The sequence below is a fragment of the Xyrauchen texanus genome, chromosome 3, assembly GCF_025860055.1.
Source record: "Xyrauchen texanus isolate HMW12.3.18 chromosome 3, RBS_HiC_50CHRs, whole genome shotgun sequence".
NCBI classification, from domain to species: Eukaryota; Metazoa; Chordata; class Actinopteri; order Cypriniformes; family Catostomidae; genus Xyrauchen; species Xyrauchen texanus.
In genome coordinates, this window is record NC_068278.1 from 56,661,070 (window position 1) to 56,733,158 (window position 72,089).

The 72,089-nt window shown below is 38.3% G+C and overlaps 2 protein-coding genes and 1 pseudogene across 3 annotated transcripts; 1 reads left to right on the forward strand and 2 right to left on the reverse strand.

Annotated features, from left to right (window-relative positions):
- Nucleotides 1-792: 792 nt before the first annotated feature.
- LOC127623064 (proheparin-binding EGF-like growth factor) lies at nucleotides 793-16,446 on the reverse strand. 2 transcript variants are annotated; one of them, XM_052097265.1, is made up of 6 exons: nucleotides 16,387-16,446; nucleotides 9,645-9,818; nucleotides 7,197-7,416; nucleotides 5,695-5,859; nucleotides 2,720-2,817; nucleotides 793-910 (listed from the first exon to the last, which is right to left on the reverse strand). In XM_052097265.1, the coding sequence occupies exons 1-5, from the start codon at nucleotides 16,424-16,426 to the stop codon at nucleotides 2,730-2,732; spliced, it is 687 nt and encodes a 228-aa protein (XP_051953225.1). In that variant the 5' UTR covers nucleotides 16,427-16,446; the 3' UTR covers nucleotides 793-910; nucleotides 2,720-2,729. The 2 variants fall into 2 exon arrangements, with proteins under 2 accessions (XP_051953225.1, XP_051953231.1); XM_052097271.1 differs by lacking the exon at nucleotides 793-910 and adding an exon at nucleotides 1,314-1,367.
- Nucleotides 16,447-22,433: 5,987 nt separating this feature from the next.
- Nucleotides 22,434-31,121, forward strand: LOC127623081 (osteoclast-stimulating factor 1). The gene is made up of 10 exons (XM_052097280.1): nucleotides 22,434-22,633; nucleotides 26,109-26,155; nucleotides 26,250-26,300; nucleotides 26,435-26,498; nucleotides 27,635-27,688; nucleotides 27,780-27,887; nucleotides 28,176-28,225; nucleotides 29,540-29,618; nucleotides 30,305-30,403; nucleotides 30,509-31,121. Exons 1-10 carry the CDS (start codon nucleotides 22,600-22,602, stop codon nucleotides 30,565-30,567), a joined length of 645 nt encoding a protein of 214 aa, XP_051953240.1. The 5' UTR covers nucleotides 22,434-22,599; the 3' UTR covers nucleotides 30,568-31,121.
- A 4,590-nt stretch (nucleotides 31,122-35,711) lies between these two features.
- On the reverse strand, nucleotides 35,712-59,380 carry LOC127622955 (paxillin-like; annotated as a pseudogene).
- Nucleotides 59,381-72,089: the final 12,709 nt, after the last annotated feature.

Below are 72,089 nucleotides of genomic sequence, written 5' to 3' on the forward strand. Positions count from 1 at the left end.
TGCAGAATTAATTGAGGATTTAGCTCTTTTTAATATTGTTGACGTCACATTGCTGTAATAGAGTTTAACATATTTTCTCATAGCAAATGAGTCACAAAAGAGCAAATTTAGCTGAATTTTAAGTGTAGGAAACAATGAAGCAAGTTTAGCGTAAATCACTAAGCAAGTTTAGTGACTGACTAACTGAACCGATTCTTTCATTCGTAATAAGTAAAACATTGAGGCTTTATTTTAATAAATTGCTGCCAGCATCATGAATCCTTTAATTTTCCTTAAAATTTTACATATTATACTGTGTTTGTTGTGAGAGTATGGGACATATGCAGCTCTACATTTATCATTTAGAGAGATTACTATCTATTTTCGTCCTATTTCCAATATTTTTCTGACCTTAGATTCTTTGAAAATTGTCATATATTTTCTAAAAAGATTGTTTTTATTATTCTTTAAGTAGTAATCTGGCTATATGCAGTGGTGAGTTTGTGTGCATTGGTAATATTGTTGATTGATTACAGTAAACTCAGTATGGTACAAATCTTTATAGACTGTTTTAAGCTTTTCAATTAAGAAACATGTTGCACAATGAACTTATCTGGCACAGACAGGTTAAGCGAAACTTTACTAGTCAATGTAAAAGTGAGAGAAAATAATATTGCAGAGAAGAGGAAACAGATAGTGTGAACGAGAGTAACACAAATCTTATGAGTGTCCTTTATTCCATATGAGTAAAGAAATAACACAAATCAAATAAACATTTTTTTTTATTATCAAAATAGACACAAACACAAAGTGTAGGAAATAATAAGCTTTGTAAATAAATAGTTACAAACAATAAATATATATATTGTTACAGCGTTCTATGTGCAATTTATCTGTAGTGCATTCAACATTGGTGAGACTGCCATTAGACCTGAAAAACAAAAACAAAATAACATTTAAACTTAGCATGACCGCATCATTTATTATCTGATAAAATGGTGTGTGAGTGTGTGTGTGTGTGTATATACTGTAAATACACATTGTTACAACAACATACATACAATTATGGAGCCTTAATACAAAATAAGATGCGTTTCAATAAACACATTTTTCCCTTCATATTTAACAACCAAAACTGCACATCTTTTCCCACAAAATATGCATTTCAGATTTGTATTTTTTATTTCATTTTTTTTACAGTTTTTCCTCTTTTTTTTTGTGCAAATTTTGTAATAAATTTGTTGTTAAAATATATATTTAAAAACGATTAAATAGAAATATAAATGTTAAATTGAAATGTGTATCTTACAATCGTTATTTTAGATTCCACACTCCAAACTGAAAGATAAAGATCCCATGAAATCACTTGACAAGCACAGTTTTCTTTCCTGTGTTGACATGAAAAAAAAAAAATTCTTACCATAATGCTAAATTTCAAATTATGACGCACAATTCAGTCTGATATGTTGTTGACCAATAATATTGTTATTATAAACTCAATATCTTCTCAAAGCACTGCAACAAAGAAAAACATAATACTTAATTTTAGTAAGGGTGATGATGCATAGTTTAAAACCCCTTTATTTGGGTGCATGACACAGAGCTGTGTTCCTCGTCAGTGTCGGTTAGAATGTTAGACTGGAAAGCCATTTGAGATGTTTGACTTCCTCAGGGCTGGACTGGTAATCTGGCATACCGGGCATTTTCCCGGTTGGCCGACGCACTTTGGGGCCAATCTTGGGCGGACTGGCCATCGGAAGAACCGAGCAGGCCGGTCGGTTGGCCGCGAAACGGACCGAGATAAGCTAAAATGAGACACCGCGTTATGCAGAACAGACCACAAAACGGCGCCAAAAAGAGCGAACACAACACCCTCCCCCCTGCTCAACTTTTGGGCCAGATGCTATGTAAAATCCCAGGCCAATTTCTCTTCCCAGTCCAGCCCTGACTTCCTCGTTTTAAGCTAAAAACAAAAACTCAGGATAATGAGTCACGTAACCTTTGTGATCTGTGCTGCGTTATCGAGAGAAGCCGGATTGAATAGCACGAGTGATCCCACTCTGTGCTCTCCTGTCTCTGGAGCACAAATATCAAGAAGCTTGCTGGACTCGCTCTTGCGTATTCCAGAGATAGCGTGCGTGGCACTCACGTGAAACACAGATGCGCGTGAGAAGGTAAGAAGCATATATAGCGCCGAATGCTAGATAAATGTCATTGAATTTGCAGACATTTTCAATGCCGGAAAAACGTATGGATTTTTACTTATCGTGAAAAACATGATATTGAAAAATATCTATTGATTGACAATGTCCATCGTTGGCACGATATATATCGGCATATTGGCCAGCTCTACTAGAGAGCATTTGATAAGACAAAAATCTGTGTTGTGCAGGATGAGTCATGAACATTTTCAATTCATTTTCATGGAAGTGAAAGACAATTTGAAATGTATGTATCTGCTAAAAGTTTCCGGGTTTGCATACAAATTGAGTTCATGGTTGAACAGCTCTACAGTATATGATAGCTCAAATGGCACAGAATGGAACTGAAAGAGATCTCATTACTCATGCCAGCATGCAAAAGTAAAACTTTTTATGAATATACCAGCATATAGATGGCTTCAAAGCTAATAGACTTGGACTACAAGCCACAAAACACTAATTTGATGTAATGATTCTTTGTATGATGATGGTGTGTGTGTGTGTGTGTGTGTGTGCATATGTGTGTGTTTGGTTCTCACTTCTATCTCCTTACACCTCGATGTTCTTCTTCTCAAGTTGCTCTGTCTCATTAGCTGAACTCAGAAAAGTCGTCTGTAATCGGTGATGTGTTCTGTAGCTGATAAAATGAGCAATGACACAACAGTGAATATAAAGTATATATACACACACTACAACTTTGTGAATTTATCTTAAAAACCTACTGATCTTAAGGTTTTTCCTTAGGCAAGGCAAGTTTACTAATATATAGCACATTTCATGCAGAATGGCAATGCAAAGTACTTTACATATAAATGATAAGAATATACAAGATAAAATACATTTTAAAACCAATTAAGAACAAGAAATTAGATAAACAAAATATTAAAATGAATAAAAAAAGAAATACAGATATAAAATGATGCAGTGCAATCAGTAAGTGCAGCACAGTGCTCAGTGAATAAATGCACGGCTAAACAGATGTGTTTACAGTCTGGATTTAAATGTGGCTACTGTTGGAGCACACCTGACCTCTTCTGGAAGCTGGTTCCAGCTGCGGGTGGCATAATAGCTAAAAGCTGTCTCGCCTTGTTTTTGAGTGAACCCTTGAAATTCGAATTGACTTGATCCTAATGATCTGAGAGATCTGTTAGGTTTATATATTCAACAAGCATATCTGCAATGTATTTAAGTCCTAGGCCGATGAGTGATGTTTTTGGTTCTGGTGAGAATCCTGCCAGCAGCATTCTGAATGAGCTCCAGGTGTCTAATGGTCTTTTTGGAAAGGCCGGTGAGGAGTCCATTGCAGTAGTCCACCCTACTGGTGATGAATGCATAAACAAGTTTCTCTAAGTCTTGACTGGAAGCAAAACATCTCATTCTGGCTATATTGTTTAGATGATAGTAGGCCGATTGAGTTATTGCTTTGATGTGACTACTGAAACTAAGGTCTGACTCTAAAATGACACCAAGATTTCTTACTTGATTTTTTGTCTTTAGACCCTTGGAGTCAAGGTATGTGTTCCCCTTGGGAATTTCTCCTTTGTTGCCAAATACAATGACTTCTGTCTTGTAGTTATTTAACTGAAGGACGTTTTGGTTCATCCAATTGTAAAGTTCATCAATGCACTGGCACAGAGAGTCTATGGGGCTGTAGTCATTTTGCATTAGGGCTTTATAGATCTGGGTATCGTCTGCATAGCTATGGTGCACAATTTGGTTCTATTACATAATTTGGCCTAGTGGAAGCATATACAGGTTGAACAGGAGCGGTGCAAGAGTTGAGCCTTATGGGACTCCACACGTCACGGATGTCCACTCAGATTCATAGTTGCCTATGTTCACATAGTAACCCCTCCCTTCAAGATATGACCTGAAGCAGCTGATGACCCTCCCAGAGAGCCCTACCCAGTTTTCCAATCTGTCTAGGAGAATGTTGTGGTCAACTATGTCAAAAGCAATACTGAGATCTAATAATACCAGCACTGATATTTTGCCTGAATCAGTATTTAGCCGAATATCAATAAGGACCATTATGAGTGTCGTCTCTGTGCTATGATGTGGTCGGAAACCAGACTGGAAATAGCCCAAGTAGCCATTCGAGATTAAGAATTTGTTCAGCTGTTTGGAAACAACATTTTCAATGATTTTGCCTATGAAAGGAAATATAAATGGTGACATATATGTAAATTAAAAATATAAATGGTAAAACTTTACAATAAGGTTCTATTCCTTAACATTAGTTAATGCATTAGGAATCATGAACTTACAATGAACAATATATTGTTTACATAATTAATCTGTGCAAATGCTATTTAACAAAAAATACCATTGTTCATTGGTTAACCTATACTGTATAACTTTTGATTTTAAAAATGTATTCCTATATGTTGAAAATAACAATAAAGATTCATAAATGCTGTAAAAATATAGTATTGTATGTTCATATTAACTAATGTTATCAAATGGAACATTATGGTTAAGTTTTACCATATAAATTGTGTGTGGGGTCGGCTGTGGCTCAGGTGGTAGAGCGGGTCGGCCACTAATCACAGGGTTGGTGATTTGATTCCCGGCCCACACGACTCCACATGCCGAAGTGTACTTGGGCAAGACACTGAACACCAAGTTGCTCCCAATGGCAGGCTAGCACCTTGCATGGCAGCTCAGCCATCATTGATGTGTGAATGTGTGTATGAATGGGTGAATGTGATGCTTTGAATACTGCTAAGGTTAAAAAAGCACTATATAAGTGCAGACCAATTACCATCGAGCACCGATATGTGGCGAGTGAGGTCTGGGGAAAGCTGAGTGGTTTTTTATTTGAAGGAAGTACGCCATCTTCCACTTCCTCATTCCCTGGAACCAAGGGATTTGTTACAACACCTTTTGGAAATGGATGTGTTGGACCATATAGTGCTGGAAAAGCAGCCAACAAGTGTCCAGCATACATGTGAACTCCTTCGATACTGTTTAAGATTAAGATTCAACTTTACTGTCATTGTGCAAAGTACAAGTACAGAGCCAATGAAATGCAGTTGTTTTCGCATATCTAACATACCCAACTAAGCTGGGGTCAGAGTGCAGGGTCAACCATGAAACAGCACCCCTGGAGCAGATAGGGTCAAGGGCCTTGCTCAAGGGCCCAACAGTGGCATCTTGACTGTGCTGGGGCTTGATCCCCTGACCTTTTGGTCAGTAATCCAGAGCCTCAACCGCTGAGCCACCACTGGCCCGATGAAGGGATTGTAGAAGCTAGATTGAACCTATCATTGTCCTAGCTTTAAAAAGCATCTCAGGATGCACCTCATGAAGTTGTCCATTTGCTGAACATATTTTGATCACTACACAACTTCCAGATGTCCATTTGTGTAATTTCATAGATTTGATGGCTTTGCTGCTATATTCTAAAATGTTAAAAATAGTAAACAATAAAGAATGAGCAGGTGTGTCCAAAATGGGTGTATATTTATCATGCATACACTGAATGTAATGCGTGCTGTACAGCTGGACTTACTGCACACAGATCATGAGAAGGATGGCTAGACAGCTGATGACAGACAGGATGACGGCCATGATGATGAGTGCAGTGTGTGTCGTCTCTGTGCTGCTGTCGTCCCGTTCACCTGACGTCTGAAGAAGCTGGATTCCACAGCGTTCCCCATCATATCCTCTGTTACATCTGAAACAATTAGACAGTCCATTTAAAGAACCACTCATATCATTAATGGGGTCAAATAAATAAATCAATAAAGGATATAAAGAGCCAATCAGATCAATAGTGCAATCAGAAAGTGGATTTAACCTCATGAGGCCTAAGCGTGACTGCTGTGTGCATTTTCCATTTCCCTTTTTGATTTGAAACTAGTAGCACCTTATAAACATGCATACAAAATTAAATAAAATTCTAGAACAAAGAGTTTTCCTAAAAATGTATGGCAACATATGTGGACAGCGGGACTTAACTTGGCTTGACTTGACTTGAAGTTCCTCTAGCTCACGTCCGTGTAGCTAGTACGCTGCTGTAGATGCGGCTTTCAGACATTGTTTAAAATTTCCCATCTTGAGGGCCACTTCACAGCGGGACAGCGGGACTAAGTTGTGAAATTTTAAATAATACCAAGCTAAAGAAAGTCATCTTTTTTTCAATCAAATTGTTTATTATGTTTCCAGGAGTGTTGGTTATTCATGTTTGAGACGTTACTGACATTACATCAGATATTAGCAAAAATAATTCTGATTCAAAAGTAATGGCCAGCATCATCCAATCACTGCCAACCATGTTGCGTGCTCCAAACATCATCTGCAGCCTAAAACAGAACTTTTGGTCATATTTTAGGAGTGAATGCACTTTGCAGCATAGGAAAGCTCCCTCGCTCCCTATTTAGTGAATGACTTAACCTCCAGTGTGCTGTCTGTCTTCACTGGTCTCAGAACAGTTCGAAATGAGCCTAACTCTGTATAAAGCCTCTGAAAGCAAAAACAATTCTCAGTTTAAAAATGCACAGTAAATGTAGGATTTCGAATTAAATCCTTGTGATATTGTACACATTAGTGTACATTGTGTTTACCAGCGTGGGATTTCGCGATAAATCGGTCAAATTTGAAAAATGGCGTATCGGATGAAACTAGAGTCTCTAATCTTATGACTCAAACACGTTTCAATGTTTTTACCAGTTGTAGTTTTATTGGCTTTTCTCCCAAAGACAAGCTCTGCTGTGATATTCGCCTCTTTGTTTTGTCATATGACTATGTACGTCTGAAGTTTGTGCCTTTCCTGAGAGCCCAGAGTCTCCTGAACTGAGGTCAGTCAGTTTAAATGAAATTATAATATAGCAAAGCCAAAATACAACGTCCACGCATGTGTACACCGGGTCGCACGAGGTTAAAGAGCCAGTCAGATCATTAGTGCAGTCAAATGATGAATTAACACACACCCCATCTGCCAATGGTCGGTCAAACACTGTGATATACTGTATATGTTTCTATGTAGTGTGCATGCAAATAAGAGTCACTCACACACAAACAGGCTCTCTCAGGTCGTGAAGGAACGTGCAGTGGCCGTGGATGCAATAGTCGAGATGAGAGGTCAAGCAGGGGTCATCTGTCATGCTCTGGCTTTTATGATTGAAGGTGTGATGGGGCTGAACAGGTGTGATTTTTTTATTCTTTTTTCTTCCTTTGTTCTTTTTGCGACCAGAGGGTCTGTGATTCTGCTCTTCTGCATTCACTTGGTGTACTGAAAAACAATTAGACAAATGAGACACTTTGAGGCGCTTGTGTGTGTATAGACTGTATAAAATGTTTTGTCAGGTAACTTAAAAATGTGCTTCATGTAGTAAAATCTAAATGAACTGTTTTTTCCCAATGCAAATATGTTTTACCTAATAACCAATAATTAATAATAATACCATTGAAAATATTTTTTATGGGTTTGATCAAGTAGAAATTGATAACTGAAGTAACAATTACTGGTGACTTTTTACTGTATACTCGTGCGAGTAAATATACAATATAATGTGTATTTAAACAGGCGGCCAAAAGTTTGGAATAATGTACAGATTTTGCTGTTTCGAAAATGAAATTGGTACTTTAATTCACCAAAGTGGCATTCAACTGATCACAAAGTATAGTCAGGACATTACTGATGTAAAAAACAGCACCATCAGTTATTTTAAAAAAAAGTCATTTTTGATCACATCTAGACAGCAGCATCACTCCAACACCTTATCATTGAGTAATCATGCTACATTGCTAATTTGGAACTAGAAAATCACTTGCCATTATATCAAACACAGTTGAAAGGTATTTCGTTCGTTAAATGAAGCTTAACATTGTCTTTGTGTTTGTTTTTGTGTTACCACAGGTCATTTTGTGTTATCTTAAGGACAATATAGGTTAAAAATGGCATAAAAAAGAAACAGCTTTCTCTAGATACTCATCAGTCAATCATTGTTTTGAGGAATGAAGGCTATACAATGCTTGAAATTGCCAGAAAACTGAAAGTGTACACTAAAGTCTTCAAAGACAAAGGACAACTGGCTCTAACAAGGACAGAAAGAGATGTGGAAGACCAGATGTGCAACTAAACAAGAGGAGAAGTACATCAGAGTCTCTAGTTTGAGAAATAGACGCCTCACATTTCCTCCGCTGAGAGCTTCATTGAATTCTACCCACTCAACACCAGTTTCATGTACAACAGTAAAGAGAAGACTCAGGAGGCCTTATGGGAAGAATTGCAAAGACAAAGACACTTTTGAAACAGAAAAACAAAAATAAAAGGTTTGAGTGGACAAAGAAACACAGATATTGGTCAACAGATAATTGGAAAAGAGTGTTATGGATCTTAACCCCATTGAGCTTTTGTGGGATCAGCTAGACTGTAAGGTGCGTGAGAAGTGCCCGACAAGACAGTCGCATCTATAGGAAGTGCTACAGGAAGTGTGGGGTGAAATATCACCTGAGTATAAAAGTAATTTTTTTACAATTGTAATAGTAATTTATCATGTTATTAATGTCCTGAACATACATTGTGATCAGCTGAATGCCACTTTGGTGAATAAAAGTACCAATTTCTTTCCATAAGAGCAAAATCTGAACATTATTCCAAACTTTTGGCCGCCAGTGTATATAGTTAACCAAATTAAAAGTAAATGACATTTTTTATTATTTATTTCCCATGGTAGCCATAGTTTCTGGCAAAATAGTATTACTACAGTTGAATCCCATATTGAAGAATATATGTATCACCCAAAAATAAAATGATATTTTGCATAAAGAAAATTAAGCCTATTTTAGTACTATTGCCATTATCATGGCAATTAAGCACAATAATGTGGACTGTATTGCAACAAAAGAGTGATTTTTCATTACGGTATTAATGACAATTTAATTAGACTCATCCATGAGAATTACAAAAAATGTAGGGTTACAGTGATTCGAATTGAGTGGAAAATGTGCTAATTGTCTTGCAAATATTGCAATGCAAATATCACAATACAAAGTGTTCTTAATGATTCATTTACTTTATGCAAAAAACAAACAAAACATGGGGTAACCTCCTCGTGGTCACGATTAGTGGTTCTCGCATGTGGTAAGTTGTGTGTGAGTCACGGAGAGTAGCATGAGCCTACACATGCTATGAGTCTCTGCGGTGTCATGCACAACGAGTCATGTGATAAGATGCGTGGATTGACTGTCTCAGAAGTGGAGACAACTGAGACTTGTCTTCCGCCACCCAGATTGAGGTGAGGAACCGTGCCACCATGAGGACCTACTAAGTAGTGAGAATTGGGCACTCCAAATTAGGGAGAAAAGGGGATACAATAGTTTTTTTTTTAAGCGCCAAAAAGTGTCTGTAAATGTTACAGTGTAGTAATTATAATTAGCTTAATTTAAGAATAATGTGTGCCTGTTGAAAGTTGTCACAAGTATATATGGACAGGTTTGTGTGTGTGAGAGATATACCTTTAAACAAATTTGGGTCATTGAACATTCCTGATGGATCCTGATCATCATCCGATTCCAAATCTTCTCCCGCCGCGCTCTGAAGCCCCTCCCCTGACACTGACATCAAGGTCACATGATCCAACGCGGACGTGTGTGCGGCGACTGAACTTGTGAAGAAAACTATGCTGCAAACTGCATGCAAACACACACACACACACACACACACAGAGTGACATCACAGGCCATTGTTACATCACAGCAGAAATGTTTGATAATTTCTAATACTGTGTGAAATGCTGTTTGGGATTGAGTTTCGACCCAGTTAGAAAATAATAACAGGATCAAACGCTTCATTATTATATCATAATGACACATTAACCTGAATTAGTGCAGATAAAGAGCTGTTAATCTTATTGTAGATATTCTTGAGTCATACTGTAAACACCCCATGTACTGTATAAACTGAGCAGACTAGCGAAAGATTGAAAGAAAGACGGGAGCGGGTGGAAAAAAGGAGAGGTTGTATGTATTAATACTGCACCTGTTGTAAATACTGTACAAAATTAGAGTCCATTATTTCTACTTCTCTGGCTGCACACCTGCTACCTGATTTCCTTCAGTAGACAAAATCAGGTTGCACATTTTTTCTCTCTTTAACTCATATCACAGAATTGAAATTGGTTTCGATGTTTCATGTTGACTTTAACAACAGGTTAATCACTAATCAAAATTTTGCTTGATGTTTTATATTATATGTACATGTATTTTCTGAGCTGTTTTTGCAATTCATTTTTACATTCAGTCACAGATCACTTTTCCATAGAATAGAAGCCTTTATTTTGGTCACACATTATAAATAATTTCTTTGCATATATACAGTGAAATGTATATGTTATATCCCAAGTTGGGGTCAGACATGATACAGTGCCTCTGGAGTAGATAGGGTTAAAAGCCTTGCTCAAGGGCCCAACAGTGGCATCTTGGCAGTGCTGGGGCTTGAACCCAAACCTTCTGGTCAGTCACCCAGAGCCTCAACCACTGCCCCTAACACACACACACACACACACACACACACACACACACACACACACACACACACACACACACACACACACACACACACACACACACACACACACACACACACACACACACACACACACACACACACACACACACACACACACACACACGTTTTATGGGGACTTTCCATTGACATAATGGTTTTTATACTGTACAAACTTTATATTCTATCCCCTAAACCTAACCCTACCCCTAAACCTAACCCTCACAGAAAACTTTCTGCATTTTTACATTTTCAAAAAACATAATTTAGTATGATTTATAAGCTGTTTTCCTCATGGGGACCAACAAAATGTCCCCACAACGTCAAAAAATTCGGGTTTTACTATCCTTATGGGGACATTTGGTCCCCACAAAGTGATAAATACACGCTCACACACACACACACACACACACACACACACACACACACACACACACACACACACACACACACACACACACACACACACACTCTCTCTCTCTCTCTCTCTCTCTCACACACACACTAACACACACTCGCTCTCTCACACACACTTTCTCTCTCTCACACACACACACTCTCTCTCTCTCTCACACACACTCTCTCATGTTGGTGCAGCTATCCTCATGTGGAATCTCCATAGACATAATTTTTATACTGTACAATCTATAGATTCTATCCCTTAACCCTACCCCTAAACCTAACCCTCACAGAAAAATCTCTGCATTTTTACATTTTCAAAAAACTTAGTTTAGTATGTTTTTTAAGCAAATGTTTAAAAATGTTTATCGTAAACCACCCAAACCTGCCCACACTCACACGCACACATATGATATTTTTTTAAATAAGAGGGGAAGTCCTATAGGACTTATAGGGCAACAAATCCTGGCTGGGAGATACAACTCATAAAATCCAAAATATATGAAATATATAAATATATTTCTTTTGACTATGTTTTACTTGCCTGTTTTAGGGTAACGTAAATACATCTTTAGAGCGTGCACAAACATGTCTCACGACACTTTTCACCCTTTCTGTTGAGATAAGCTCACTGCACAACACAAACAGCACGAGCCATGATGTCTGATTCATAAACAAATGACTCTTTTGAACCGGGTCTTTTTACAGTAATTAATTACCCGAAAAGAATGAGCTTTATTGCAAAGTATGCTTACACACACAAGGAATTTGTCATGGTGTCAGAAGCTTCCAGTGCAAGAGAATGCAACCATATACATACATACAAACAGATACATTTAAACATATATACAGATAGTGACTTAAAAAATAATAACAAAAATACAATTTAAAAGATAATAAATAGAGAAATATACAATAGTGCAATAATGTTAGTAGGAAATGTTAAAGAATATAAATTAAATATGGATATAAGTAGGAATGTATGGATTGAATATTGCACATGGTTGTATTGACCAAAGGAAAGTATTTGGGGGCAGTTGGGGGCAGCCTGAGGGAAGAAACTGTTCCTGTGTCTGACGGTTCTGGTGCTCAGAGCTCTGTAGCGCCAGCCAGAGGGCAACAGTTCGAAGAGGAAGTGTGCTGTGTGTTTCGTCAGGGTGGGTAGGAGAGCGCCAATAATCCTCTCAGCAGTCTGAACTATCATTTGAAGTCTTCTGATGTCTGACTTGGTAGCTCAACCAAAACAGACAGTTATAGAAGTGCAGAGGACAGACTCAATGACTGCTGTGTAGAGCTGTATCAGCAGCGCCTGTGGCAGGTTGAACTTCCTCAACTGGTGAAGGAAGTACAACCTCTGCTGAGTCAATGTGGGTCTCCTACTTCATGTCCCATGAGATGGTAGTGCCGAGGAACCTGAATGACTCCACTGCTGCCACAGTGCTGTTCAGAATGGTGAGGGGGGGGTCAGCGTTGAGGTGTTCCTCCTAAAGTCCACAATCATCTCCACTGTTTTGAGCGTGTTCAGCTCCAGGTTGTTTTGTTTGCACCAGATGGCCAGCTGTTCAACCTCCCTTCTGTATGCAGACTCATCGTCATTTTGGATGAGGCAGATGATTGTAGTGTCATCTGCAAACTTCAGGAGCTTAACAGAGGGGTCCTTGGCAGTGCCGTCATTTGTGTTGTGGGAGAAGAGTAGTGGGGAGAGCACACATCCCTGCGGGGCACCAGTGCTGATTGTACAGGTGCTGGAGGTGAATTTCCCCATTCTCACCAGCTGCCTGTCTATCAAAAAGCTGGTGATCCACTGACAGATAGACGTGGGAACAGAGAGTTGGTGTAATTTAGTCCATCGGAGAGCAGGGTTGATGGTGTTAAAAGCCGAACTGAAATCAACTAATAGTATCCTTGCATAAGTCCCTGGTCTGTCTAGATGTTGAAGTATGTAATGCAGTCCCATATTGACTGTGTGTATATATATATATATATATATATATATATATATATATATATATATATATATATATATATGTGATTATGTGATTTTTTTCGTTTTTTTTTTTTAATAAATTTGCAAAGATTTCAAACAAACTTCTTTCACGTTGTCATTATGGGGTATTAAAATGATGAATTTAATACATTTTGGAATAAGGCTGTAACATAACAAAATGTGAAAAAAGTGAAACGCTGTGAATACTTTCCAGATGCACTGTATATATATATTAGGGCTGTCAATCGATTCAAATGTTTAATCGAATTAATTACATGGTGTCCCGATTAATTAATCGTGATTAATCACATTTAATCGCATATACAAATATTTGCTGAGAAAGCCCCTCATATAACAATAATTCAATATATAAAGATTATACATATTTATATCAATATATAATTATACATAGTTATCTTTAAATATTTAAAAATGATATATATATATCACGGCTCTGGTGAGTTGGTCGGTTTGTTCTGTGTGTTTCGTTGTTTGCTCTCCCTCATGTCTTGCAGGCATGTGTAACCAGCCCTGGTTGACTCGCTCCGAACGGGACTCGAACCGGGTGTGCTAACAAGGAGGCTAAAGGCTACAGCCTCTATATACACTCACCTAAAGGATTATTAGGAACACCATACTAATACTGTGTTTGACCCCCTTTCGCCTTCAGAACTGCCTTAATTCTACGTGGCATTGATTCAACAAGGTGCTGAAAGCATTCTTTAGAAATGTTGGCCCATATTGATAGGATAGCATCTTGCAGTTGATGGAGATTTGTGGGATGCACATCCAGGGCACGAAGCTCCCGTTCCACCACATCCCAAAGATGCTCTATTGGGATGAGATCTGGTGACTGTGGGGGCCATTTTAGTACAGTGAACTCAATGTCATGTTCAAGAAACCAATTTGAAATGATTCGAGCTTTGTGACATGGTGCATTATCCTGCTGGAAGTAGCCATCAGAGGATGGGTACATGGTGGCCATAAAGGGATGGACATGGTCAGAAACAATATTCAGGTAGGCCGTGGCATTTAAACGATGCCCAATTGGCACTAAGGGGCCTAAAGTGTGCCAAGAAAACATCCCACACCATTACACCACCACCACCAGCCTGCACAGTGGTAACAAGGCACGATGGATCCATGTTCTCATTCTGTTTACGCCAAATTCTGACTCTACCATCTGAATGTCTCAACAGAAATCGAGACTCATCAGACCAGGCAACATTTTTCCAGTCTTCAACTGTCCAATTTTGGTGAGCTCTTGCAAATTGTAGCCTCTTTTTCCTATTTGTAGGGGAGATGAGTGGTACCCGGTGGGGTCTTCTGCTGTTGTAGCCCATCCGCCTCAAGGTTGTGCGTGTTGTGGCTTCACAAATTCTTTGCTGCATACCTCGGTTGTAACGAGTGGTTATTTCAGGCAAAGTTGCTCTTCTATCAGCTTGAATCAGTCGGCCCATTCTCCTCTGACCTCTAGCATCAACAAGGCATTTTCGCCCACAGGACTGCCACATACTGGATGTTTTTCCTTTTCACACCATTCTTTGTAAACCCTAGAAATGGTTGTGCGTGAAAATCCCAGTAACTGAGCAGATTGTGAAATACTCAGACTGGCCCGTCTGGCACCAACAACCATGCCACGCTCAAAATTGCTTAAATGACCTTTCTTTCCCATTCTGACATTCAGTTTGGAGTTCAGGAGATTGTCTTGACCAGGACCACACCCCTAAATGCATTGAAGCAACTGCCATGTGATTGGTTGATTAGATAATTGCATTAATGAGAAATTGAACAGGTGTTCCTAATAATCCTTTAGGTGAGTATATATAGTCTGGATCTCTCACTTAATTGTTATTTATGCTAACTTAACTCACCTACGATTAAAGTGTCTTAGTTTTTAATTATTTAAATATAGTTTAAATGTCTTTTACAGTATAAGGGCAATTTTTACTGGATTCTCAGTCAGACATATGTCACATTAGATTCTCCCCAGTAGATCCAACTGCACATAAATCTGCATTTTTGCAGAAAACTGAGAAATGAAGACTGGCTTAAATTTAACAGGCTCCAAATTCACCAGAGGTAACACTAATCACCCTAATGGTAACGTCACACAAATCACAACAAGTTCCATTAGCATTTGACAACAAGAAAGTCCAAATCATTTTTTAACTGTATATATGTGTGTGATTTTCATATTTAAGACCCAAAATGTACTTTTTTGTGAAATGTTTTGCTCAAAAAGAGTGCTTGTGCTATCTCGCTTTAAAATAAATGCCACTTGATTTGATATTTTGTCATCAATGTCAATGACATTCATACATTTATAAGAGCTTACTCTAAGTGTCTTTTAAGACAGGTATAAATAGTTGACTTTTGCTGTCCAACGAGTCTGCACTGAGAATTTTCGAGTACATGCATTGAGTGTGAACACTCCTACAGGTATACCTGGAACGTGGAATCCTGTTTTTATTTGTCAAAGAAATTCCTCTCCTAGAAACATGCACACACCTATTATTGTGTGCCGGGATGACCTTTGTTATGTTAGAACACATATTTCAGAAAGCTAAATATACATTTAACCCTGCTCTGTGACGCCCTAATCCTGTCTCTTTGCATCGAACAATAAGCACTTTGTGACGTTGATTATGACAACAGAGAGCCGAGCTTTAAACTGTGTGATGTTCTCACATACACCTACGGTTTTGAAAGAGAAAAGTCTGATCTGACATTATTATTCAGCTATTCAGAAACATGATATTACAAGCCCTGCCTGTCTGTGACACAAATTCTCACAGTGCACTCAAAAGAGTTCAATAAAGAGAATTAACCTGGTTTTGGAGGAAGTTCACCGTCTTAAGTGGATTTGGGGCTGAATAAAATTAAGAAATATATAGACTTTGTCCTCAGCATGGGAGGGAAGATGTTACAGCATTCCCACACTTTTTGACCAATGAACATCTATGACTTTTCCTTTCATTTATGATAACTGGATAAGGATTTTCAAAAATCGATCTATGGAGATTGCACTCAAAAATGAGCAATTTCAGGACTATGTTTTCGTTTTTTTGTTGATTGTATTCAATATGTAGGTACCTGTAGCTCAACTGGTTGATCATGATGCTATTATTGCCAATATAATGGGTTAAATTCCCAGGAAATCTTAAATGCACTGTAAGATGCTTTGGATATAAGTGTATAGCAAATACATAACATTTCAAAAAATCCCTCAAATTTCCAGTTAGGGAAGCCCTGAGGATGACAGATCAGAAAGGATGTAACACAGGAATGGTGAAACCCAAACTCACCAGTGCAGAGAAGCAGTGAGGAGAGGAGGTGTGCGTTCATGGCAGGTGGCAGGAGTTCCGTGCTGAGTTTCTGTTTGTCAAGTAGTTATTGTCCAGGAGGAGCTTTTATAGGCAAGGTTTCCCTTTAGAGAGAGAGAGAGAGAGAGAGAGAGAGAGAGTATGTGTGTGTATTTCTGTGTATACATGTGTGTGCGTATTTGCTGGCACCATTTGTAAGGTAAATGATTAACGAGACTTCATCCTAGAATTCATCCAATAGACGTTACATACACATGACATTATTTCATTTCCATTTTACGTCAATGGACCATGAATGCAGATTAACTTCCAGTGTATCATCAAACTGCTGAGATTCGAATGGTTTATAAACTACTCCTAAATAAATAAACTTAAATAATGTTCATGTTTATTTAAATTTTTTTCTATTTGAATGGGCAATTGTGATGTCTTTACATGCAGGGCAACATTGTTTTAGTTTAAGAGTCATTAGAATTGAATTTGGCCTTTAAAGTCTTCGGAATATTTGGAATGGAATATGAGATACATCACGTCTGGTATTGAAAGCATGAAAAGAATGAAAGCTTGTGAAAAATTCGATGGACAGATAAAGATGGAAGCCAAAATACGCACAGACACACACACTTACGGTATTAATTGGAAGTTACATGAATTTGTGTGTCTTTTTGACCATGTGTATTTTGTGGATAAAAAAACTGAGGCAAGGTACATGGTCGGATCTAAGGGGGGGCTGGGGAAGCATTGCGAAAGGACCAAGGAGGACCCCTCTGGTCACACGAAAAGCTGAACGTGTTGCCCACCCTAAAGGTCAAAATGCACCCTCACAAATTGCATCCAAATACTGGCTTTGGTAAGGTAGCAGCGGAAACAATATATCTATTAGACTGCCATATCTAATGGCAGTCTAATGGCAGTCTAATAGATATATTGTTTCCGCTACTACCTTATCAAGGCCAGTATTTGGATGCAATTTGTGTTTGTGCATTTTAAGTTCTGTTTGAGCTGTTTGCTGTGCAATGTGTCCCTCACATCTGCATGTTAATGGGTTCCTGAAGAGCCTAAAAGGAAAAGAATGACAGCTAATGACCCAGAACCGTAACTCAAACTAAACTAAACCCCCCATTAGATGCTAACAAGAATTTTAATAAGAGTAAAAAGACAACGTCTGAAGAAAACGTTGCATTCGTAAAGCATGTTTCCCCTCTTCTGTGTGGTGATTTTATCAAATGTCAGGCTCTAAACTAAAACAAATGCAATTATTGAAATTTTTTATTTGTATTTTAGGAAGTGACTAAATAATGTTTGTAAATGGATGAAATTAACCTACATTATAAAAAAAAAGCTGTGGTCACGTTCAGGCTTTTATTTTGACACCTGTATATTTTACGGTTCGCTACCTTTTAAATTATTATTATTATTTATTTATTGGTAGATTTTTTTTATTTTCTCCCATTTTCTCCCCAATTTGGAATGCCCAATGCGCTCCAAGTCCTTGTGGTGGCGTAGTGACTCGCCTCAATCCGAGTGGTGGAGGACGAATCTCAGTTGCCTCCGTGTTTGAGACCATCTTTCCACACATCTTAACACGTGGCTTGTTGAATGCTTTACCGCGGAGACGTAGAGTGTGTGGAGGCTTCACGCTGTTCTCCGCAGCATCCACACATAACTCACCAATTGCCCCACTGAGAGCGAGAACCACATTATGGTGACCACGAGGATGTTCACCCAACGTGACTCTACCCACCCTAGAAACCGGCCAATCTGTTACTTCGGAAGCCTGACTGGTGTCACTCAGCATGCCCTGGATTCGAACTTGCAACTCCAGGTGTGGTAGTCAGCATCTTTACTCTCTGAACTACACAGGTCCCTTACTGTTTATATTATTAAATTGATCCCACTTGTCTTAGATCCTGTGCTGACCAGCTGGTCCCCATTTTCAAGAAACCAAAAATCACAGGACTTAATGACTACTGATCTGTCGCCCTGACATGTGATCATGAAATCATTTGAGAGACTGGTGTTGGCCCACCTGAAGGACATCACTGGACCCTTTCTAGATCCCCTTCAATTTGCTTAGAGCCAACAGGTCTGTGGAGGATGCAGTCAATATGGGACTGCATTACATACTTCAACATCTAGACAGACCAAGGCATATGCAAGGATCCTTTTTGTGGACTTCAGTTCGGCATTCAACATCATCACAGCTATCCTCCAGACTAAATTACACCAACATCTATCTGTCAGTGGATTACCAGCTTTCTGACAGACAGGCAGCAGCTAATCAGAAGGGGCAGTGGTGGCTTGGTGGTCAAGGCTATGGGTTACTGACCTGAAGGTCAGGGGTTCAAGCCTCAACACTGCCATGATGCCACTGTTGGGCCCTTGAGCAAGGCCCTTAATCCTATATCCTGTATCATGTACCCTGCACTCTGACCCCAGCTATATGTGAAAACTAATAAATGTCACTGTATATATGCAAAACCTGTGTGTATAATGTGTGACCTAAATAAAGGATTCTATTCTATAAAGGACAGTTTGGGCTGCTTAGAGGATTATTGTTTTCCCCCTGCCCTCCCTTCAAAATCTATACACTTCCAGACAATATTCCTGGCAATAAAGCTCATTCTGATTCTGATTCTGAAGATGACTTAATCAAGAGAGACCCTTCAAGGAGCAAGTAGATGCAGCGTGGACAGTGTAACTCACAAAACACAAAACACCATCAGGGTAACACATGTGAAATTAAAATAATGCAATTATAATTGACTACAAACAATATAACACAGGACACCCCAATGTACATAATTGATATTAAAAATAAAAAGAAACATAACTATTCCCATGAAATATAATGAAATGTGATGGGTCATGCATGGAATTCTGGGACCACCGATTATTGTTGTTTTACCGTAATTTGAACAATAATTTACCGTAAAAAATATGCATACTCACTTATAATACATAATAATACATTTTTATAGTTAAATTATACAGTAAAATTATACTTCTTACATGTATATTTTTTTTTTTACAACATTTTTGCTGTAAAATTACATGCACTGTCTTTATAGGGTATAATTTTGTACCGTATATTTTAAGGTAACTACCTGTAATCCAATTAACCTTTTTTACTGAAGCATTTTTACAGTCTTTTATGATTAAAATTGCTGACATTTATTACAGTGATACAGTTTTACCATTAATTATACAGTAAAATCATAACTTTTACATCTAAAAATGATATTATTCCTCTTTTTTATATTGCTTTGGATAAAGCAGCCATATCACCCAGTAGCTCTAAACTGGTTACTCACTGAAGTTGAGCGGGGTCAATACCTGGATGGGAGAACTCCTGGGAAAACTAAGCTTGCTGCTGGAAGAGGTACTAGGGAGGCCAGCAGGGGGTGCTCACCCTGTGGTCTGTGTGGCTCCTAATGCCCCAGTATAGTGATGGGGACTCTATAATGTAAAAAGGAACCATCCTTTGGATGAGATGTTAAACTGAGGTCCTGACTCTCTGTGGTCATTAAAAATCCAAGGGCACTTCTTGCAAAGAGTAGGGGTGTAACACTGGTGTCCTGGCCAAATTTCCCCCATGGGCCCTTATCAATCATGGCCTTTATCCCCATCCTTTAATTGGCTCTATCGCTCTACATTCTCCTCTCCTCCAATAGCTGGTTATGGTTGAGGAGATTCCCCCTGTACTATGTAAAGTGCTTTGAGTGTCTAGAAAAGTGCTATACAAATGTAACATTCATTCAAATGAATAAATGTAAATGTTTTTTTTTTTTTTTTTTTTTACAATATATTACCGTAAAATTACATCTGAGTTCTTGTAAATCTATATTATCATTTTTTACTGTATATGTAAAGCTGTTAACCAATTAACATTATTTTTTTCTGTAGCATTTTTGCATTCTTTTACCGTTAAAAGTACAGACATTTTTTACAGTGCATGTTGTTCAATATAATATGTTTGTAATCTGATAATGTTGAAGATGGCTTTCCAAATCTTGAATGATAATTTAATGATACGATGGTAAATCAAATGTCCTTGTCTCAAAAAATATGTCAAAATTTTCTATGTGGAAAAATGTAAATATATTCATAGATGTAATTAGAATCAGAATGCTACAAACATTCTTAAAACTAAAACATTGGTCTAACAGTGATTATTAACAGTTGCCAAATTATTCTAAGGCTGTTCATTAAAACTTGTCTGAAATGCAAACCAACTCGTTGGTACAGTACAGCCCACTGTTAGCTATTATATTGTTTAACACATCCTGTTTATAGTTTGAAGTGCTTGTTTAAATATTTTGGTAACACTTTATATTACTATAATGCACGGCATTACAGACCAGTAGTTCAGGTGAATTTTCTTTTTTAATATACATTAGCAAGTGCTCTGTTAAGCATTAGATATGTTATTTGTTTTATTATGTAGGCTATGCTATTGATGCAAGTTATTCTTTCATCACATTTTAAATAGCACGTTCCCCAAATGAACGAAATACTTTTATTATCATAACCCTATTCCAACCCAGCAATGATTTCAATAGGAATTAATACACGACTAAATCCCAAAATAGTCATTTTACTAGCTAACAGATTCTTTCCTCTATATTGCGACAACAGAAACTGAATTGCTTTATGATGCTTGCTCAATCTTAAATCTCTAAATAAGCTAAAAACCAGCCTAAGCTGTTTTCACCCAGGCTGGTTTTAGAAGGCTTTTTAACACTTTTAAGATATAGTCAGGCTGGGCGATCAGTTAAACCTGAAAACGTAAATGTCCTCTCATATGTGTGTATGTTATGTCTGATGCCTCTTATCTTATCTTGACTTTATAGGCTATCACTATTTATATACAATAGTATCAACAATTTTCTTCAATGCGGCATAAAAGAAAATCCTTATCACAACCTTACTAAAGGGAAGACCGGGATTGGCTGGCACACTATTCATACTTTGTTAAATATCTCTGGTGGTGTTTGGATGTTTGTCTTTGATCATTAATATGAAGATTAATGGTTATGTAATGAATGATATACAAACTTTTTTTTTAACATATATACATTTGTATAAATATATAAATAATACATCACATGTAAAAGAGCTTGTTTTATATAAATATAAGAACATTTTAAGCACATAAATAAAATAAACTAATTATATCATTGGCTTGGCACGTATAAAAGGCCTAATAAAAATACCCCCCAACCCCCTCCTGGAATCTACACCCCTAACTAAATAAATATTTTTTTACGGTATTGTTTGTTATATAATTTTAGCAGAATTTTTGTTGTTGACATGGATATAATGAAAAGTTGTGTGCACAATAAAAGATTTTAACATTCAGATGCCCTGGCAGAATCAATCTGAATCCATTTAGATGTTGCACTTTTGTGAAAATAGTTTCCTCGTGCCAATTGCCAAACAATCCCTAAAACCAACCAACCCCAGTCTACCCTACATTTAGCATGGTTTCTGCCAAAATTCCATAGTTACACTTGGTAGGGGCATAGCAACCGTTTCAAAAGTGAGGGGGGCAGAACGATTAGCGCAAGATGAAAATAAATACTATAAATAAATAATATTTTGAAGGCTATTGATCAATACATTTAAAAAATAATAATTATAAATTTTTAATAACTACATGATTGACCAGTGAATTGTAACTTTTCCAATAACACATTTACTGTATGAAAGACACAGCGTAAACACGTTTGCCCTGTGAAGTGAGGGGATGAACTTTGGTTTTATTGGTAGTGAGGGGGGCATGTCCCCTGCTTCCCCCGCGTATTCTACGCCCCTGCTTGGCACTATAGGAAATAACTGAAATGAAAATAACATTTTAAACAAAATTACAGAACGATTCTGAAAGTTTCTTACACTTTTTCAAAGCATATCCTATAACAGTTGTAGCAGTACTTTAAAACTGGTGTAATTGCGTAAACTGTGGTTACAGTGGTCATTTTTTCGTAAGAACGGACTATGAGCGGCGCATGCGCAGTGATACTTTTCCGCATTGGGCGTCTTCACGCTTCCTCATTGACAGCGCCTTCAGGACGAAACCAGAAAACTCGCAATTTTTTTTTGTTGCACTATATCAGTATTTATATCGCTTTTACGCGCTATTAACAACCTTAAAAACTCGAAAGCTTTATTTAAAAGTCGTTGAGAAGTTCAGAAATGTCAAAGCCTCCCCCCAAGCCAGCAAAACCAGGTAAGATGTGTGCTTGGAGGAAAGACCTCGCCAAACGCAAAATATATATACATATATGCACCGTTTGTTTGTCTAATAGCATTAAAACGCACCGATTTCCGATACCATTCATTGGCATAGGCTTTTGTATATTTGCGAACTTTCTGCTTGCGGGTGGAGTTTGGCGTTTCTTCGGCGCAGCGCAACACTTTCTTTTTCGCTTATACAAGTTTAACGTGCGTAAAAACACAACGTTGCATTCTCGAACTTAGAAATGCATTGAAACAAGAGTAAAAACTCTGGTTAAAACATAGCTCGATTGGATTTGATATGGAAAATCACTCAAGTCAGCCATTGGATGTGCCTCCAAACCTATGAGCCAACCTAAACAGCATTATTTTGTCAACCTAAACGCAAGTTTTGCATTTGTGTGCTCCATAGGCACCTTCCGAGTCATCAGATTTGATGCCCAAACATTATGTCTAGGAACGCAGATTATTATGGTTTTGAGACAGCATTTGTCACTCAATTTCCTGATACTTCCCCATATTAAAGAGCAGCTTCACTTTGCTTAGTGCGAAAAATAACACATGACATTTGCCCATTTAGACTGATGATTTATACTGATGTTATGGATTATGAGAGATAATGTTATGATGGACATCATAATGTTATAGTTTAATGTTATAGTTATAGGATAGGGGTCTGCATGCTTTCCACGTGTCACCAAATGGATTGGGATGGGATGTTTGGAATATTAATGGTATTAAATAGAATATTAATGAGCAAACATGGTAAAAAGCCAAGTAACTTTAATACTTTAAGGCAAATTAGACTAAAAGCAACAACAATAAGCTTAGTAAAATGTGGTAACATGGGTGTAGTTTCCAGGGGGCATGTTCCCAACTTGAGGAAAACATCACAATGTCAATATAATGAGAGGAAAAAAAGATTTCCTGCTTTATGAGTGGGGAATTATACATGAAGTTAAATGAATAGGGAATTCATTAGAGGTGCATTTTGGGTAGGGGGCCCCTTAGGTCAGTGTGTTGCCATGTCAGATCCTGATTTCTAGGAAATTTGGGAGGGGCAGGTTGAGTCCTGCTCAGCAAGAATGTTCACTGAGCACAACACTATGCTGATAACTCCCAAAAAATAAGCGTATTTAAAAAATCTGAACAAGCAAGAATACCACATTTATGCAATTTGAAATAATCGAGTTATTCTCTGCTTTTGAAGCAGTTGTTTACATGCAACGCTGACAATGTGAATTCCTTATGTCATTTAAGGGATTAAGAGAAAGTGGTTTAACACCCACACTAAAACAAAAAACAATATATTGTCTCAACAACTGTAATGTATGAATATAAATAGCTTCTACTCTTAAACATACACATTTATGACATTTTTTGCATTACTTAATTTGCATGATTGTTTACAACACATAATATCATTTATAAGGTGAATTTAGATGCATAAAATAAATGAATAATTGTGAGTTCCTTGAACTTCTTTGTCTAAAAAATTAATAGAATTAAGATTTTAAGTACTACTTGCTCAAACGTTCATATATGGAATTTGTGCTTGAATAATTTAAGCATTGGTAAAAAATAAACTTAATGGGGCATTTCATTAGCTGTTATTAAGAATTCATAAAGATTTCAGCTCTTAAGTATTGTTGATGTTATTTTTCTGTAATTAGTTGTTTCAAGTAAAATAACCATTAGGGTGATTAATGTTCCCTTTGGTGAAGTTGGATCCTGTTTAATCCATGGAATTATTCCTTGAGGTTTTAAATGTGCATAGCTGAAGTGCAGCTTTATTTGTACTGCTTTGGGGAATCAATGTTAATGACTGACATCAGTCATTAATTTCTTTTAAGACAATTCAATTGAGTAGAAACACTTTAAATGTTAATTTGAAACAACATGCTATTAGTTGTTAAATCTTATTCATTTGACATAGATTTTTAGTAAATAAAGTTGAACGAACTGATACATTTGTGTATATCTAACATATGTTTACTAGTTAAGTGGACATAAAATGACCAAATGTTGAATTTACTTAAAAAGCATGATGCAAAAATGCTACATATCGTATATATTTTAATACATTGCAACACATAATTTGTTTCAGTGCAGGTTTCTCATGGAAAACGCAATTTATGTGGCCATGTAAATGCGTTAGTGCCGTTCTTACAGCTTTTTTTTAAGAGTGTGCATGTGCGTGCATAGAACAGACCGGATAACTAACTTCATAGGATGGATCCATACATCATATCAACAAGTCGACAGCAGAAATAATTCAACATTTCTGGCATTAAAGCGGGAAAAGGGAAATGCACATACATTATAAAATATACCCATTTATATACACCTATTTAAAATATGGACTACTATCCCTCACGTTCGCATATAGGTGCTCATGTTCACTGGGGGAATCCCAGAGTTTTACGTAAGAGGAAACCCCACTATTGCAGCGCAGTTCCGCTGCAGGTCCAATTGAAAGTTAAGGAAACAAACACAGCAACAGCTCTCTGGAATATCTGAAAATAAAGTAACAGAGAATAAAATAGCGAAGTTATCCTCAGATCCCATGTTTGGTATTTACATGAGTGTCACAGGGAAGTTACCTTGCTGTGTGGGAAGCTGCTTACTGACCAAGCCGCATGTTTACGCCAGTAAATAGCAAGCCAGTAACACGGTGCATGCAAACGCATACTCCTATTTAATTTAATTTAATTTGACCAATTGTCACACATTATACATACATTTCTGTATATACATGGTGAAATTATTTATTTTTCACATATCCCAGCTAAGCTGGGGTCAGAGTGCAGGGTCAGCCATGATACGGCGCCCCTGGAGCAGATAGGTTCAAGGGCCTTGCTCAAGGGCCCAACAGTGGTTTCTTGGTGGTGTTGGGGCTTGAACCCACGACCTTCTGATCAGTAACCCAGAGCCTTAACCACTGAGCCACCACTGCATTTAAGTCTAAAGCAGCTTTCTGCCAATAAATGTGTTTCTGGTGTTCATGTAAACAAGCTCACTGTGTTTGCTAGAGGCCATATGGAAATACATCTGCAGGCAGAAAATTCCCATTGTAGTGTGTATAATGGTTGGCTGTTTATTTATATATTTTGGGTTCAGAGGTTGGGTTCCTCAGCTTATACAAATTTCTGTGTCATAATGTTCTGTCATGCTAGCTAGCTTTAGTTTGGTGATACAACCTGTTGCAGATAGTGATGGTGTTTTGCATATGGACAGCAGATAGGTGAAGATAAAGGTTCTAGTTTTGTTTCTTTACAGGTAGACTATTTATTGAGAGTATCAGCCAAAAATGACCCGATATAGTAAAATTCCCACCGTTGGGAATGTCCAAACTGAAATTCACACCGAACTGAAATGTGCATAAAAATAGATCAGTTAGTGTGCAACTGTTGCATTTGTTGTATGTTATCAAGCTGTTTCAATGAATTATATGTTTGTTTTAACAGGTCAGGTCAAGGTGTACAGGGCATTATTCACCTTCGACCCAAGGACGGTGAGTTTCCTTCTTAAGTTACACCTCAGTTTAACCCCCACCCATTATTTATTATCTTTTCTCTTGCTCATTATGCATATTTTCCTCTTTTCAGCCGGATGAACTGTACTTTGAGGAAGGAGATATTCTATACATCTCAGACACAGTATGTTTATTGTCTCTCTTGGTACTCTTTGGAAGTTCTCATTTTTCCTCCTGTGATTATGAGATTAAGATCATTATATTAATAACTTCCAGTGGTGTTTGTGAATATGAAGATATATTCTGGTTTATTTCCAGAGTGACAGTAACTGGTGGAAGGGGACATGCCGGGGAAGGACTGGTCTTATTCCCAGTAATTATGGTAAGTGAAAGCCCCGTAGAGGGAAACCTGAACCTGGAAGCTGCTATCATCATTTATTTATTTAGTCCACCTTTAGCAAATTAAAAAGCATTGGGTCTTGAAGTGTTTTAAATTGAGTACATAACATCATAAATGTGAATTTTACAGTGTTTTATGAAGTTGGCCAAACTGTATTAATGTTCCAGGTTCAATACAATTTAAGCTCAATTAACAGCATAATGTTGATTACCACAATTCTTTCAACTTGACCCTCGTTTATTGAAAGAAGCGGTTACAGTAATGCACTTACAGTAGAATTGAAAGGGGCCAGTCCAAAAATATTCCAATAATGGCATTATAGGGTTTAGTTGTCATGTCCACAAAGTTGTAATATTGAATATAACCTTACATGGACAAGGTTATTAAGTGATTTCTTTACACTAAAATCATGTTAAAATGGAGGTGTTTACGTCTTATGGCTATACTTTTTAAACTGTATTTTAGTGTTTATGGAGTGGCCCTATTCACTTTCACTGTAAGTGCATTACTATAACTGCTATTTTTTTAATAAACGAGGAGTCAAAATAATTGTTTGAAGAAATCAACATTATGCCGCAAATGCTGTTAATTGAGCTTAACTTTAAGTAAACCTGGAAAATTCTTTCAAGACCCACACTCTATAGATAAACATCACTAATTATGTCTATTTCTATTGCTCACACATACAAACTTGGGGTTAGGGAACAAACTCCTAATCCTAGGTATTGAACCTCGGCACTTAACACGCCCTTCACCGTTTGTGCTATGCACATGAATGATACTTGAAATTATACTTCAAATTGTTGACGAATGTTGTGCTATTACATTTCTAAGCATTCAGGCTTAAAATGTTTGCATAATGTAATAATATGATAAAATGGGTGAAGAAAAAAAAAGTCCTTCGGACTTGCATTGTAGGGATGTGAGCCATAACTAAGGATCAGAATAAAACCACGTAGCAACCATCCAAAACACACTAGCAACCACGCACAAAACCCTAGCTCTGTTTATTTATTTTTTTATATAAAAATGTGATCTATTGCTCAAGGTATTAATATTGGCCGTTTTTTCAGATTGCCTTTTTTTCCTGTTGATTTGAAGTGTTTGTGTTTCATCAGTGGCTGAACAGGCGGAATCCATTGACAACCCCATGCATGAGGCAGCCAAGCGAGGTACCCAAAACTCCACCCATCCAGCATTACATTTGTTTATCTGTTTGTGGATCGGTTGCCATAACCCAACGTTTTGTTTGTGCGTATGCAGGTAATCTGAGCTGGCTCCGAGAGTGTTTGGATAACAAGGTGGGCATTAATGGACTGGACAAAGCAGGGAACACTTCTCTCTACTGGGCGTGCCACGGAGGGCACAAAGGTAACACTGATAGAATTTAAAATTTGAGAGTCGTATTAATAGTTTAAGTTGTGGTGCATCAGGAACACACAAGGTGCTCCTGTTGGAACACCGTTTCGAGTCTGACCTGTATGATGTCATGATTCATTTCTCTCTCTCTTTCCCAATATTTTCTGTCTATCTCCACTGTCCTGTCCTGACACACAAAAAGAGAATTCATGAAGTATCTCAAAGTAAAATTAACATAAATAAAAAAAACAAATGAAGACAAGAAAATATTTAACCTGTTGCATTTTTGTTTTTTCATAGATGTAGTGGAGATTTTGTTGAGTCAGCCAAATTGTGAGCTTAATCAGCAGGTGGGTCTCGTACTGTTTAAAGTGATGTCCATTGGACGAATCACAGTGCTTGATTTGAAATGAGATGGAAAATATTTCATTTTAATTTGTTCAAGGAATAGTTCACCCCAAAATGAAAACTCTTGGTATATGCTTACCCTAATATGATTCCAAAACCAAGTTTGCAGCACCCAAATATGGCGACTATGGTGCATAAGTGACACTCAAGACCAATGTGGTTTGATGTTGTTAGCTATGTTTACATGCACTAAATTTCATCAATAGGATTGCAGATTCCGAATATACTGTTTATGTGTAATCAAAATGTTGTAATCCTATACAAATATAAATTTAGATGTGCATCACATGTATTCTGAACAAAACATTTGCGCATGTGAAGGGCACAGGTCATTGCGTTCTGAAGAAGCGGAGAAAGGTTGAGAAATTAAGAATGGCCGTAATTGCCGTTTTTGCTTTGTTGAGATATCTAAAAAAATACGGCAGAAAAGCTTTCTTCTTATGTTACTCACTTTACTTTCCAAACAAAGAATTAGAAGCTGCATCTAATACCCTGTCTGACATAACCATATTTGCCTTATGCCCATTGCTTTGTATAAATTAGGCTCCTGCGAGGAGTATCATGTATAAACATACATACGCACTACTGCTCTGCACATGATCGTAAGGTATTTTGGAATCCAATTGAGAAAGTAGTCAGATGCAAGCGTTTACATGGCTAATATTTTTCTTTTAAACTGAGTATTTTAGATCTAAACCACCCCTTTCAAACGGATGGAAGTTTAATTCTTATTCAGCTTTATTGGGTGATTTATTTTTTTCCCAGATTGAGGTGTTTACATGAAGGCGTTTCAGTCCGATTGAGCTATCAGTTGGTTATAAACTGATTATTTGGTTGGATGTTAGCGTAGCTGATTTTCAACTCCTGCCATAGTTGCCATATTTCATTTGAGCACTACAAAGGGGAGTTGATCAATCATTCCATATTCAAAAACAACTAATCTTTTGGGCTGTTCATCACAGAAGGAAGCCTTATGGATTTGGAGCAACAGTAGGTAAGTGAATACTGAAAGGAGTTTTCATTTTTGGGGAGATGAGATCAGCTTATAGAAACCATATATTTATATTGGACCTTAATATATATATATATATATGAAGATGCATAAAGTGAGACAACTGAGATATTGCAATTTGTCATTTTACAGTTAAAAAAAGATTATTTGCAAAATGGCAAATAGATAAATGGAAACAATACTAACATTTCTTTATATGCAACTGCAATTACTGATTTTTCTCTTGCATTAATTTCCTCGACAGAATAAATTGGGAGATACGGCTCTACATGCAGCTGCCTGGAAGGGATATTCAGACATAGTTGAGCTGTTGCTCAATAAAAGTGAGTGCATAATTCTTCTTTCCTCATACACAAACTAATTTTCTTCATCCTTCTACCCTTTAACTATGTGGTAGAAGGGCTGCATAAAAATCAGGGATGCAAGCTCGTGAGAGGTGAAAAGAGTGAGAAAGTCATAACAGGTGTTCCAGATGTATATTTTCCATGGATTTGTTTGTTGCATTTAAAGATTTTTTTTTTAATTATTTAAGCCTAAAATAACTCTTTCAGGTGATTTTAATGAGGAAAATGTTACCAAATAATTTGGGCAAATTAGCTTCAGAAAAGGTGACTGAAAAATATAGGTTTTTTGATTTATTGTAATGTTCAACTGAACAGTCCATTATTCATTCTTAACATGACTTTTAATCTACGCATTTGAACATTACTAAACCTGTCTCACAGATGCTTAATAAATGTCATCAAATATAATCGTTTGGGATTTATTTTTAATGTTAAACATTAGTATTTAATTAATGCGCAAAGTTAGAGGTTTCCCTGCGTAGTAAACAGCATTAGTTCACAATTTCTTGCATTTCCAAGCAACATTGAATTTGTAATATGTAATTTGTTGGTGTGAATCCATAATCGAACCATAATCAGAAATAAATCGAATAAAAGCCCTATATGATTTGGGTATTTGGATGCATATTCAAACAGTGTTTGATATTGTGTATGTGTGTGTATAGATCCTAGAATGGACATTGTAAACAATGAAAAGAAGACTGCTCTGGATATGGCCACCAACGCTCAATGTGCCTCACTGCTGAAGAGGAAACTGGGAGGAGGTAAATCGCAGGGTGTCACTTATCTGTTAACTCATGAGTCATTTCAAATGTCAGTTCCTGTGAAATACCTTCATACTTTTAACTGTCTGTCGGTGTGATTTTCAGTGATTCTGCGCACCCACAGTAACGCTGAGGAATATCTGGATGACGAAGACTCCGACTGAAAGAAGAGCAGCACTAATGAAGTCATCAGTTCCTTTGTTTGCAACACCACCATCATAACTTGTATATAGACCAGATTCATACATTACGTGGGGCGGGGAGGGGGATGATATGAAAGCTGAATGCCGTTGTCTGATTGTCTAAAGCCTTAAAATGTTTTCTTATTCATTCCAGTTCATTGTAAAAGTATTCCAGTACTGTCTGTTCTGTACGTTCTAAGGATGGACACACAGTGAACGATTGTTTTTCTATTTGCTGCTCCTCTCTGAACTGTATTTATTCTGGATGACTGTCTTTTTGATTTTAAAGTGCCTTTTAATTGGGAGAATGCCCAGAACCATGTCAGAGTATTGGGCTTTTTAATTACAATAGTTTCATGCATTTGTGTGTGTGTGTGTGTGTGTGTGTGTGTGTGTGTGTGCACTTTTTACCTGTTTGATTTTGTTTGTGTGCTTGAGATGGTTGAGATAACCTTATGCTTGAGTTGCATGTAAATCCAACATGTTATAAATGTTAAAACTATGCAAATAAATCAGTGGCCTTTCGTTGCAACTAAGATAGATTTGCAAGTGCTCAACCTTGGAGATTTACTATTTGAAATTCTCCTTTATTTCGGCTTAAATGTGCATTTGTGTTATTAGTGGTGTTTGCTGAGGCAAGCATCACGATTACTGTTGCTCATACATACACTCACCTAAAGGATTATTAGGAACACCATACTAATACTGTGTTTGACCCTCTTTCACCTTCAGAACTGCCTTAATTCTACGTGGCATTGATTCAACAAGGTGCTGAAAGCATTCTTTAGAAATGTTGGCCCATATTGATAGGATAGCATCTTGCAGTTGATGGAGATTTGTGGGATGCACATCCAGGGCACGAAGCTCCCGTTCCACCACATCCCAAAGATGCTCTATTGGGTTGAGATCTGGTGACTGTGGGGGCCATTTTAGTACAGTGAACTCATTGTCATGTTCAAGAAACCAATTTGAAATGATTCGAGCTTTGTGACATGGTGCATTATCCTGCTGGAAGTAGCCATCAGAGGATGGGTACATGGTGGCCATAAAGGGATGGACATGGTCAGAAACAATGCTCAGGTAGGCCGTGGCATTTAAACGATGCCCAATTGGCACTAAGGGGCCTAAAGTGTGCCAAGAAAACATCCCCCACACCATTACACTACCACCACCAGCCTGCACAGTGGTAACAAGGCATGATGGATCCATGTTCTCATTCTGTTTACGCCAAATTCTGACTGTACCATCTGAATGTCTCAACAGAAATCGAGACTCATCAGACCAGGCAACATTTTTCCAGTCTTCAACTGTCCAATTTTGGTGAGCTCTTGCAAATTGTAGCCTCTTTTTCCTATTTGTAGTGGAGATGAGTGGTACCCGGTGGGGTCTTCTGCTGTTGTAGCCATCCGCCTCAAGGTTGTGCGTGTTGTGGCTTCACAAATGCTTTGCTGCATACCTCGGTTGTAACGAGTGGTTATTTCAATCAAAGTTGCTCTTCTATCAGCTTGAATCAGACGGCCCATTCTCCTCTGACCTCTAGCATCAACAAGGCATTTTCGCCCACAGGACTGCCGCATACTGGATGTTTTTCCCTTTCCACACCATTCCTTGTAAACCCTAGAAATGGTTGTGCGTGAAAATCCCAGTAACTGAGCAGATTGTGAAATACTCAGACCGGCCCGTCTGGCACCAACAACCATGCCACACTCAAAATTGCTTAAATGACCTTTCTTTCCCATTCTGACATTCAGTTTGGAGTTCAGGAGATTGTCTTGACCAGGACCACACCCCTAAATGCATTGAAGCAACTGCCATGTGATTGGTTGATTAGATAATTGCATTAATGAGAAATTGAACAGGTGTTCCTAATAATCCTTTAGGTGAGTGTACATACGTACTTGTGGTTATGGGTTTGTTCAAATCCCTAACCCAAGTATTATCTAATCCTGTATGGTTTGTGTTATGTACTGAAAGATACCTAAAATTGCATTAAACTCCAAAAGTGTGTTTGCCTGCCAGACGAACAAACATCCGAAAAAATAGCATAGGCCTGCATTGGAAGAACAGAAGCTTCACAGGAACCAGAATAGAGACTTAGTGGTGAGTTTTTGATTTGGGGCAGTAGGAAACCACCTAAAAACCACATTACCCTGATGGCACATGAACATCACAAAAGTCTATTGAACTCAAATAATTGTGCGTATCTGCATTAGACCTAGTTCATTTTATTCAGGTAAGAAAATGTATATTTACCTAAACTTCTCACATTGTCACACATTTAATCTGCAAATTAACTTAATTAGCAATTAATAACCGAATTCATCCTTTTTCACACGTGGGATTCATTAAAACCAACCACGGGTAAGCCACTTCTCTTCGGGGAAATGTATAGGCCTATCTTGTTCACAATATTAACTACATTTAGAAAATATATTATTAGGCTACGACAACCTAGCATTACTGGCGGCAGTTTGTTGGTGTGGGATCACCATTGTCAAATTCTGAAGAAAATATGAACTGTTATTCCTCTACTCAAATTGTTAAACGCAAAGTTGTTCTTTTTATTCAGGTAAGAAAATGTATGTTTACCTAAAATCACTTTGTAACACATTAATCGACAAATTAACTTAATTCGCAATTAATAACAGAATTTATCATATTTCACATGTGGGATTCATTATACGGATAACTTTTACACCGACTTGTGTAACCTCCCTCCTAATGTTATAGTTCTACATTTCATAGTCAACTTTTTGTTTGTCGTCGAGTAAATTCGCCTTCGAAATTCGCGCCATTTTTGTCAGTCGTTGTGCGCACGCTCGCTAATTGATTTGACAGGAATGGCGCGAATATCTAAGGTAAGACAGTTTACTTCACAACAAATTATAAACAATATAAAAAGCTACGTCAAAACTCTTTGTAGGTCTTATGCTGTCAAAATAACCTTTTTGTGAAATTTAAAAACTAAAATCTGTATGACTCACATGTAAAACTTGGATTAGAGCTGCCAATTTCGAAAAGCAGTTGAACAGTGTTGGATAAGTTACTCTAAAAAAGTAATTAAGTACCAACTATTAATTACATCATCAATAGTGTAATTAGATTACTGTACTATTTATACTTTTTGAAAAGTAATCACATTACTTGTTACTTTCTAAAACCCTGATCAACCTCGACCAGGTGAATAAAGAAGGATAGACATGAAACTGTTGGTTTGTTTCAAATAATTAATCTAAAATCAAATAAATTATTCATGAACTGGCCAAAGAATTTAAGGGGGCTGCGTTAAATTAGAAAACATACAATTCAAAATTAGACATTAAATTTCAATTTTAAATTCACTATTGTTTCATATAGAATTGTTCCAGAGTCTATACAGTATTTAATGCAATTAAATCAGAAGCAACTGTAATTAAATGACTGGAAATGACTTTTCAATGAAAAAGTAATGTACAGTACCTAATTAATTAATGCATTACACCCAACATTGCAGTTGAATAGCTAAACTTGTTTTTCCCCTTCTGAAATAGTCTAATAACTACCCAAAGTTGATGTTTATTCCTTAACTAGTCACTATAATGATGACATTGACCCTAATATAGCAAGAACTGAAACAAAATTAAAAGTGAAGGTTTGGTGACCCCTTGTGACTTTTTGATAAATTTGACTAATACAAAATGTTGCTGTTCTGTTTACCTTTCTATTAGAATGTTCTTTTATGTGTACCAGTTTTTGGTATAAATTATGTTTTGATTATTGTAATTTGTCTGTCATCATCTTCATATTAGGGCTCCAAATTTTTGCTTTCTCCAATATAAGACTTATATACACTCACCTAAAGGATTATTAGGAACACCATACTAATACTGTGTTTGACCCCCTTTCGCCATCAGAACTGCCTTAATTCTACGTGGCATTGATTCAACAAGGTGCTGAAAGCATTCTTTAGAAATGTTGGCCCATATTGATAGGATAGCATCTTGCAGTTGATGGAGATTTGTGGGATGCACATCCAGGGCACGAAGCTCCCGTTCCACCACATCCCAAAGATGCTCTATTGGGTTGAGATCTGGTGACTGTGGGGGCCATTTTAGTACAGTGAACTCATTGTCATGTTCAAGAAACCAATTTGAAATGATTCGAGCTTTGTGACATGGTGCATTATCCTGCTGGAAGTAGCCATCAGAGGATGGGTACATGGTGGCCATAAAGGGATGGACATGGTCAGAAACAATGCTCAGGTAGACCGTGGCATTTAAAGCGATGCCCAATTGGCACTAAGGGGCCTAAAGTGTGCCAAGAAAACATCCCCACACCATTATACCACCTCCACCAGCCTGCACAGTGGTAACAAGGCATGATGGATCCATGTTCTCGTTCTGTTTACGCCAAATTCTGACTCTACCATCTGAATGTCTCAACAGAAATCGAGACTCATCAGACCAGGCAACATTTTTCCAGTCTTCAACTGTCCAATTTTGGTGAGCTCTTGCAAATTGTAGCCTCTTTTTCCTATTTGTAGTGGAGATGAGTGGTACCCGGTGGGGTCTTCTGCTGTTGTAGCCATCCGCCTCAAGGTTGTGCGTGTTGTGGCTTCACAAATGCTTTGCTGCATACCTCGGTTGTAACGAGTGGTTATTTCAGGCAAAGTTGCTCTTCTATCAGCTTGAATCAGTCGGCCCATTCTCCTCTGACCTCTAGCATCAACAAGGCATTTTTGCCCACAGGACTGCCGCATACTGGATGTTTTTCCTTTTCACACCATTCTTTGTAAACCCTAGAAATGGTTGTGCGTGAAAATCCCAGTAACTGAGCAGATTGTGAAATACTCGGACCGGCCCGTCTGGCACCAACAACCATGCCACGCTCAAAATTGCTTAAATGACCTTTCTTTCCCATTCTGACATTCAGTTTGGAGTTCAGGAGATTGTCTTGACCAGGACCACACCCCTAAATGCATTGAAGCAACTGCCATGTGATTGGTTGATTAGATAATTGCATTAATGAGAAATTGAACAGGTGTTCCTAATAATCCTTTAGGTGAGTGTGTATATATATATAACATTTCAACATGGACATCAACGCAGCTGCAGCAAACAAATTAAATATGCACAATTAAATCAGTCATTTACATTCTGGTATTTATTTAATGACATGTACAGTACATTTAGACCCCATGTTTTAAATACAATATGCATGTCATCAATTAATTGAGAATAAAATGACAGAGAAAATCCTTAAATTACTAAAAAGGAAAAACAAAAGCCACAACCTCAGAGTAAATCTTTTGGCATCAATTAAAAATACTTTAATATATTTACTCGTATACAGTAGAATCAGACAAACAAATGGAAAAGGGGGAAAACGCATATCATAAAAGTATTACAAGTTATTCCTTATGAGATGAGAAGTTAAGACAAAAATCAGTTCGTAAATAACAGAATATGCTCAGTGGCAATAGGCACATTATAGAACATTGCATACCCAAACTGGTATCTTTACGAAGTTTTTTATAATAATAAAATATGTATTTCTGTGTTGTATGCTTATGAATAACAGCAGAAATGAGCAGGTTCCATAGTTGAACCCTCATAAGATGGAAGATCAAATATAACACTCCAAACATCCATAAAAATACAAACCCCCCATGAAATAGAAAAATTGAAACAACCATCAACAAAAGAGAAACTAAAAGCACACTTTATAAAGTGATCAGACAAAGTAATACATGCATAATAAAACCAAGGCTATCCAAAATGTCAGAGTACCAAAAATTAGAAAATTATATATAATACGACCTTGAGATGTTAATCATACCAAGCGGTTATTGCACTTTTAGAAAACTTGATATAGTCAATGAATGAAGCAAAACAAAAAAACAGCATATCACGTTTTTTGTACTAGAAAGCAGCAAGAAAGAAAAGAACAGTTTTCTCCTGAAATGTGCAAAGAGGTGCATGCATATGTGTATTCAAGTTAAGCTCAGTGTGTATAACAAATACAAAAATAGATCTTGATCTGTCCGATGCAATCGATAAAATCTAAAATAGCTCCTCAAACACGCAGATGTAGTCTTTGACAACATCAAGGTGAAGCATTTTATAAAAGCTGTTAAAAATAATTTTGGCCTCCCTGAAGATCTAAACTTGTTTGACAGTGCTTTGCGGCTTGGCACAGGAACAAGCTGGTGTTAATGCACACTATGGCCACCAGAGGCAAAACATTTTGGACTCATTTTGGCATGCATGCACATACACACACCTCAACACTAAATTGGCACAGATTCTAGCTGAAGAGCTTGATGAAGCAGCTTTGGCAGTATGGTTTGTCGTTCTGCTCTTTGAACGTGCCCTTGTTCAGCTGTTTAAGGCAGAAAGCGCAGACAAAATGCTCAGGGTGAAACTTCTTGCCCATGGCGGTGATGCATCTGCCGGTAATGGGTTTCTGACAGCCGGAGCAGAGCGATCCGCGGTGTTCGTGGTAATGAGCCTCGCAGTATGGCTGCCCTTCGTGCTCAAAGAAACTGCCATTCACAAATGGAGTGAAACACTCCTGTGTGCCGAGAGAGAATACAAAAGGACAAAATCAATCGGTTATATAAGGACAGTTCCTACATTAAGATTTTATATAATTATTTCCTTTTTGGACTAAATGAATGAAGAACATTTTTACAAACCGTTTACTCAAAAATATTGAAAACGTGATGCGTTTTTAACCGACATACAACTATTTATCTTACTCAGTCAACCGTTCATGTCATTAATACTGACCCTGCAGACAAAACACTCTGGATGCCAGAGAGAGTTGAGGGCAGAGATGTAGTTCTCCAGGATGGCACGGGCACAGCCACCACATTTAGGGGCAAACATGTCAAAGTAGTCTTTTTTACAGTATGCCTTTCCCTCCTTCTCATGGAAACCTGCAGAAAAACAGCAGGAGAAAAAGAGAGGGGGGCTGAAGATATAAAACCTTTGTGATGAAAAGAAAGATGAAAACATCTGGTAGAAAAAAGAACTGCCAGCTAGAGAGAGAAAAGAGTTTTAAAAGAGTGGAAGGTGCCTACCCTCAGGGCCAAAGAATGACCCACACTGGGCACAAAAGAAATGTTCCGGATGCCAAGTCTTGTCTAATGCAGTCACCACTCTCTGCAGAAGAGAGAGACACACACAAATGCAGAATATATTACTGAAACAATGTCTGAAGAATATCAATCAAGTATATTTAGTAAAATCTATAAAATTATATAGGCTATTCAAAGTTACTACATATTAATGATGATCAATTATACATTCAGAATTTGTACATTATTCACTATTGCCCCCCAAAATATATTGGATATATATTTGACACAATATATACTTCTTTTCCTGTCAAAATGTATTTAGTTCCTTCTTAGGAGAGAACACAAAACAATACGTAACAATACAATAATTTTTATTAACATTTTCCAATCAAAGCTTCCCACAGTATAAAGATAGAAATGCAATAAAATAGTGCAAACTCAAGTAACATTCAACTCAAAGACTAAGCAGGAAGTTGACTAATTGAAAGAACTAATGCCCATTGGTTACGTATCCATTGCAATACACATTAAATCCCTTAGACAATCATCCTTCTCTATATGAATCAGCTGGCAGACTGTGGCTATCCACTTTGCTACAGCAATCGTGAAGCCGCATTCACATGATTCGCGTCAGGGCGTCAACGCACCATTTTGAAGTTTAATCTACACATGAAAAGCCCTGCAGAGAACAGCCGATGTCAGAATGACATAGTACCCATACCGCTTTTACTGCTTATGCCTAACTATATACGTACATATCTAATATGGCAGAAATAGTAAGAGGTGTATGGTAGTATGCCATTCTGAACACAGCCAACTTTTTGTTAAGGTTTTAGAGCTGGCACACTGCCCACATAATTCTAAGAACTGTGTTTAAAACTCACATGGAGCTGAATAAAATGTTCAGAATCCAATCTCAAATTGGCCCTTCGCCCAGCCCCGCCTTAAGTGTTTTTCTGACCAATCCTGTCTTAGCAACTGTTGCCAGGCTACCATTATTCCGACACGTGTTTACTATTTTCCGATGAGAATCTACGGTAATTAAGCGGGATTATATCAAAATTATCCAAAGAAATGTAAAACACTTTGTAGCCGGGTCACTTTTCATAGTGACGAGATGTATCCAGAGAGGATATGTGGTTTTTCTTACAATTGTCAAGAAGAGCATACTATGGATTGAACTGTAATAGCCCTCATTCCTTTAATGAACATGAATAACATCAGCGAGGACACCTGTAATAAGTGCACTGTAAGTCGCTTTGGATAAAAGCATCTGTCAAATGCATAAATGTAAATATACGGTGTATTATTTTGTGTATATATAATATTATGATAGCAAATGAGACATACACAAAATTGCATAAGGCTTTCGCAGTACGTCAACTGCAACTTCATCTCAATGAATGTAAAAGAAATTGAAGTATTTAGAAATGTAATTTTTTTTTATTTTATATAAAATGAGGTGGTTTGGGCATCTGGTAAGGATGCCCCCTGGCCGCCTCCCTAGGGAGGTGTTTCGGGCACGTCCAGCTGGGAGGAGGCCTCGGGGAAGACCCAGGACTAGGTGGAGAGATTACATCTCCACACTGGCCTGGGAACACCTCGGGTCGCCCAGTCAGAGCTGGTTAATGTGGCTCGGGATAGGGAAGTTTGGGGCCCCCTGCTGGAGCAGCTGCCCCCGCGACCCGACTTCGGATAAGCGGTTGAAGATGGATGGATGGATGGATAAAATTACAAAAAATATTATGTCTACATTAATATATGCTCTTGATAGACCAGTGTTGTCTGCACTGTCATTCTGCAGTGGAAGAATACTGAATGAATTTAAAAGACTGCGTAATAAAATGACAAATAAGTTTAAAACAAAATACGTTTACATTGTTTTTACTGGCTGCATGCCAAAACAAAACACACCGTGCATCTTGTGTAATCTGATTCATCAAAAATCAATATTTTATCAGTCTCAGGAGTTATCAGATTGAAACGCTCAACTTTTGCCCATGTCCACACCAATATGCTTTCATTTGAAAATGCATAAATTTAGCTACATTTACTCCTCTCATCCACACCAGAACAGCTTTTTCCTCCACCAAAAATTTGACGTTGGAAAGCGATGACGTTAGGAAACTGAAAAAAGTTTTTAAATGGAAACGGATTGGTGTGTATGTGATTGATTACTTGATGAATGCATCAAAATGGTTACTGAATTAACATCTGGATCACAGACTTGATGTTTATATGACAATGCTATTTGTTTGTATGGTTATATAGTACACTACTGCACATAGTAGACTATGTAAAATAAGTTTACAGGAAATTTTAAGCCAGAGGTAAAGTAGGATGGGTATAGTAAGTAGCACCATCAGGCCTCTGGGTGGTGACATATGACACACACACACACACACACATGGTTGTTGAACGCCCTGTCTGTGACCTGTTGAGGTGTTGATAGAGAGCATAATCCTTACGTCCAGAATGGGTCCATTGCAGTAGTAACAGCGTGGAGAGAAGAGGCTGTGGTAATCCTTTTCACAGTATGGCTGTCCGTCTCGCTCAAAGAAGTTTTTGGAACCTATTTCATCCTGACAGTGAGTACACACAAAATGCTCCGGATGCCACGTCCGACCCATTGCTGTCACCACCTGAATGAATAAAAGTCAAGAAGACTACAATAATAAACTGGAATTTCGTGTTGACACTAAATTGATCACAACTAGGGCTGTCAATAGTTTAAAATTGTATATCGATTCATTTATCAAATTAAAATCGCAATAAATTGCATATCAATATTTGCTGAGAAATGCTTCCAAATAATTTTAATTATTGGCCTTACCCAACTTACTCTTTCTTTATTATTGGGCTGCAAACCTCAGGGTTATACAATATTGGCTAAAACAAAAGAAAACCCATGACTCACCATGGAGGCATATTCATGCATGCCAACCTCACTAGCAGCTTTGTTACACTCCCCCATTAAATGCCCATGTTCCCCCTAGACTAAAAATGTCATTGTTAAAACTACACTGAGAATTTGGAGACAATTTCGACCTTGATTTGGACTACAAGCTATTTCTATCTCTGCCCCTATAGCAGCGACCCTGGCATTTCCACCTTCACTGATAGACAGAACCTTCTCTCAGTGGTCAATAACTGGCTTAACAATGTTTAAAGATCTTTATATAGATAATGTCTTTGCTTCCATCCAACAGTTACTAGAAATATTCTCATTTCCAAGACATAACTTTTTCAGATATTTGCAGATTCGCAGCTTTATTCGGGACCTGAACCCTAAATTTCCTAGTCTCCCTTTCGCAACCCTTACTGACACCTTCCTGGAACCAATTCATATTACGAAATACACGATTTCCAATATGCATGATGCTATATGTGCTTTGCAGGATACCCCACTTACATCTATTCAATCTCAGTGGAAGGAGGAATTAGCAGTGATTAAACCAGTTGAAAGTCAGACTCTATAATATACCCAAATATTGATCTCATGTGTGATCGCTGTTATCAAACCCTGCAACTACTGCACATGTTTTAGTACTGTCCATCTATTTATAAATACCGGTCCAACATTTTTTAAACAATATCTGGAGTTGTTGATACAAACGTTGAACCCCTAGATGTTACAGTTCTATTTGGCGCTCTCCCTCTGACACTTGACCTTCCGAAATCGAAGACTAATTTTGTAGCCTTCTTTACACTCCTGGCCAGACGCTGAATTTAGTTAAATTGGAAATCGCCAACTCCCACCACACATTCCTTATGGATTAGGGATATTTTTAAGTTTGTCAAATTAGAAAAATTAGACACACAATAAAGGGATCTTTTGAAGAGTCCTTTCCTCATCTATGTGGAAAAGTTAAATGTGTGTGTATATATATATATATATATATATATATTACACACACACACACACACACGTCATGTATATACATATATAAATATATATATATATATTTGTGCGTGCATATTGTATTAATGTGTGTTTGTGTGTGTGTGTGTGCGTGCGTGCGTGCATGCATGTGTATTGTGTATTGTATATATGTACACTACCGGTTAAAAGTTTTAAACACTCATTCTTCATTATCTTTTTTTTCTTCACATTTAAGAATAATAGTAAAGTCATCAAAACTATGGAATAACATGTGACTAAACAATATCCAACTTAAATCAAAACTGTGTTATATTTTTGCATCTTCAAAATATTCACACTTTGCCTAGAATTTGCAGACATGCACTCTTGACATTTTCTCAACCAACTTCTATCCTGGGATGCTTTTTAAACAGTATTGAAGGAGTTCCCATCTATGTTGGGCACTTATTGGCTGCTTTTCTTTATTATTTGGTCCAATTCATCAATTTCAAAAACTTAAGCAAATATTAATTGTGGAAATAAAAAGACTTGTGGAACAAAAAATTACAAACTTCTCCGTTCACATCGGAGAAAACAAGAAAGGTGGGTTATAGTATGTCTTTCTCCTCTTTTTAGATTAGTAACCTATCGGCCACACAAAATTAAAATTCATAAAGGCTGATAATAAATCACGACTGCAAATTCCCTATGGATGATGCACAAACACATAGATTTCTATAATTGTATCCAACTGTATTTTCTGATTTGGATTAAAAGGTCCCACAAATACTTACCAGTATAAATTGTTCAATCTTTATTTTATTTTATTGATTTATAAATAAAATTGGAGAGGTGTGAATCTTAACTAAAGAAGTTTACAGATGTAAAGTCAATTTATTAAAAGTAAAATAGTAATTAAAATAATGTTGTAAAGAAAATGCATGCTAAATGTAAAGAAAAAAAACTAGAAAATGCAATCATTTATTTTAATTTTGTAGCCTAAGCTCTGTATTTATTTAATTAACAGAATAATGCTTTAATATTGCTGATGAGTTACACTTTTCTCAAAGTATTTTATGCTTATTTATTTATAAACCTTTTTATATAAAATGAAAAAACATTGAAAGAGCTAGAGTAAAATGATAACTGGGCACAAATGTTGCTATGATGGTGCAAAAACGTAGCAGGTGTCTTTGAGAAGAGCGGAATATCTCATCTGGCCGTCATAATAGCAGTCACACTATATGGCTAAATTTCAGACACTGCCCAAACTTCGAAGGTTGAAGATCATTGCAAAGGCTATTAATTGGCCATCTGTGAACATGTCACTAAATGTTGTAAGATTGATGATTTTGCCCTGTGACGAGAGAAATCCTTTAGGCTTCCCTAAATTTGTCTCAGACGGCAAATCGCACAGTGTACCCGCCTTTAGCAAGATCTTACAAGTATGTCAGGACCGTTACCTGGCCAGCGATGGGTTTCTTGCAGGCTCCACAAACTCCTTTGGCCACAGTTTGGACACCCAGTCGGTTGAGGTCTGATTGCAGGTTGCCAAGCATGTTGTCCAGTTTATTCCCCTGCTTTGGAACGCTGGTAGGGGAACTCTTGCCCTGGGCCATAATCTAAGGGGAAAAAAGAATATAATTATTTTTAATTATTTTTATTTTATAAAGCACACGTAGGCTGCAACCCTCCTTGGCAACACAGACAAGCATATTGTTGTTTTCTATTATTAATCACTTCATATTTGGTGGCGATACATTGATTCATTTGTGATTTAGCTCATGCTTTTATTTAAGCCCCCCCCCCTGTAGTAACCTGTGGTTAAATGTCTTACTCCAGGTCATAATTGGGATAATTTATGGATCAACCCTTTTTGAGTGAGATAATCTTTAACCTTTAGGCAATGCCAACCACCGGTGCATGCCTTTCTTTGGAAATCACAGAACTGGAAAGTGAATATAAATGTTCCCTAATAAGCTGTGCAGTGATTTAGCAATTCATGTGTGCCCCAGAAGAGTTGCCCTGTACACTGCCAAAGATGAATTTAATTGGCCAAATAATTAGCACTTGGATTTCTGGCTACATTACTCCTATTATATTCATCCTGTTGCATGTGAATAAAAGCGTACCAGGTTTTGCAGTGATATATACACTCACCAAGAACTTTATTAGGAACAGTATGGTCCTAAAAATAGTTCCCAATATGGTCTTCTGCTGTCGTAGCCCATTCGCCTCAAGGTTCGATGTGTTTGCATTCTTAGATGCTATTCTGCACACTACAAATGTACAGAGTGGTTATCTGAGTTACTGTAGCCTTTCTGTCAGCTCAAACCTGTCTGGCCATTCTCCGTTGACCTTTTTCATCAACAATGTGTTTCTGTCCACAGAACTGCCGCTGACTGTATGTTTTTAGTTTTTGGCACCATTCTGAGTAAACTCTAGAGACTATAGTGTCTGTTGTGCATGAAAATCCAAGGAGATCAGCAGTTATACCAGTCAAACCAGCCTGTCTGGCACCAACAATCATGCCACCAATTTTCCCTATTGTGATGGTTGATGTGAACATTAACTGAAGCTCCTGACCCATATTTGCATGATTTTATGCAGTTCATTGCTGCCACATGATTGGCTGATTAGATAATCAAATGAATAAGTAGGTGTACAGGTGTTCCTAATAAAGTGGTGAGTGTATATACTGTATATATTCCTAGGCATCACCGATACACAATGGTATAGATTGACAGATTTCATTTTATTTAGTAATTTACATGAATGAAAAAACTATAGAATGCCAATTTGGATTATGTCTGTTTTACTAATCCAAGGAAACCAATCCCAAAGATTTCTCCATGAAATCAGTCCTGCAATTCTAAAAGTTACCACTGCTGACCTTCCCTAAATACAAAACAATTAGCAAGGAGTTGAAGACATAATCAGATGTGGGACCAAAGAGGGCTATGAGTCAAAAAGTGTTGGTGTAACCCAATCCCTCTACTCTTTATTTCAATTCAAAGAACTGTGACTCAGTAGCATTCTCTAGAAAGCAGACATAGTAACCTTCTTGAACAGACATACCCTGTTATTTTTGCAAATGAGCACACACTTAAACATGCTATTCCTTAATTAGTCTCATGTAGCCAGACTTTCTACTAGCTGCAAGTCTGGTTCATTTTGCAGCTTACTCTGGCATAATGGTGTAGCTACAGCACCTACCAGAAGGGGCAAACTGCCCATGCTAACCAGGAAAACCCCCTGGGATTGTCTGTGATTACTAGTACCGGTTGGCACTTCAAGGGTAACCAAATTTGTTCATGCACCCAAACAAGGACAGGGGTAAAAAAAAATAACTAGAAAACACAAGGAATAACACACTGTCTTGATTGTGCATGTTGGCACCAGCAAACTATTTCATAAATGCTGATACACACATTCCTTGTGTGTGCATTATTTGTAAGTCAAAGAGATAGCAGCATACACTCTTCAAGCAAAATGCTATAAGCCATGGAAGATTAGGGGGAAGGCAGAATAGAAACAAGGACACTGGTTCCTACACTATTTGACCAATGAATTTCCAAAACTTTTCCAAGACCTTTCTAGTTGTTTGTGAGAAATGGATAAGGATTTGTATTATTGAAATGTATCATTCACATCATTCAAATTCAGACAGATTCACCAATGAATCATTTAGCACAATTTGTGAGCTGGTGCAGCTTTTGGCCTTTCAAAGCTTTCATGGTGTATGGTGGCACCGGTGCTACCGCTCTCAAATGTTAGCCTTGAGCCTTATTTACTCTACAAAATATCTGCACAAGAGCAAAATCTAATTAGCTGAGGACACCATGTTTACACAGCAAAACTAGAAACATTTATATTCACTATAAAAATGATCTTCCCTGACTTTTTCAAAAAGCAATTTTAAAATGTACATATTTTCTAGGTTTTCCATGACTGGGAACCTTATTGAGAGTGTAAGACAATGCTGCAAGCTCTGAGATCAGATGCAGATGAACAGAGGAAAGACAGAACAAGTTCATGCCTGTACCGGTGGAAAAAGAGGTTCGTATTCCGTTTGGCAGCCCACAGAAGCCCAAACCTTTGGAGGAGGGGGTGGGGTCACAGCTTTAGGTGGAGGAGGAGGGATAGGAGGAGGGGTGGGGTATTTAGGTGGAGGTGATTGGGAGCGCTGAGGAGGTGGAGGAGGAGAGGGTTCTTTAGGGGGTGGAGGTGGTGGGGGAAGAGTAGAAGGCTCTGGCTTTTTTGGCACAGGATGGGTTAGGACTTTTTTCATAGGACTGGGTGACCCTGGAGGAATGATGATCTGATCAACAACAAAAGAAACATGTAAAAAGGAAGTAAAAGGTGATTTTTGGCAAATATGAATAAAAGCCAAAAGGAAATAAAAAGAGCATAAAACTGTGGCCCCAACTGTGCATTCTTAAAAGCTGACATGTGTAATTTCTATGCCACTATTGGCACCAAATGGAATTGAACAGATCCAACACCCGTCTTCAATTGTTTGGACAAGCACATAACTCAAACTCAAGTCTCAAACTCACTGCATTTGTTGAGCAATAAGTTGACATGTTGGACAACCTTAAACAAACGTAATCACTGCAGAAATCACTACAGAGCAACAAATAAATGGTTTACATCTAGTTGTCTCTGAATATTAAGATGGGAAAGGGGATAGAGTATTTAAAAATACAACAACAACAAAAGAATTACACACATGAGCTTTAAAAAAAATTATTGACTAAAGAATGATTTTCTTGAGACTTTATAACAAGCCAATAAGACAAGATGTAGTAACGCAACATATGAAAAGAAACATTGTCATACTGGCATTGATTATAAGCAGTTGGTCAGTTTAATTCGACATTATGTGCTGCGGAGTTGGATTGCAAGTTTTGTTAGTTCCACCAGTAAGCTTGTGACCTGAAGTAACGCTACCTTATCCACAGTTGGTGATACACCATGCTCCTCTCTTGAACGCTGAGGGTTGGAACAGATAATGACCCCTTCTGTAAGCCAATCATCTGGCTGTTTATGCGAGTGCTGCAGTTGGGAGCGACCAATGCCTAGTTTTCCTTGCAGCTCTTCAATGAGTCGATCCTGGGAGGTACTCTTAAGAACGATTGGGCCCATTTTTCTGCGCATGTGGCCATCACGAAACATTGGGTGGACATTGGATGTTTCCTTTGTACGTCTGATTACAGATTTAAGCTGCAAAGAGCCAGCATTAATTAACCTCAATAAAGTGTTTAGATCATGCAATGCTTTCTTTGAAAAAAGCATTTAAGAACTCAACCATCTCAGTCCAGTCCAATGGTCTCAAAATAGCAGCCAGTAAGATTCATCCATTAAGCAGGTTCATTGATTCGTTCACAAAATGTTCAAAACGCTGGGCCAATGCATCCCTAACCTTCCAGTCAGAAACCATGCAAGAAGGTATAAAAACCATGAAGCAAACACCACATGTCAAAGCAAAAACTGACAAAAAGTAACCTTCCACTACCATTCACTTCACACATCAACCTCTGCTCAAACTATGGAACCACAATAACCAACTACATTAAAGTGCAATTAAGCTCTCAGCTACTGATGCCCTGCAGAGTGGGCAAAGAGTGGAGATGGAATGCAGTTGCACAATGAACCTTAAACTCCTTTGCAGAACTGCAAAAAAGGAAGCAAGCCTAGCCTTGTTGTCGGTTCAGTCCCATACACCTCATTTGAAAAGCGTGTTTGAGCATGCATTTGAACATCACAAAGACTACGCCAATGGAATCTCATCCACATTTCATGCAATACACAAAAGCAACATAACTCCCCATAGTATGGATTCCTCAATTCTCCACCTTTCCAAAAAACAAGATGCAATAAAGTGATGTAACAATAAAGCAGCCCAACACAATGAGCAGCCCTCTAAGAAAAGGCCTTGGTGAATTTTAGGAGTGCTAAATGATGCTTACAGATGTGCTAACTTGCTAATGGAGGGTGCCTTTTATTTAAGTAAGATGGAAAGGTTTAGTTTGGGTATCAACAGGCCCCTTGGCCCAAGGATCAGGCTTACAGTTGAAGTCAGAAGTTTACATACACCTTAGCCAAATACATTTAAACTCAGTTTTTCACAATTCCTGACATTTAATTGTAGAAAACATTCCCTGTCTTAGGTCAAGTAGGATCACTACTTTATTTTAAGAATGTGAAATGTCAGAATAATAGTAGAGAGAATTATTTATTTCAGCTTTTATTTCTTTCATCACATTCCAAGTGGGTCAAAAGTTTACATACACTTTATTAGTATTTGATAGCATTGCCTTTAAATTGTTTAACTTGGGTCAAACATTTGGGTAGCCTTCCACAAGGTTCTCACAATAAGTTGCTGGAATTTTGGCCCATTCCTCCAGACAGAACTGGTGTAACGGAGTCAGGTTTGTAGGCCTCCTTGTTCCTGATGTGTTGAGATTTTGCTTCAATATATCCACATAATTTTCCTTCCTCGTGATGCCATCTATTTTGTGAAGTGCACCAGTCCCTCATGCAGCAAAGCACCCCCACAACATGATGCTGCCACCCACATTCTTCAAGGTTGGGATGGTGTTCTTCGGCTTGCAAGCTTTACCCTTTTTCCTCCAAACATAATGATGGTCATTATGGCCATTTTGTTTCATCAGACCAGAGGACATTTCTGCAAAAAGTAAGATCTCTGTTACCATGTGCACTTGCAAACTGTAGTCTGGCTTTTTTATGACAGTTTTGGAGCCGTGATTTCTTCCTTGCTGAGCAGCCTTTCATGTTATGTCGATATAGGCCTCGTATTATTGTGGCTATAGATACTCGTCTACCTGTTTCCTCCAGCATCTTCACAAAGTCCTTTGCTGTTGTACTGGGATTGATTTGCACTTTTCACACCAAACTATGTTCATCTCTAGTAGACAAAATGTGTCTCCTTCCTGAGCGGTATGATGGCTGCGTGGTCCCATGGTGTTTATTCTTGTGTACTATTGTTTGTACAGATGAACGTGGTACCTTCAGGCATTTGGAAATTGCTTCCAAGGATAAACCAGACTTATGGAGTTCCACAGGATTTTTCTGAGGTATTGGCTGATTTCTTTTTATTTTCCCATGATGTCAAGCAAAGAGGCACCGAGTTTGAAGGTAGGCCTTAAAATACATCCACAGGTACACCTCCAATTGACACCAATTAGCCTATCAGAAGCTAATTGGTTAATTGTCTAAAAGTTTGACAATTTTCAGGAATTTTCCAAGCCGCTTAAAGGCACAGTTAACTTTTTGTATGTAAACTTCTGACCCACTGGAATTGTGATATATTCAATTAAAAGTGAAAGAATCTGTCTGTAAAAAATGGTTGGAAAAAAATTACTCATCATGCACAAAGTAGATGTCATAAACGACTTACCAAAACTATAGTTTGTTAATATTAAATCTGTGGATTGGCTAAAAAATTTGTTTTGATGACTTCAACTTTAAGTGTATGTAAAATTCTGACTTCAACTGTATACATTTGAGAAAGTATAAACAGCCATCCTGTGTTCTGCATACTTGCTGCTCTCATGCTTGCTAAATTTAGGGGTGCAAATTGGAGACAGGCTGACAGATTTGGTGCAACTCATACTTGTCCAGATGCAGACAGCCTTTCAACTGCTGATGGCTGGAGAACTGGAAGGTGCATAGAAACATCTGATGTCCCAAAGAACAATGTGGAGTTTAGGGAATCGTCCATCCATCCGGCCTCAGTTACAGGCATAACTGTACCTTCACAGCCATCCTGTGGTGTTGATCGACCCAGAAGTGCCAGGTCTTCAGCGATCAACCTCTGCTGATCACTTTTTGGTGAGGATCCTTCAACCACCGTTAATGGCACTTGTTTGATTGGCTCTGGTTGGGAAAGACTGGATACCAGCAGCTTGTCCAGAGCCTCCTCAAGCAGAGGCTTGGGGCAAGGAAGACTAATCCCCAATATGCATGATTCAGAATGATCAAGTTTCTCTTTGGAAGGTTTTGGAGTTAATGTTAGCTTTGAAACTGGAGGAGCAGGCAGTGGCAAGGGAGTTGGCACAGGACTCTTGCTACTAATACCTGCCTCAGAAGTTGGACTCTTGGCAGAGACCCCAAGGACTGGACTTTTAGTTGCTGTAACAGGACTGCTACTCTTGGGAACTTTTTTGTGACTAGGGTCCTTCCTTACTATGACTGGGCTAGGGCTTACAGCAATTGTTACAGGACTAGAACATTTCACATCAACAATCCTACTTGAGCTCTTAATAACTCCTGGTGTGCTGGGGCTTTTAGCCACTGAAACCGGACTTGAGGTGTTTGCAACCAGGCTGATTGTGTTGGGCAGTTTATCTGCATGTTTGTTTAAACTTGACATTAGCAGACTTGAACTATTTACAAACAATTCTGATGAGGAAACAGGCATTTTATAAGGCTCAGAGGTTTTAGCCTTTGTACCATTTGCGCTAGAAACTTCCAGCAGTTTCTCAGAATTCGTTTTTTTGAGTGTCAAGCCAGAAGACTCTGAGGACGTAGAGGAGGTGTAGAGCACTGTGGATTTGGAAACTGGAGTGGAGTTTGTAGCGTCCTCAACAATTTGGAGCTCCATTAGAAGTGGTGCACATGTAGGGGAAGGTTCATAGGAAGTCTGGGGAGGAACGCTTAGGTTGGATACCCCTGCTTCTGGGTCAATGACCTTGATAGTCTCAGTGACTTCAAGACTGGGAAAGTCTAACACTTTAGTGGTAAATGAATCCTCCTTAAATGATGGCAGAGAGCCAGACTAGACAACCAACAACAACAAGACAACAATAAAAGAAAAAGGGAGATAAAGCATTTGAGACATGAAGGTAAGATGGAACTATAGAGTAACAAACATGATAAAAAGTGGGTGACGTGAAATATTAGGTCTCTACACTTTTTTGTATATGGGGTTACTGTAGGTTGAATTTAATTCCCAGGGAACTCACAATGTATGCCTGGATAAAAGCATTTGCAAAATGCATAACAAATATCCTCTCTGATCCATGATCTTGTTATTTCTACTCATAAATCAAAAATTCTGCCTAGAAGTAGCCTGGTGTAATGCAATAAAAGAGTACTGTTATGTCTTGAAAATGCTTTGTTTATTCAATTATTACTCAAAAAGTACAAATGTTACTAAGGAGAAGTCAGCTATTAGGTTTACCAAACTGAAACAAATATGATCACCAGAATTCTCCAATAACCCGACACCCCAACCACAGCATTCCGGCTCATCCCTTTTCAGGCCGCAATGTGGCTCATTTCCAAGACAGATATGTAAACAAGTGTGAATGTACTCATACACACAGACACACTTATTTATTTTAGGCCTTCAATAATACATTTTTATAATTTAGGATTTATCAACAGTCTGCATATACAAATTGAAGCAAATCAAATTCCAATGGAAGTTTTAATAAAACTGTCAATGTACACCTACTATATATGACAGTTTTCTCTTTTTCTTCTCCAGCATTCTGCCATATATGCTAGAACCATATAACCACGATCAAAACGCCACACAATAACATAAAATAATTGTAATAAAAAGTGCATATCTTTTCAAAGACATTTGCATTTAAAGAAACTTTTCTCCAATCTAAATGATTCCATTAGGACTGCTTTCCAAAATCAAAAGAGCTGGACCTTAAATTTTAAACTAAGATTTTTAGACATTGTTCTTAAAATATAATATGCTTTGAAATCTCAAATCATTTAATTTTCACCAACATTACCAACAAGATGGTATACAATCATGTGGTCACTACAGCTACCATAGTTACACTTAAACTTATGAGATATATTAAACATGTTTGACACGGCTACATTTAGGTATCATAATTATTTACCTATTTAGAATGCAAACTTTTGGCTTGTGAAACACTGGTCAGTTTGAATGTATTGACAGCAAGAAACACCCAAGAGAGTGAACGAAACACAGAAAAAAGGAGTTCATTACTTTAAGGTTTTTCTCTCTTTCTCAAAGACTTACATTGCTCTGAACTTTGAAGTCAGACAGTGAAGCCATGAGTTCATCAAGCTCTCTTGTAGCTGAGGAGGCAGAGATTCTGGCCTGCTGCTGGGCTGGAGTCTCTTCGTGAACTTCTTTCATCTCAGAAACCTTGGGCACTGATGGAGCAGGCCTATAAACATTACAAAAATCAGGCGGTAAGAAAAGGACTAGAGCATAGATGGAGTATCAGCTAAAGGCCTAAAAGAGATCTTCACCTGGAAGATTCCACCGCTACTCTAAACTCACTGCGCAGTACATGTCACGCATGTCGTGAATTTAAAACTTGCACTGAAAGCATGGCATCCTTAACAGGGTGTTTCCTGTACCTCTTGTTCAGCTGAATCTACAGCTACATTGCAAATTAAATTGGATTTTAACCGAATTGTGACCTTGAAGTCTGAAGTTAAGGTGAGAAGATAAAGATGTATTAGCTGCACGCAAAAACAAAAATAAAGTGTGTCTAGTTTAGTACGATTCACGAAAAATTACTAAAAATGTTTTTTTTGCATCACTGAAAAAAGGACCAATCTGATTAGGGATGCATGATATAGCCGCGGCCAATATATCTGCGGCGGATATATTTTTGGCCGATAACCGGGAACATTTTAATCACCAATATTTTTGTTGATATTTATTGCTTGCGGCTGACTGCCTACGGCTTCTTTCCTTAAGGTAGAGTCCCAGGCAGCCTCAAAGATGGTGTGCATGCGCACACACAAAAGACAAGCTCATGTCGCACTGTGAGGAATATTTCAACATCTCTGCACCTTGTTACGTTGTTTTGGGGCTGGTTTTAGTCATGGACCACTCAAGACCACTCAAGCTCCATCAGGTTGGATGGGGAGCGTCAGTGCACAGCCATTTTCAGATCTCTCCAGAGATGTTCAATCAGGTTCAAGTCTGGGCTCTGGCTGGGCCACTCAATGACATTCACAGAGTTGTCCCATAGCCACTATTTTGTTATCTTGGCTGTGTGCTTAGGGTCATTGTCCTGTTGGAAGATGAACCTTCACCCCAGTCTGAGGTCCAGAGCGCTCTGGAGCAGGTTTTCATCAAGGATGTCTCTGTACATTGCTGCATTCATCTTTCCCTCGATCCTGACTAGTCTCCCAGTTCCTGCCACTGAAAAACATCCCCACAGCATGATGCTGCCACCACCACGCTTCACTGTAGGGATGGTATTGGCCAGGTCATGAGCGGTGCCTGGTTTCCTCCAGACATGACACTCAACTCAAAAAGAAGCAAGAACGTTTTATTTATGTATTAAGAAGGCCATGGCCATCCTCCGACATTTTAAGACGTGAGCAAGTTGATGCAAGTTTTAATAAAATCGGGAAATATCTTTTCCCGATTTCCATTCCTGCTTTCTTTCTGCAACATTTCCTTTCATTTTTCTACTCACTTCTTGATAAAAAGTTGCAATGGCAATACAGAAAATTTACAAATAAAAAGCTTACGCAGGGGCCGGAACAGAGCTCTCCAGCTCATTTATCAAACTCTCCATGCTGGGTCTGACATCTTCTACACCGCGACCCGCTGCATGCCGTTTGGGTTTCTCTATCTTGGGAAGGGGAGCTTTTACAACTGATGAGACACCGTTTCTGGAACATATCGCTGGGTGTTGCTGGCTTGTTTGGGGGGGTGCGCTTCTGTCAGAGATAAATAAAAAGACATAGATATGCTTGAAATTCTGTCAAAACATTTATAACTTAAACAAGTCATTAACGAACATTGCAATACACATCACTTAAAGACAACATCAAATCTAATGTTGTGATCTCACTAGCCCCATATACAGTAATTTAGTTCACACAAAATGACAATTCTGTTCCAAAATGTGTATCTATGAGTTGTGAAATTCCCACCTTCAGTAGGGAATGATGGAGTGCTGTGCTGTACAGCATTGAGCTCCAGCAACAGTCGGTCCAGCTCAGACAGATTACTACCCAGCGATGAGCTCATGACTGCAGCAGGAGAGTCAATCGTCTTCTGTTTGTTGGGGAAACTATAAACGTGCTCTTCGTCGGTCTCCGACACACGAGGACTGAAGCTTTTCTGAACTGAGCTGAGAGACTTTAAGAAAGACAAAATAATTACATTTATTTAGTTACAAAAAAAATGCATGACTAGTTTTTATGCAACACTGTATTGCGCATGCAGCTTTACTGCCGAGGCAATAAATGAAACATTAAGTAAATGGTTTGCACTTATATAGCGCCTTTTTAACATTAACGGTATTCAAAGCGCTTTACACTGTGACTCATTCACCCATTCACACACCAATGGTGGCAGAGCTGCTATGTAAGGTGCTAGCCTGCCATTGGGAGCAACTTGGGGTTCAGTGCCTTGCCCAAGGACACTTCGGCATGTGGAGTTGTGTGGGCCGGGATTTGAACCACCAACCCTGCGATTAGTGGCCAACCCGCTCTACCAACTGAGTAACAGCCACCCCAAGCGGTCCTCTCTCACTCATTTAGGTTTGGGAAGTACGATTCTTTTTAGTAAATACATTCGTTCAATTTATTAATTTTCCTTGCATGGTATTGTATTGTTTCTTGACATATAATATCAATCTATTTAGTGAAATGCTGCTGTGAAATGCTGTTTTTGTATCAATTACAAGAATTGCAACATTTTCAGATTTTATTAATTGTATTTACTGTAAATATATCAAAGTTCAAGTTTAATACCACAACTTAATAGTGATTCTTATTGTTTTTGTGCCAGATAAATACTGCGATGATGGTACATAGTGGTTAGCCAATGAATTTACACACAGAAGTCTTAAAGGTACAGTAGCACAAACAGCATGTTTAATTCTAAAGGTCAAAGAGGATGTAAAATGGTAATGAAAACTAGAAAACTGGTTCAAGAACCGTACATTTTATTTTAATTGAATAAAATAAATAAATACAAATCAAAATGCTTCAAATATGTAGAATATGGCCCCTTTAAAGAAACTCTGAATATGTTGAATCGACTTTATGACATGACTCCGGAACAACTAACGTGAAGCATTGTGCTTCAGGGCACAACAGCCATCTGGTATTTGTCATAAGGTTAAAGGATAACTAACAGGACTCATAAAAGGTGCAACAGAAAAAGCTCTGGAGTAAGGAAACCTTTGGGCCTATTTGCATTTAGTCACTTCTTGCATCTAGATTGCGATCTGATTAGGAATGCACATTCAATTTACACTTTGCCACACAACATAGCTTAAGCAAAGCGGATATTTATAAACTGTACTGGAATAGTAGATTGGAATTGTGAGCAAATATAACCGTTTACCTTGTGTAAATACACCTTTGCACCTTGTAATTCAGTCATGGTGTGTTGTGGTGTGTTTTACCTGGGCTGATGAGTGCTTCGACTCTGGTTTTTCTAACAAAGTTCCATTCAGTGTTTGCGCAGGAGGGGAAGTCAGTCGAGGTAGCGAGGACACTTCCTGGTAACAGTCACTTCCTGTGGGGTAGGAATATGGCGTCTCTTCTGGGAGAAACACAGCCTGTTTGCAAATATTGGAGGATGTGGACTCCAAATCTGCGAGTAGAGCATCTGTAAACAATAGAGAAACAAATGATAAGAACGAGTGTAAAATAAACTACATTTGTCCATTTTCTGAAGATAACGTGAGTGGTGCTCGCCCGTGCAAATTGACACCACTATACTAAGGTGTTATGTGTGGTTGATTTCTGGCCTAATTTAAAGATATTCTGGTCTTTAGATATAGCTCGGGCCCCTGCTTCAATTTAAATCCATGAGTTTATTTTGGCCCATTTTATAGCACGCCAGGTGACAAATCACATATTTGATTACTTAGAAAAGTAAAAGCACAACTTTCCTCAATAACCCACATGATTTGAGGAACCCTTCATGTCCATAGCACAAAAATTGCAGGATGAGGTATGCGTGGCAGAGACGAACACACATACTGATTACATGTAGCCTATAGCTTGAATGCACTGGAGGTCGCTTTGGATATAAACGTAGCCAAATACATGTAAATCATCTAAATGTCTAAGGGTTATGGGCTGGTTTAAATCCCTAACCCCAAGTATGAATAAAAGTTATTCACCCTAAAAAAAAATGCTCAGATTTGCACTTATGAGATTTGCGTTCCCTGATCCATCAGACATTGAACGGGTTGCTGCTGAATAACCCTGTTTCAACATGACTTCAAGTCAGTTCAAAGCGCGGCTGGATTGGATTCTGGAGAGGTGGGATAGTTCTGAATCACATGACTGAGATGGCGAAATCACTGCAGGCTTCACTCATGCTGGGTGTGGTGAGGGACACTTAAAAGACAGCTTTAAAACAGCATGCCCACAGGCATCGATTATAGCAGGAAATAAGAAAGCAAAAATGCATGTGCATACAGAAACACAATGCTTTTATGTGCAACATCAATATTCAAAAAACATAAACCAAACAATACAACAAGGCATTTTCACACATACTACAGGAGAATTCAGGTTGTGAACTATCCTCCAGATTACCATCGATAATCTAATAAGTATCATTAATAATTTGATCGATTAAACTCATCAATCGTCGATTATTAAATTTCAGAACAAATGTGGAGTCATCCATGTGCATTTTGCAGTATTAACGTTAACGATTATTCAATTAACTGATCGTTCATTTCCACAACTATTATGAAAATGTAATTCCCCATTCCCAATGATTGCTGGTGATATAAAAATGAGAATATTGGGATGATTTTAATGGCGTTAGAGTTCGTAAGTTCAATTAATTCAGTGAATCAGTCCAAATTGTCTAGGGCTGCCACTATAAGTTTGTAATCAAGCAATTGAACGATTATTCTGGCGACTAATCGAGTAATCATAAAAATGATTTAATAACTCAGATTGCTTTAAAGTTGAAGCCTATATTGCAAACATTTGTGTATATAAAACATTTTTTTTTGCTGAGTTCAGTGTGTCCCGCACAGAAACGAAAGGTACATGGTACTCTCGCGCACATGTTCGCACTACGGCGGGTCTGTGAGTACTGAACGACATCTTGTTCAGTTGTTGCATTGCTGAAGTGACGTTATGTTTCTTTCAGGTCGATAGACAACTACATTGTTTTTCAAATATAAAGTGAATTGCTCTTACACCGCTGACACCTCTTTGTCATGATGTGTTCGGACCCTTGTCCATTCTACAATTTTGAAATCGAGGATTTATTTAATCGAAAGTAATCTAGGCCTAATTAGAGTAATTGTGGGGACCCGGGTAGGATCAGTGTTAGAGACGCTGGCTAGTGGCTACCACCCCTGGAGTTCGCTGGTTCAAATCCCAGAGTGTGCCGAGTCTCCTAGGCAACCAAATTGGCCCAGTCACATGGGGTATCCTCCTTATTATCGCTGTAAGGTGGTTCGCTCTCGGTGGGGCGTGTGGTGCGTTGGCCGTGGTTGCCGCGGTGGGTGGCGTTAAGCCTCCACACGTGCTGTGCCTCTGCAATGGCTCACCCAGCGAGCCACGTGATAAGATGTGCGAGTAGACGGTGGAGGCAGCTGGGATCAGTCCTCTGCCACCCGAACTGAGGTGAATCACTGCGACTTGGTGTGTACATCGGGAATTGGACATTCCAAAAACATTTTTTTTTTTTTTTAAATCAAATAAAAAAAAACAATGTGCGTAATTGTGACAGCCCTAAAATGGGCAGTGAAAATCAAAGACAAAAATATATCGAGATATAATCTTTTTAGCCCAATCGCATTTAAAGCCCCTTTAGATTTTGATTATATCATCACCAGCTTAGTTACAATGTGTTAGTTTAGGTGTTTGATTGATCCACCATACCAATTACGGTCTAGACTGACACAAAACGAGCATAACATGAACATCTAACTTAATCAATTTCTGCAAGCAGACATGTTTTCAGGTCAAAAACACACAGAACACTGTTAATCACACAATATCATTAATATCATCAATAACAGCAGACCTAAACAATCAGCCAACAACCTATTACAGGCACAAAACTGGAAAGAAACAAATCCAAGATACTTTTCCAAGAAACAAATTAAACAAAAACAACAGAGAAACAGAGTCAAGCTTGTTACTTACACTTTGAGAGAGACACAGAAAATAACGCCCTGTTCTGCTGTCTGTCTTTACCTTCGCACTTTACCTCAGACAGGAGGAGCTAAGACAAGGTGTGGAAAAAACAAATAGAATAATGTTGGGATATCAGAGAGATCCAGATAGATAGGAAAAAGAAGGAAACAGAAAGAGAGACACTCAGAGACGGGACAACTATCGTATACTTTGCTCTCAGCTGAAGAGGCTGCCAAGTTGACCGAGGGGAGGGCTGTTTTTCGGCAGGTGCTAACTTTAACTACAGTACCCCTCCACATACCAGATCCTAAAAATGCTGCGGTATAACCTGTCTGGAACTTTACTGTGTACAGGTCACTAACTGGTCAAGAACGTGGTGCCAAGTGAGAGAAAAGTATCTCAACCATTAGACTTTTTAAATTAGCTTAATATTCAATCAATATTCCACCACAGTCAGACTTAAGTCAACTTGATCTAATGTAAATTCCCAAATAACTGACAAAACGAGTGAACCAGATACAGTAATATGTAAAAATAGCAAAAGAACAGCTTGAGGACAGATATACAAGCGATAAGACTTTGAGAATAGGAGCTGCCCATATCTCAATTGTTTGTTCTGCGCAATGAGGGAGTGACCAAAAAAATAATTAACCCGTTTTTCTCACCCTTCCCATTTGTACGACTCTCTCTTTGCCCATATGTACCTCATAATTTATTTTGTAACATCCAGTATATACACACACACACACACACACACACACAAACACAAAACTTAAAAACTTCTGTATATAAAACGTATAAGATCCATTTTTTAAGAAAACTCAAAAATTGCTTGCCATCAAAACGTCCATTTTAACGGTCCCATTTGTGAACAAACATCTGATAAACATCTTAAAAAGAGCAGACTTGCATACATTATAATATTTTACATTTCTAAAACATCTACTAAATGTCATTCTAACATTCAACAGGGAACGTTTTAGCAACGCATCACAGATGAGCAAAAACTCAAATGACATTGTCCAGATAAAAACGCAAATATTGAAAAGACATCTTGGCACCACTCGTGCGCCATCAACGATAGCTTTAAGCAAATGAACGTATCCAGTAAATGGCCAATTAAAAAGTCAAACCAATATACAAATCCTACCTCTGCTTGTTATCCAATCGGCATCTGGAATCATGTAAATCCCATCCGAATCGGTCAAGCCAGTCGATTCAGCAACTGAACCTGACAAGGATGCGCCTAAAGCATGCGCTTCTTCTGTTCCCCAAGCTGTATTTGAGACAGCTTCCATCACTAAGGCTGAATCTGGTACTGGATCCAGGCCAAGAGTCGAAGCTGAGGAGGACTCCACTACTTCTACGATTGGAACTACTGAATCGGTCAGTAAAGCTGAAACTGCATTCGGTTTGGCTTGAAAAGCCTCCGGTCCCAACAACGTATCTTCTATGCCATCTGCCTCTGAAGCTAAAACGGATACCCATTCTGCGTCCAATGTTGAATCTGATGAAGAATTCTCCAATGTCCGCTCTGGAGAAGCTGAAATCAAATTGGTCTCAGGCATCGACCCTTTGGCTAGGCTTGTTTCTGGATCAAAATCAAGCATGTCAAACTCCAGCAAAACCCTCTCAAACTCCTCAAATGTTGTAACTGCTGGTGTAGTTTCTTCGTCCATGAGGGAACAGAAAAGAAAAGAACCGCACCCGAGAGATCAAGCACAAGGCCCGGAAATGTCTGGACACTGTGAGCAATAGCCCATGAGTGGGATGCAGAAAGGAAGGGTCGCTCCCTTTCCAGAGCACTCATGACATTCCACAGGGCTTGATTATGTATACAATCAGACGTTTTTTTCTGCAGCTCGCTAGATAACATTTGCTCCCAAGGGGATACACTTACATAAGCTGTAGACACCCAACAAAAAGAGGTAAGATTAAAAAGGAAAGACTATGCACATCCATATATGACCAGGTTTTAGGGTCTACAAAAAATGTGGCAACCAGATGTTATCTAGGAAGCAAGATTTTTAGAAAATCCCTAGTCCTAGGCATGACGGCAAGCCTATTCATTCTTTTGCAAAAACTATGCTAAAGATTGTCTAATTAAGACACATGCTGTAGAGATAACTAAAAACGATTTGGTCTCTGCTCAGCATTAAATGGAGACAAGCCTCTCAAAAATAAGTCATCAGTTGTAAAGCTCAGGGTCAATTAGGCCATAACCACCATAGACATTTAAGAGGCCACGTTGCCCCAATGGGCATTAGTCAGTGCAGATGCCATAGTCTCATTAATAGATTTTACGGTCTGGTCTTTAGGCTGTAGGTCACATCTAATTTTCAAGTCTGACTGTGGCTACATTTTTTACAAAATTATGTCACGTGATTTCATGTAACGCTGCAGTTCTGAGGTGAAATTTCTTCTGTGTGGAAAAAAAAAAAAAAAAAAGAGTTCTCCCAAAAAGATGAGGATTTTATGCTTATTGCTTTATCTAGTTTTAAACCAACAAAAACTACCCCTACCCTAAACCTTAACCGATAGTGTCAGAAAAAGAAAATGTGAGATACAAAATGCCACATTATTTTGTGATGCTTCAATGACACTTTCGGTTATGTTGACTCGCGTACTCTTCAGGACTCTGTTTTTTGGCATTGAATTTGTCAAAAGAATCATTCTTAAATTATTACATTTGGTCCCTAATCCAATTATTTGGTTACATCCTTGGGGATTTAGAGGTTTTTCCTAGATAAATCTCTCCTAACACATTCTCTAATCTTGACAAAATGTTTGTGTGTAACAAATTTCTGAAGAATTTGTCCCCAAGAGGAGGGCCTGATTTATATATATATATATATATATACACTCACCTAAAGGATTATTAGGAACACCTGTTCAATTTCTCATTAATGCAATTATCTAATCAACCAATCACATGGCAGTTGCTTCAATGCATTTAGGGGTGTGGTCCTGGTCAAGACAATCTCCTGAACTCCAAACTGAATGTCAGAATGGGAAAGAAAGGTCATTTAAGCAATTTTGAGTGTGGCATGGTTGTTGGTGCCAGACGGGCCGGTCTGAGTATTTCACAATCTGCTCAGTTACTGGGATTTTCACGCACAACCATTTCTAGGGTTTACAAAGAATGGTGTGAAAAGGAAAAACATCCAGTATCGCGGCAGTCCTGTGGGCTGAAAATGCCTTGTTGATGCTAGAGGTCAGAGGAGAATGGGCCGACTGATTCAAGCTGATAGAAGAGCAACTTTGCCAGAAATAACCACTCGTTACAACCGAGGTATGCAGCAAAGCATTTGTGAAGCCACAACACGCACAACCTTGAGGCGGATGGGCTACAACAGCAGAAGACCCCACCGGTACCACTCATCTCCCCTACAAATAGGAAAAAGAGGCTACAATTTGCAAGAGCTCACCAAAATTGGACAGTTGAAGACTGGAAAAATGTTGCCTGGTCTGATGAGTCTCGATTTCTGTTGAGACACTCAGATGGTAGAGTCAGAATTTGGCGTAAACAGAATGAGAACATGGATCCATCATGCCTTGTTACCACTGTGCAGGCTGGAGGTGGTGGTGTAATGGTGTGGGGGATGTTTTCTTGGCACACTTTAGGCCCCTTAGTGCCAATTGGGCATCGTTTAAATGCCACGGCCTACCTGAGCATTGTTTCTGACCATGTCCATCCCTTTATGGCCACCATGTACCCATCCTCTGATGGCTACTTCGAGCAGGATAATGCACCATGTCACAAAGCTCGAATCATTTCAAATTGGTTTCTTGAACATGACAATGAGTTCACTGTACTAAAATGGCCCCCACAGTCACCAGATCTCAACCCAATAGAGCATCTTTGGGATGTGGTGGAACAGGAGCTCGTGCCCTGGATGTGCATCCCACAAATCTCCATCAACTGCAAGATGCTATCCTATCAATATGGGCCAACATTTCTAAAGAATGCTTTCAGCACCTTGTTGAATCAATGCCACGTAGAATTAAGGCAGTTCTGAAGGCGAAAGGGGGTCAAACACAGTATTAGTATGGTGTTCCTAATATTCCTTTAGGTGAGTGTGTATATATATATATATATATAAATAATTTGGCCTCCACTGGAAATATAAGGTTCAAGCTAAAGCCAACACAAGCATAAAATTACTCTGACACACCCCTCTGGCATGAACATCTATAAACAGTGAAATTATTGTTGATTATTTGTGCCATATGTTTAACCGAACAATGGCAACTGGGGAGGAGTGGTGGTGGCGTAGTGGGCTAAAGCACATAACTGGTAATCAGAAGGTTGCTGGTTCACTCCCCACAGCCACCACCATTGTGTCCTTGAGCAAGACACTTAACTCCAGGTTGCTCCGGGGGGATTGTCTCTGTAATAAGGGCTCTGTAAGTCGCTTTGGATAAAAGCGTCTGCCAAATGCATAAATGTAAATGTGTTCAGAAATGTGTTGGGAAACAGCTATTTTTGCAATACGGTTTGCTAACACTTGTTGCAGAAATTACAGAGTTCTTCAATTACAAACCAAATATTAACACAAACCATAAAACAGCTCTTTGTGAGGTGATCCAAACTGGAATTAGAAACCTTGAAGAAACGTTTATGTTCTAAATCTTTACCACAACAAAGCCAATTTCATAAAGCCAATTCACAATCAATATGTGTGTGGTTCAGGTTAATAAATTTGTGTGGTTCAGGTTAAAAAATCTGACCGGTTGTAAAACCAGAAAAAGCAAAGCTAGAATTGCCAGTGTAGGGTGCAAAGACCTCTTAACTAATGCAAATTTCTTGCCTTAAAGGCTCATTATTATGACTAGTTTAGAGTCCATTCATCACCACAGAAAAAATGCATACTGATCCCTTCTGGCCATGAGAGGAACTGCAGATGAACCTTGTATAAATAAATGGACAATAAAAGCATTAAATTGAGCAACAGATCTTTAAAAATACTTATTTACGTATTCCAGTCTTAGAAGGAAAATTAATCTACGCACATTGAATCTGATTAATAAAACCAAAGTATCTGATGTAAACCAAAGTATCTGATGTGTCTTTGAAAATATAGTTCTTCCTAAGAGTTTAGACCACCGGGGGTGGGGGGGGTTCAAGGAGAGAGACCCAAGACCCCAGCGCTAAAATAAGATGTCCCTAGTCTTCAACCTGCCACATAGACACCATGAAATACACCCCACACTGTAAAACTTGATAGATCTGTAAGAGTAAAGCATTAATAACCCTGAATTCTTGAGCATTCCGTCCCCAACATGACACGACAATTTGGGAAAGTATTTCTGTTACACATTAGGGAAATGACACAATCTGTTTCCATCACAACAGGGTAAACTCTGCAAGACAACAAAGACGCGAAGTATACGCCGCAGCTTATGTCAAGAAATTTGCAGCTGCAGGATTACTGATTCATTCATTAATGGTATTATAAATGCTGTACAAAAACAGAAGCATTCTCAGAATGTAGGGCTGGGCAACGTATATCAAATATTCATGAAATATTTGCAAAAATAAATAAATAGCATTTTATGGTGGCTTTATCACTAGTTTACAATTAGACTAGTTTTGTTATCCTTCATTGTCTCACAAGTATGAGAGCATTGGTTTTACCAAATTGGTTGAAATGATGGATCCTCTGATATAAAAAAGAAAAATCATAAAAATATAATAAAACCTGCATTTAAGCCATTTAAGAGTAAATACATACATTTAATCACTGAGCACTTTATTATGAACACTATGGTCCTAATAAAGGGCATGACATGGTCTTCTGCTGTTGTAGCCCATCCGCCTCAAGGTTTGATATGTTGTGCATTCTGCGATGCTATTCTGCTCACTATAATTGCACAGAGTGGTTATCTGAGTTACCGCAGCCTTTCTGTCAGCATCAAACCAGTCTGGCCATTCTCCATTAACCTCTCTCATCAACATGGCATTTCCGTCCACAGAACTGCCGCTCACTGGATGTTTTTAGTTTTTGGCACCATTCGGAGTAAACTCTAGAGACTGTTGTGTGTGAAAATCACAGGAGATCAGCAGTTACAGAAATACTCAAAACCAGCCAGTCTGGCACCAACAATCGTGCCACTGTCGAAATCACTGAGATCACATTTTTTCCCCATTCTGATGGTTGATGTGAACATTAACTGAAGCTCCTGACCCATATCTGCACTGCTGCAGCACGATTTGCTGATTAGATAAATTGTGTGTAATTTGTGACAAAAACACTTAATTAAAAAGATATAGCTCCACTATATTTAAAGATGTTAATTTTTTAATTATGATTCTGTTGTAGAAACACCTTGTGGAGTTAATTACCGATTAAAACATGCAGACACAAAGAGAGAGAGAGAGAGAGAGAGAGAGAGAGAGAGAGAGAGAGAGAGTATCATTAACAAAACAGCCATATATACATCAACACAACCTTCTGTGAGTATTTGTGGAACCTGCATTTTTAACCTGCTCTCATTTCTCATGACTTGGCTGGACTTTCTAGTTTTCAAAATCTTTTTGAAAAGATGGGTCAAAGAATATTATTTTTTTTCCATTTAGGTGAAAGTCAGCAAGGATCTGGCAACACAATATTATATTGCCATGTTGTGATATGCCATAGTGTGATTCTTTAGGTTTAGAGCATTGCGATTCAAATTCAAAACTGATATTTTTGGGATTTTATACTTATTTGTTTCTCATTCATCTTCATTGGTAGGGCGGTCACGATTATTATTAGTAGTATACTTTCGCAGGAGTTTGGCGCAAGCCTTTGCTTGATGTACAACGGACAGGAACTGCTCTTGTTGATGTCCACGATGCTGCTCAGTGACGCTCGGAGTTCAAATGAATGACACATAAATGGCATGGTGTTTATGGCATTTATTTATCCCTTAAAATTCCCTTATTTGGTCATTAAGATGTGATTGGAATTTGAAGTGCACAATAATCATGGTTATCTCAAATAACCACAGTTAGACCAAATAACCGCGATCAGACAATTATTTAATAATCACAACAGGCCTATTCATTTCAGTTCTTTGCTTATAATGCGGACTGATTTCATAGTGAAATCGAAAACAATAGGTTGACATTTCTATAGCTAATCTGTTTTTACCGAAATGTGAAACACTGCCCCCAGTGGCCAAAGCAGTAACTGTTGGGTGTATGGGCACATGTGAGCTCCATTTTCTGGGTGAAATGTCCACAGAGGGGCGCCAAAAGGGAGTTTTAAAGAGTTTTTTTGTGTGTTTAAACTCACGCTCGTGGGAGTAACGTGAACCAGCGAGTATTCCCTCTTCTCTTCCGGAAAAGGACAGGAGGAGGGGCTTCTATGACAACTTATCTTTACGCCATCAACCATGGCCGATATGACAACGATTGCTGCCCTGTATCTGTTGTGGAAGTCCAAGGTACGTTGACGTTGTGTCATACAATTTCGGGTGCCCACACACCGCTACAACCATTTTCTCATCCATTTTTCCTGATTTCTTCTGCTACAACATCAGTGACATCCGGACAATCTCAATGCTGATAGACTTTCGCGACAACACGTCATGCGGATATTTCACTGGAGTTTAAATATTTTAACTCGTGCGAATAAGCAAATGAAGCAATTTCGCGTTTTCGCTTCATTCGCGCCGCCCGCCGCAAATTCTCCTCCATTCGCGTCTTTGCATTGACCATGTATGTAATCGCGCCGCGCGAAACGCTTGATTAGCGTGGTATGTGAACGCACCATTATGGTTCTGCCACCTCGAAAATCCCAACTTAAGCCCTGCCAAAACCTAAACCTAAATATAATTTAAAAAAAAAATAAAATGCATATTAGATGGAAAATAACAACCTCAAATCACGTCCATTGCAGATTTTGCGATTACTTCCTGGTTTCAACGCCGGAACAATATACCATGCTAATACCACTGATAACTGTACCATGAGTTAAGAGTAAATTTTTAGTAAAGAAAGATGTAATTTCAAACATGTACAGTCACATTTTCAATTCTGATTATATTGGCAGAGGGCAGATGTACCAAGACAGTGTAAACAAGACAAAAATAACATCAAAACAGTGACATTTTCATTTCAATGCTATCTGGGACACATTCTTACACAGAAAGAAAACAGACTAAAATTATATTTAGGTCAATACACAATTGCAATGAGTTTATCTAGATGTCTAAAGCTATTGCAATGCTGGATCCTTTATTTTTTGTAATTTCTTGTGGTCAAAAGAACTTGCAATTAACCATAAGCCAATGATGAAGCAAAGTGATGATGCAAGCAAATGATGTCACAATGTGGTCAGAGAGAGGAAGATACACATTGAGGAGCTGTGACTGAACACAAGAACAAATAATCAATCCCAAGTATGCCCCCAAAGCAATTTCTCAGCTAAGACTTGACTAATGTATTGCTCTCCTATAAATGTTTTGTTGAATGCAACAGAATTGGAATTGAAAACTGTTGGATTTTACTGAAGAGGGCAAGTGTGTGTAAATACATACTATTCAATCTGAGCAAATATTAAAAAAAAAAAAATATCTAAAAAGATACAATGCAGAAACATAGATTTAAAACCACAGAAAGATGCAAAACTACTTGATGTACACAATATACAAAACAATATAGCGCAGTTTACATTACAGCACGCATATTGTTTAGGTGTGCAAAACTACATATTTTCAAAATCATCTAGTTGGTGTGTTATTTGAACGACTAGTTGACTAAAATCAGTCTTAAAGCTGAAGTGTGTAACGTTTTCAGTGTTAAACTACTTTCTCCTATCCTAGCTTAATGTGCAACTTATAAGTAAGCCATTCATAATGCAAGCCATTCATTTTCTCGAAAATCTTCAACACTGTGTGTGTACATTATAAAACTCCTTCTGTTTGTTTTAAGTGACCGGACACAACAATATTGACTCAACCATTGGCCTGCATTGGGGGCGTGACTTTTTGTTTGTTAAATCAAATGGCAGACGAGTGGCGTATTCAAAGAAAAACCAGTTCCGGAGGTGAATCACAACATTGTTTGAAAACAATGTTCATTTACGCATGTAGAAATTGCACACTTCAGCTTTAACCGGTTAACTGGCAGACCCACCTGAGGGAAGCGGTGGACACAGCTATTATGCCGATGCATTTCTGAAGGGGAGTTCGCATAAGAAGCGTTATTGTGTTTAAAAAAGCTAGGAGAAGTGCAACGAAATGGGAAAGAATACAGGGAGGAAAGACGCCGACTACCTGGAGTCACGAGTTGGAATGCAGGGTGTACTGAGTGAGTCCAGCCAGGCCTCCGAAGCAATTGGCCCAGTTGCTAGGGTGGGTAGTGTCACATGGCTTACCTTCCTTGTGGTCTCTATATTGTGTGTGGATGTCGCGCTGAATAGCATGAGCCTCTACAAGTCCTCTCGGTAACACGCTCGGCAAGCCACATGATAAGATGACTGTCTCAGAAGCAGAGGCAACTGAGATAAGTTCTCTAACACCCGGAGACACTGCGCCACCACGAGGACCTAGAGCGCATTGGGAATTGGGCATGCTAAATGGATGAGAAAAGGGGCGAATAACTGGTCGACATTAATAATAGACTAGTTGGTTATTGAGTGACTTATCGACCATCATGAAAGTTTACGTAAGAAAATAGCACAGACACACTGTGTGAACGGCCACCGAATCTCTACTTAGAGGAATATTCCGGTTTCAATGCAAGTGATGCTCAACTGACTGCATACTTTTGATTATCACAAAAATGTTTGACTCAACCCTCCTTTATGTAAAAAAAAGAAAATAAGAAAAATAATCAAGGTTACAGTGAGACACTTACAATGGAAATGAACGGGGCCAACTTTTAGAGGGTTTAAAAAGGCAGAAATATGAAGCTTATCATTTTATAAAAGCAGTTACATTAATTATCCAGTTAAAACTGGTGTATTATTTGAGCTGTACGTTGTTTAAATCATAGTTTTTTTGATCATTTTAGGGTTTTAACGTTTATGACGTTACGTCGCCATGGCAAAGTAGTTGTAAAATTTGATTGAACTTTACACAGAAAATATTAGTAAGTGATTTTATCACACTAAAATCATGTTAACACACATATTGTTCATATCTTATGGCTATACTTCTGAAATTTTTGTAATGTTTACAGATCGGCCCCCATTGTAAGTGTCTCACTGTAACCAAGATTTTAGCTTTTTTTTAAGAAAAGGAGGGTCAAGTCAAAATACATTTTTAGAGGTAATCAATATTATGCCACAAATGCTGTCGATTGAGCTTAACTTGTATTGAATCATGAATATTCCTCTTAACATTCCTGCATTACCTTACGCTCCCATGAGTTTGCTCTAATTCCCCCTCCCCATCCCTCCATATCTCTATCTGATGGGCAGAAAGGTGTGCTGGGAATTCCTCACATGCTTCTGCCTGCTTAGACTCGTGCTGAATGCATCTGAAAGTCCTGGGAAATGCGCCACTTGGACAAAGACTGAGAGAATTCAAGGACAACTCTAGGCATATAAAGACTTTAGATAAACAAATCATTTTTTCTAAAGCTAAACAAACACCATGTGATGGCGTTGTTTTTCTTTTGCAGTACTCTAGTGATTATCGGTATAGTAGGACTTGTTGGTAGCATGTCACATTTGTCTTATTAGGTTATAATAGATTTCCAAGATTTACACATCAGTTATGCTGTAATTTTACTTTAGAAATATAGCTTGGGTAGCTCAGAGAGTATTGATGCTGACTTCCACCCATGGAGTCGCGAGTTCGAATCCAGGGTGTGCGGAGTGACTCCAGCCAGGTCTCCTAAGCAAACCAAATTGCTAGGGAGGGTAGAGTCACATGGGGTAACCTCCTCGTGGTCGCAATTAAAGGTTCTCGCTCTCAATGGGGCGCGTGGTAAGTTGGGATTGGATCGCGGAGAGTAGCATTAGCCTCCACATGCTGGGAGTCTCTGCAGTGTCATGCACAGCGAGCCACGTGATAAGATACGCAGATTGACGGTCTCAGAAGCGGAGGCATCTGAGACTTGTCCTTCGCCACACGGATTGAGGTGAGAAACCGTGCCACCAGGACCTACTAAGTAGTGAGAATTGGGCATTACAAAATTGGAGAGAAAAAGATAAGCTTTCAGCATCCTGTTTGGTAGTTGACGTGACTGTATCTATATATTCTTCATAAACTGAAGTGAATCATGACAGTTTACCATAGCACATAGAAAGAGAAAGAACATTAATACATGAGAATGTGAGGGAGAAAATAATCCAGGAGGGCAGAACTCTTATATCTTCAATTTCATATAGACAAAAGCCTTTTTGTGCTTTCTCTTACACTTACAAATACAAACGTGTCAAAGTCTTAGCATCTACCATTTCAACATACAGCTGTGTGTGCTGAGGATGGAGCATTTCACCAGTCACCAAACACTTGGTTTGCATATATCACAACCAAACACTATTTCTCAGAAAAAGGAAGTTGTTGCAGCAGCACACTTGAAGTGTGACTAAGAATCACCAAAGGAAGTTCAAACACATTCTGTGTTACTCATCTAGACAGAACTGTATTGTCTGGTTTAAAGTAACAGGATACCCAAAGTCTCCATGTACTGGCGAAATCGTATGAATTGTTCGAAAAACATACGACTTTCACTCCCATAGAGAAAAATAAACGAACCAACTAACGATTTTACCCAAGTTCAACCACTAATCCTAATCAAAGTGTAACCCCAAACCCAAGACCTAAACCATACCATGATTTCAATAGGACAATAACTTTAGTGTAGCCTTCCACAGAAGAAACATCAGGGATTGTAATGGGACGAGGGAAGTGTATTGCAGGTTATTGACATACATCAGACATTTGTAATGCTTAAATAGATATGGAATGTGCAACCAACTTTGTTCACAGATGTTTCCTTTCTTAAAATAAAGTGTTGGATTTGGGGCTGGTTAAAATGTGATGCCTGTATTGTGTTGATTTGAAATTCTGTTTGTTGATTGGTTGGTCTCTATGCAAATATAAATCATACCTTTTGTTACAAATTGTACGATAGTTTACGCTTTTGCCATCTCTCGAGTCATTTTGAGACTATGTTGGCTGTAGCTCTCAATATTTTTTTGATCTACTTTTTGCGTGAACTAGTCCTTTAATTGACATTCATTACCACTGTGAAAGCTTACAAACTGAAGAGATATTTTTAATAACATGTTGCTATTTTATGCATGTAAGCCAATGGGCTGAGTCAAGTCATTGGTGCAAGTGTGGTCACACCTCATGTCTTGGTGAGACTCTGTTTTACACTTCATGCCAAATAGAACTGTAATTTCACACGAGTTTAGCCCTAAAATATATCAGCAAAATAATGTGTAAATACATTGAATCATGTCTCTTTTTCACCAGATAATTTAGCTACATTTTGTCCACAGATTTAAAGATTTTAGACCATCAAACAAACTATTATTTAGGGCTGGGCGATATGGACCAAAAGTCATATCTCCGTATTTTTAGGCTGAATGGCGATACATAATATATATATCTCAGCATTTCCTACTAATTGGACTAAATGTTCGGTTGTCCGATCAAAGCCACGTGTGAGATGGTAAATGAAGCTTGCAATGTGCTTTTGTTTCAGGGCAGAACACTTTTTGGGCTGCTAAGGTTTCATGGCCAGGGTTGCAGCAGCACATACATTTATCATAATACCAAAATTTCAGTAGTCTTTGAAATGTCAATAAAACATTCAGAATGAATCTGACATAAAACTACTACTGGTCTGTCCTGTATGAATAATACTTTAATACTTGTTATTTTAAATATACTTTTAAAATACTTTTAAATTGTTAATATGTTATACTTATTAGTTATAAAGTTATCCAGCCAAGAGCAGTTTTTCATTTTCTTGTTTGATTAATATTAAGGATCATTAAGGAGCAGCAGGTCTATTAGGCTACATGTAAACATACAAGTCGTACATTTCAATACAAATCATCTTTTCCCACAATGTTTACATTCACTTTAAATATAACTCTAAGTTTTAACATGAACACTTCACCAAGACAGGAATTTTGCCGGAATATATTTGACAGTTTAGGTACGACGCACACACACTCAGGTAAAGCACCGCAAACACCTAAGCCACCTGTCAATCAAACAGAGCGCAGCTGTTTTGCTGCTCATCTGATCTTTTAAATCCAAACCATCTCTAAATAATTGAACCATTGTTTTTCTTTTTACTAATGAGGAGTTCTTCGGGTCAGTGCACTGACGCATAGGGAGAGTGGGAGCAGGGTTACATTTACATTAATGTATTTGGCAGACGCTTTTATCCAAAGCGACTTACAGTGCACTTATTACAGGGACAATCCCCCCAGAGCAACCTGGAGTTAAGTGCCTTGCTCAAGGACACAATGGTGGTGATGGTGGGGATTGAACCGACAACCTTCTGCTTACCAGTTCAGTGCTTTAGCCCACTATACGCCGCCACCACTCCATATTGCAGTGCAACATCAAACTATAACGATATTAATGGTATTGTCTCATCCTAGATCTCGTTTGAAAATATTTCGATATACCTTAAAGGGTCGATATACTGCCCAGCCCTACAATTATTTATATTAGCCTTGTGTGACCACGCGTCATCCTGCGCAGACATTGGGTTTTATCTTCGCTATACGCGATGCATAATTTAATTTAAACCTACTGATATCAGTTCAGAACACTTTGGGACATTGAGAATCAATGGATGCATCCAAAAGCTGGAAAATGTTGCTTTCAGAGGCTTTATGTGGAGTCATGATGAAAATAAGGTGCATTTCGAACCGTTCTGAGACCAGTGCAGACAGACAGCACACTGGAGGCTAAGTCATTTGCTAAATAGGGAGCAAGGGAGCATCCTTTAGCTATATTTTTTGACATGGTTGGCAGTGATTAGAAGATGAATCAGAATTAACTATGCTAATTTCTGATTGGTAAAATACTTCAGCACTAGCTATCACTTGTTTGATTGACAGCACCAAGAGAGAACATTGAGATTTTGTTGCCAAAGTAGAGAAAAACAATGCAACAAATTCCAATCAAGTGATATAATTTTTATTCTTATTTTATTCAAAACTTCTTATTCCACCAAATACACAACTTTAACATCAAACCACTTCCATCTGTGTGCTTTATTCTGTCTTCTTGTGTTTTTGTTTTGGTTGCTTAGCAATCAGAAACACAGAAGTCCAAGAGTACATCATTACCTCTGTTAGCCCACCATTACCACGTTTTTTTGTTGTTACTTAAAATCTATTCACAAAACTGCTAAGAGCAAGTTTTACTAAGGACATCTTAAGATAGGTGTAATACGGAGTTGACCTTGTTGCTATGGATAATGTCATGTTTTATTAGTTCGCTCTTTTAAATCCCCCTCAGTGATTGGTTGACAGGGAACTA

Bases quoted from the DNA above. Each gene is read 5' to 3' on its own strand.
- LOC127623064 (XM_052097265.1), bottom strand. From the start codon at position 16,426: ATGAACGCACACCTCCTCTCCTCACTGCTTCTCTGCACTG. The intron at 5,860-7,196 runs GTGAGTGACTCT...TAATTGTTTCAG, and splicing joins CTGAGAGAGCCTGTTTGTGT to ATGTAACAGAGGATATGATG. The intron at 2,818-5,694 runs GTAAGTCCAGCT...TCATTTTATCAG, and splicing joins CTTCTCATGATCTGTGTGCA to CTACAGAACACATCACCGAT.
- LOC127623081 (XM_052097280.1), top strand. From the start codon at position 22,600: ATGTCAAAGCCTCCCCCCAAGCCAGCAAAACCAG. The intron at 27,689-27,779 runs GTACCCAAAACT...GTGCGTATGCAG, and splicing joins GCATGAGGCAGCCAAGCGAG to GTAATCTGAGCTGGCTCCGA. The intron at 27,888-28,175 runs GTAACACTGATA...GTTTTTTCATAG, and splicing joins GTGCCACGGAGGGCACAAAG to ATGTAGTGGAGATTTTGTTG.